Source organism: Cupressus sempervirens, chromosome 5 (assembly GCF_028749045.1).
Source record: "Cupressus sempervirens isolate cs-2001-9-10 chromosome 5, ASM2874904v1, whole genome shotgun sequence".
NCBI lineage: Eukaryota > Viridiplantae > Streptophyta > Pinopsida > Cupressales > Cupressaceae > Cupressus > Cupressus sempervirens.
In genome coordinates this window covers 321,268,607-321,340,695 of record NC_143122.1, presented here as the reverse complement: position 1 = coordinate 321,340,695, position 72,089 = coordinate 321,268,607, and the positions used below count along the sequence as shown (strand labels likewise).

The 72,089-nt window shown below is 33.9% G+C and overlaps 1 pseudogene; it reads right to left on the bottom strand.

Annotated features, from left to right (window-relative positions):
• Positions 1 to 26,007: 26,007 nt before the first annotated feature.
• Positions 26,008 to 37,874, bottom strand: LOC149555956 (fatty acyl-CoA reductase 2, chloroplastic-like; annotated as a pseudogene).
• Positions 37,875 to 72,089: the final 34,215 nt, after the last annotated feature.

Below are 72,089 nucleotides of genomic sequence, written 5' to 3'. Positions count from 1 at the left end.
ATGGCATAAAATTAATTAATTAATTAATAAATGATGATGTCATCAGGTATTTTTTCAAAAAATAAAAATACTTTATTTTTTAAAGAATTTTTAGGTGTCTATACCTAGGGGTCCTAGGACCTCTAAGGACATATTTCATCATGGAATGGGTTGAAAGGGGTCATAGGTCACCCTATGAGTCGAACCTATGACCCCCTTCAACCCATATGAACAATTCTAATATGTCCCTAGGGGTCCTAGGACCCCTAGGGACATATGTCATCATGGAATGTGTCGAAGGGGGTCATAGGTCACCCTATGACCTCCTTCGACCTATATGAACAATTCTAATATCTCCCCATGGGTCCTAGGAACCCTAGGGACATATGTCGTCATGTAATGGGTGGAAGGGGGTCATACCCTATGACCCCCTTCGACCCATATGAATGATTCTAATATGTCCCTAGGGGTCCTAAGACCCCTAGGGACATATGTCATCATGGAATCGGTCGAAAAGGATCATAGGTCACCCTATGACCCCCTTCGACCCATATGAACGATTCTAATATGTCCCTAGGGGTCCTAGGACCCTTAAGGACATATGTTGTCATAAAATGTGTCGAAGCCTATGACGTCCTTCGAACCATATGAATGATTCTAATATGTCCTTAGGGGTCCTACGACCCCTAAGGACATATGTTGTCATGAAAAGGGTTGCAAGGGATCATAGGTCACCCTATGACCCCCTTGAACCCATATGAATGATTCTAACATGTCCTCATCATGTAATGGGTCAAAAAGGGTCTTACGTCACCCTATGACCTAATTTGGCCCATATGAATGATTCTAATATGACCCTAGGACCCCTAGGGACATATGTCATCATGGAATGTGTCGAAGAGGGTCATAAGTCACCCTATGACCCCCTTCGACCCATATGAACAATTCTAATATCTCCTTAAGGGTCCTAGGACCCCTAAGGACATATATTGTCATGTAATGGGTCAAAAAGGACCCCCTTAGACCCATATGAACAATTCTAATATCTCACTAGGGGTAGTAAGACCCCTAGAAACATATGTCATCATGGAATGTGTCGAAGGGGGTCATAGGGTGATCTATAACCCCCTTCGACCCATATGAATGATTCTAATATGTCCCTAAGGGTCCTAGGTGTAGAACCAGAATCAGTGTGCAAAGAACATTAACAAATAAAGTAAACATTCACAAACCAAAAACTAAATTCACATATATGCTTAGACAAAGAAAGCAAACAAGAAGTGTAAACTTCACAAGAGAAAACAATCCATGCTTTCTTGATTCTGTAGATGTGTCCTTTTGCTGTGGATGTATGCCCAAGATGCTCAAAAGTTGCTTCAATGGAGATGGGTAATGGCAAATTGGTAGCTTTGTGAGCTCTCAATTTGGCATTATAAGGGTAATATTGATGGCTTTGGTTCTCAAAATAGCATGGTAACTTTAGCTCAAAGATTGTTGATAAAATGGCTTGGGATGGGATTCAATTTATAGGCTAAGGGGTAGAGAGATGGAGGGCTTAGATGCAAGGATGGATGAAGGCTTAAGGAGGGCTAAGATGCACTCAAAGGGGAGCACATGGATTGTGCTTGTTTAGCACCAATGGGAAGGTGACACTTGTCACAAGGAGGATGAGTGTGAGAGGGTAGGGTAAAGGGTTGGTTAAAATCATGATGAGTGGGGTTGAGTATGTAAGAGGGATGTAAGAGGAATGAGTGTGGAAGAGGGAAGAGTGTGGAAGATGGGTGTAAGAGTCATGAGTGGGCTTGTAAGAGTCTTTATGTTTTTTAAGAGCACTCATGACTTAGTGGTTGGGTTTTTTGAGGGGAGACTTTGGTTTGGATTAGGAAAGTCTTAAACTTGTTTAAGGAATGTGACAACATTAGGGGGTGGATTAGGCTTGGGTTTAGGATTAGATTAGGGATGTTAGAGATGTGCAAGTGGATGGAATTAATGAGGGTGGGTGAGTTAGTGGCTAAGCTTGGTTAGTATGGGTGGATGGGGTGGATTAGGCTAAATGGAGGATTAGAGATAGGTTAGGGGTTTTTGAATTTGAGGATTTCATTTATCAAATAGATTTATTTAATAAATGGAGATTTTTGGAATTAGATAGAAGGATAGGATTTAATTGATAAATAATAGATTATTTGATTTATCAATTAGGACTATAGATGATTAATTAAATTAATCAACTAGGGGATGACAAAGGATTAATTAACTAGAAATTTAATTAATAATGCCCTTTTTAGATAACTAAATAGGATCACTAAAATAGTGTAATAAAATTTAGGTGTCTACACTAGGACCTCTAGGGACATATGTTGTCATGTAATGGGTGGAAGGGGGTCATATGACACCCTATGACCCCCTTCGATCTATATGAACAATTCTAATATGTCCTTAGGGTCCTAGGACCCCTAAGGACATATGTCATCATGGAATGGGTCGAAAGCGGTCATAGGGTGACCTATGACCCCCTTCAACCCATATGAATGAGATTCTAATATGTCCCAAGGGGTCCTAGGACCCTTAGGTACATATGTTCTCATGTAATAGGTCGAAAGGGCTCATAGGTCACCCTATGAGCTCCTTTGACCAATATGAATGATTCTAATATGTCCTTAAGGGTCCCAGTACCCCTAGGGACATATGTTGTCATATAATGGGTCAAAGGGGGTCATAGATCATTCTATGACCCCCTTCCACCAATATGAATGATTCTAATATGTCCCTAGGGGTCCTAGGACCCCAAGGGACATATGTTGTCATGGAATGGGTCGAAAGAGGTCATAGGTCACCCTATGACCTCCTTTGACCCATATGAATGGTTCTAATATGTCCTTAGGCATCCTAGGACCCTTAAGGACATTTGTCGTCATAGAATGACTCAAAAGGGGTCATAGATCACTCTATAACCCCCTTCGACCCATATGAATGATTTTAATATGTCCTTAGGGGTCCTAGGACCCCTAGGGACATATAACATCATGTAAGGGGTCGAAAGGGGTCATAGGTCACCCTATGACCCCCTTCGACCCATATGAACGATTCTAATATGTCTCTAGGGGTCTTAGGACCCCAAGGGACATATCTCATCATGTAAAGGGTCGAAGGGGGTCATAGATCATCCAATGACCCACTTCAACCCATATGAACGATTCTAATATCTCCCTAGGGGTCCTGGACCCCTAAGGACACATGTCATCATGGAATTAGGTTGGAAGGGGTCATAGGTCAGTCTATGACCCCCTTCAACCCATATGAATGATTCTAATATGTCCCTCGGGTCTTAGGACCCCTAGGGACATATGTCTTCATAGAATGTGTCGAAGGGGATCATAGGTCACCCTATGACCCCCTTCGACCCATATGAACGATTCTAATATGTCCCTAGGGGTCCTAGGATCCCTAGGGACATATGTCATCATGGAATGTGTCGAAGACCACCTTCGACCCATATGAACGATTATAATATGTCTCTAGGGGTCGTAGGACCCCTAGGTACATATCTTATTATGGCATGGGTTGAAAAGGGTCATAGGTAACCCTATGACCCCCTTCAACCCATATGCATGATTTTAATATGTCCCTACAGGACCTACGACTGCTAGGGACATATGTCATCATGTAATGGGTCGAAAGGGGTCATAGGTCACCATATGACCCCCTTCAACTTATATAAACGATTCTAATATGTCCCTAGGGGTCCTAGGACCCCTCGGGACATATGTCATCATGGAATGTGTTGAAGGGGGTCATAGGTCACTCTATGACCCCCTTCAATTCATATTTACTATTCTAATATGTCCCTAGGGGTCATAAGACCCCTAGGGACGTATGTCATCATGGAATGGGTTGAAAGGGGTCATAGGTCACCCTATGACCCCCCTTCAATCCATATGAACATTTTTAATATGTCCCTAGGTGTCCTAGGACCCCTAGAGACATATTTTGTCATGTAATGGGCCAAACAGGGTCATAGGTCACCCTATGACCCCATTCAGCCCATAGGAATGATTCTAATATGTCCTTAGGGGTCTTAGGATGCCTAGGGACATATGTTGTCATGGAATGTGTCGAAGGAGGTCATAGGTCACCCTATGACCCCCTTCGACCCATATGAATGATTCTAATATGTCCCTAGGGGACCTAGGACCTGTAGGCACCCATGTCATTATGGAATGTGTCGAAGACGCTCATACGTCACCCTATGACCCCCTTAGACCCATATGAATGATTCTAATATGTCCCTAAACCCATGACCCCCTCTGACCCATATGAATAATTTTAATATGTACGTAGGGGTCCTAGGACCCCTTGAGACATATGTCATCATGGAATGCATTGAAAGGGGTGATAGGTCATCTTATGACCTCCTTCAACCCATATAAATAATTTTAATATGTCCCTATGTGTCCTAGGACCCATAGAGACATATGTCATCATAGAATGTGTCGAAAGGGGTCATAGGTCATCCTATGACCCCCTTCAACCCATATAAATGATTCTAATATGTTTGTAGGGGTCCTAAGAAACTTAGGGACATATGTCCTGATGGAATGTGTCCTTCAACCCATATAAAAAACTCTACTATGTCCCTAGGGTTTGTAGGACACCCAAGGACATGTCATCATGGAATGTGTCGAAAGGGGTCATAGGTCATCCTAAGACCCCCTTTGACCCATATAAACAATTCTAAATGTCCCTAGGGGTCCTACGACCCTTAGGGACATATGTCATCATCAAATTGTTGAAAGGGGTCATAGGTCATCCTATGACCCTTTTCGACCCATATAAATGATTCCAATATGTCTCTAAGGGTCCTGGAACCCCTAGGGACATAGGTCATCATGGAATACATCGAAAGGGGTCATAGGTCATCCTATGACCCCCTTTGACCCATATAAATGAGTCTAATATGTCTGTAGGAGTCATAAGACCCTTAGGGACATATATCCTCATGGAATGCATCGAAAGGGGTCATAGGTCATCTTATGACCCCCTTAGACCTATATAAACGAGTCTAATATGTCCTTAGGGGTCTTAGGACCCATAGGGACATATGTCCTCATGGAATGCGTTGAAAGGGGTCATAGGTCATCCTATGACCCACTTGGACCTATATAAACTATTCTAATATGTCCCTAGTGGTCCTAGGACCCCTAGGGACATATGTCATCATGGAATCTGTCAAAAGGGGTTATATGATAATGAAAGCCTATGACTCCCTTTGACTCATATAATTGATTCTAATATTTTCTCAGGGGTCCTAGGATTCTTAGAGACATATGTCATCATGGAATGTGTCAAAAATGGTCATAGGTCATCCTCTAACTCCTTTCAACCTTTATAAATCATTCGAATATGTCCCTAGGGGTCCTAGGACCCCTATGGACATATGTCATCACAGAATGTGTCGAAATGGGTCATAGGTCATCATGTGACCCCCTTTGACCCATATCAACAATCTGTCGAAAGTGGTCAGAGGTCATTCTGTGACCCCCTTCGATCTATATAAACGATTCTAATATGTCCCTAGGGGTCCTAGGACCCCTAGCGACATATGTCATCATGGAATGTGTCGAACAAGGTCATAGGTCATCCTGTGACGCCCTTCAACCCATATGAATGATTCTAATATGTCTCTAAGGGTCTTAGGACCCCTATGGACATATGTCATTATGAAATGTGTTGAAAGGGGTCATACATCATCCTATGACCCCCTTCGACCCATATAAATGATTCTAATATGTCCCTAGGGATCCTAGGACCCGTAAGGACATATGTCATCATGAAATGAGTCGAAAGGGGTCATAGGGTGACCTATATAAATGATTCTAATATGTCCCTAGGGGTCCTATGACCCTATGGACATATGTCGTCATGGAATGTGTTGAAAGGGGTCATAGGTCATCCTATGACCCCTTTCGACCCATACAAATAATTTTAATATGTCCCTAGGGCTCCTAGGACCCCTAGGGACATATGTCTTCATGGAATGAGTTGGAAGGGGTCATAGTGTAAACTTTGACCCCCCTTTGACCCATATAAATGATTCTAGTATGTCCCTAGGGGTCCTAGGACCCCTATGAACATATGTCATCATGGAATGTGTTGAAAGGGGTCATAAGTCATCCTATGACCCCTTTCAACTCATATAATTGATTCTAATATGTCTCTATGGGTCATAGGACCCCTAGGGACATATGTCATTATGGAATGTGTCGATCCATATAAATGATTCTAATATGTCCCTAGGACCCCCAGGGACATATGTCATTATGGAATCTGTCGAAAGGGGTCATAGGTTATCCTATGACCCCCTTCGACCCATATAAATTATTCTAATATGTCCCGAGGGGTCCTAAGACCCCTAGGGACATATGTAATCATGAAATGTGTCGAAAAGAGTCATAGGTCATTCTATGACCCCCTTCGACCCATATAAATGATTTTAATATGTTCATGTATTGAAAGGGGTCATAGGTTATCCTCTGACCCTTCTCAAACCATATAAATGATTCTAATGTGTCCCTAAGGTTCATAGGATCTGTATTGACATATGTCATCATGAAATGTGTCAAAAGGGGTCATAGGTCATCCTCTGACCCCTTTCGACCCATATAAATGATTCTAATATGTCCCTAGGGGTCCTAGGACCCCTAGGGACATATGTCATCATGTTATGTGTCGAATGGGGTCATAGGTCATCCTATGACCCCCTTCAACATATATAAATGATTTTAATATGTTCCTAGGGACATATATCATCATGAAATGTGTCTAAAGGGATCATACATCATCCTATGACCCCATTCAACCCATATAAATGATTTTAATATGTCCCTAGGGGTCGTAGGACCCTAGGGACATGTTGTCATGGAATATGTCTGATGACCTATGACCCCCTTTGACCCATATAAGTGATTCTAATATATCCCTAGGGGTCCTAGGACCCCTAGGGACATATGTCATCATGGAATGTGTTCAAAGGGGTCATAAGTCATCTTATGACTCCTTTCGACCCATATAAACAATTATAACATGTTCCTAGGGGTCCTAGGACCCCTAAGGACATATGTTATGATGAAATTTATCGAAAGGGGTCATAGGATGACCTACGACCATCTTGTGACCCCCTTTGATACATATAAAAAATTCTAGTATGTCCCTAGGGGTCTTAGAACATCTAGGGACATATGTCGTCATGGAATGGGTGGTGACCTATGACCCCCTTCAACTCATATGAATGATTCTAATATGTCCCTAGGGGTTCTAGGACCCCTAGAGACATATGTCGTTATGGAATGTGTCGAAAGGGATCATAGGTCACCCTATGACCCCCTTCGACTCATATGAACGATTCTAATATGTCCCTAGGGGTCCTAGGATCCCTAGAGACATATGTCATCATGAAATGTGTCAAAGGGGGTCATAAGTCACCCTATGACCCCTTTCAACCCATATGAACGATTCTAATATCTCCCTGGGGGTCGTAAGACCCCTAGGGACATATGTCGTCATGGAATGGGTTAAAATAGGTCATAGGCCCCTTAAGACCATATGAAAAATTCTAATATGTCCTTAGGGGTCCTACGACCCCTAGGGACATATGTCATCAAGTAATGGGTCGAAAGGGGTCATAGGTCACTGTATGACCCCCTTCGACCCATATGAATGATTCTCATATGTCCCCAAGTGTCCTAGGACCCTTAGGGACATATTAGAATCATTCATATGGGTCGAAGGGTGTCATACATTGACTTAGGACCCCTAAGGACATATGTTGTAATGGAATGTGTCAATGGTGACCTATGACCCCCTTCGAGCCATATGAACGATTTTAATATGTCCCTAGGGGTCCTAGGACCCCTAAGAACATATGTCGTCATGGAATTGGTCAGAAGGGGTCATGGGTCAGCCTATGACTCCATTCAACCCATATTAACGATTCTAATATGTCCCTATGGGTTTTAGGACCCTTAGGGACATATGTCATCATGTAATGGTTTGAACATGGTCATAGGTCACCTATGAATCCTTTCAACCCATATAAACGATTCTAATATGTACCTAGGTGTCCTAGGACCCTAGGGACATATGCCATCATGGAATGTGTTGAAAGGGGTCATAGGTCATCCTATGACCCCCTTCGACCCATATAAATGATTTTAATATGTTCCTAGGGGTCCTAGGACCCCTACGGACATATGTCGTCATGGAATGTGTTCAAAGGGTTTATAGGTCATCCTATGACCCCCTTCAACCCATATAAACGATTCTAATATTTCCCTAGGTGTCCTAGGACCCCTAGGGACATATGTCGTCATGGAATGTGTCGAAATCCTATGACCCCCTTCGACCCATATAAATGATTTTAATATGTCCCTAGGGGTCCTACATATGTTGTCATGGAATGTGTTGAAAGGGGTCATAGGTCATCCCATGACCTATGACACCCTTTGACCCATATAAATGATTCTAATATGTCCCTAGGGCTCCTAGGACCCCTATGGATGTATGTCATCATGGAATGTGTTGAAAGGGGTCATAAGTTATCCTCTGATCTCGTTCGACCTATATAAACAATTCTAATATGTCCCAAGGGGTCCTAGGACCCCAAGGAACATATGTCATCATGTTATGTATCGAAAGGGGTCATAGGTCATCCTATGACCCCCTTTAACTCATATAAATGATTCTAATATGTCCCTAGGGGTCCTAGGACCCCTAGGGACATATGTCATCATGAAATGTGTCGAAAGGACCTATGACCCCCTTCGACCCATATAAACGATTATAATATGTCCTTAGGGGTCCTAGGACCCCTACAGACATATGTTGTCATGGAATGTGTCGAAAGGTGTCAAAGGTCATCGTGTGACCCCCTTCGACTCATATAAATGATTCCAATATGTCCATAGGGGTCCTAGGACCCCTAGGGACATATGTCGTCATGAAATGTGTCGAAAGGGGTCATAGGTCATCATGTGACCCATTTCAACCCATATAAATGATTCTAATAGAAATAATATAGTAAAAATAATAATAATATAGTGCAATAATCATATATATATATATATAGACAATAATAATAATAACATAATATATTATTATATATTAATAACATAGGTCATAATAATAATATATTATAGATTATAATTTATAGATGATAATAATAATAATATACATTAATAACATATATATAATATATTAACTTATTATATTTAATAAAAATATAATAAAAATAATAATAATATAATATAATAATATTTATTATATTTATAGATAATAATAATAATAACATAATATTATTATATATTAATAGATTATATATTATATCTTTACGTTACGTTATTATATATATATATATATATAATATTATATAATATATAGATTAAATATTATATTATATATAATATTTACGTTATTATATTATATATTTATAGATTATATATTATATCTTTACATATTTCATAACTCAAATTAGTCATATAACTCACAAATTTGTTTTTCCCTCCAATTTTTTTGCCACCAGTATCTGATATCCGATATGAGATCGGATATGCGATATGAGATCAGATATCCTATCTCAAATCAAATATCTGATAAGGCTTGGCCCTTACTTTCCAGGTTTGGTACTTGGATAGGTGAAAAAAGTTAGAGCGGATTTTGAAGAGCTTTTAGAGATCTTCAAACTCTATTTTTTTCACATCGCCACTTTTTGGCACACCATGATCTTGCATACCCATAAGTTATTAATAAATAAATAATTATGATCTTTGATAATTTAATAATAATTATTCATTTTAATAATTTTCTTTTAAACTAAAGATTTAATTGTGAAAATGTATTTGGGAAGTAAAGTTGATAATTGTAATTGAGAAAAATGATTATTTTGGTAAAACAAGTTTCGCTTGACGGAACAATTTTATATGAAAACGAGTTTAATTCTAGGGAGAATCTATTATTCAAAAATCTTAGAAATCTTGATACTTTGAAAATATGAGAATTGAAACCTAATTGTATATCGAACCTTGTTTTTTCTTTAGAAAATAAAAACTTGAAACCTTAGTAATTAACAATGTGTATGTTTACCAAACTCTTGTGTTTTGTAAATTGATTGAACTATGAAAAAATGTTTAAATGACTTTATATGAATTGTTGAATTGTCTGGGATTCTAGTGAACCTAAAAACTATAGTGAATTCTTCAACTAGAGAAATGGAAACATGAACCTTGATTAAAATTGAAAATTCTATAAAGAGTCATACTTGGAAAAGAAAATTGAACCCTAGTTGTTATTTAATCCTTGTGTTTTGAAAATGAAACTAAAAGCTTGAAAACCTATAGAAAAAATTAAACTTGTGTGTTTTTCAAAACCTAATGAGATATGAAAGTAATTTTATATGTATTATATGCAATGTGCGGTTTACTGATGTTGGGTTTCAGGGTTGACTTAGCTTTGGCTAGTTAGGATGTATACCTAAGGCTCGGGGGTTTTGTGTTGTGATGTCATGATGATGTTTTAGTTTTGATCTTTTATACTTGACCATGGTGATGTGTGATGTGTGTGATGTGATGAGTTTGATCAGATGTTTTGATATGCTTTCTAGTTTCTTGTGTAGAACTGAGATGAATGGTGTGACTTTCCTTATATAACCTTTGAGTCTTTGATCAGTTATCTTTGGATTTCTTCCTAGTTGCTTGTATAGGATTGAGGTGATTAAATGATTTTTTTTGGTGATGTCATGTCATGACATGGATTTGATTTATGTGTACTTGAATTTGGATCAATCCTATTAGGATGATTGTATTGGTGGAATCTATGATTATGATCATTAATATTTTAGTGCTTTCTAGTTGCTTTTTAAAGAACTGATGTATGGTTTATAGTCATTTGAGATCTTTTTCTTTTGTTGAGCTTAGGGTAGGTTTTTTGTATGTCATATTGGGATTTGGCTTGCAATGGAGGCCAAGGCCCTAAAGAGGCTAACAGGTAACCCATTGTAGGTTATTTTAATAAGTGACAACATTTCATTAAATAGGTTTAAAATGAATAAATAAGATATTGGTACCACAGAAAGTCACTAGGGGGTCCGAAGTATTAAAAGACTACCGTGGTAACCTTAGAGCTAACTTGTTAGTATGCCTTGTCAAGATGAGAGGATACCGATTCCACATAGAGGAATTAGGGGATCCAAAGTATTAAAAGGATATCGTCGTAACCTTAGAGTTGGCTCATGTGATGACCCTTGCCCACTTGCATAGTAGATTTCCTGCGTGTCTATGTTGCCTCTAGGATTAGTTGATACTTGTGCCTTGGTACCCTTTGAGATAGTTTGCTTTCAGGTGATTCCTTGAACCTAGATGTTGGTTTTGAATTTTGTGTTTGTTATCCATTCGGCACTTGAGTTTATCTCCTTAGCATGGTGGAAGTGGGCCATTTAGGTTCCACGAGATCAGTTAGTAGTGCATTTTCTTATACCATTGAGATTCGACTGTTGGACATGTTATTGCTGGATGTGTTTGTGCAGATGTTCCTTTTTATCTGATCTTGTATTTCTATGATAGATGGTATTATATTTGATTTCATAGATCTTACAAGAAGATGTAATCTATTTCATGATGTATATTATTTCAGCCTTTCATACCCTGTGACTTGTACAATGGATGATTAGGTGACATCTTATATAATTGTATATTATTTAAATGTATTCTTTAATATGGTTGTGTTATATATTGGTTTTGGTTTTAATATTAATAAGACTTAAATGTGATTCAAAGTCACGTAACCTTAAGAATTGTAATCTAGTTATGATCCACCTATTGATTATGTGACTTAATGCTTCCGCTATATTTTATCTCTTGTTGTTATTGCTTCCGCTATGTTATCTGTTGATGTTATTATCTTTATAAAAAAATGTTTGGCAAACTTAGTGAAAGTTTAGGTTAATTTGTTTTGGGTTCCCTGGTGGGGCGTTACAACACCTCTCGAAAGGAGTACCAAAATCCTTTAACATGGTAGCCTTAACAGGGTAATTGTAATCCTAAAATGTTACAAACATTCTTAACTAGATGTGTTCTCACAAGGAACAAGTTGTAGATCTTAACTAGGAAACCTTTTATCTACACTGAAAGGCTAGTGGAAATATTATCCCCACCATGGTTTTCATGCTCTCATTGAGGGTTTTTGCATAAAAATTTGTGTTATTTGAAGAATTTTTTTTGTGTAGGAGTTTATATACTTCTATTTTATTGTATATATCATTGCTTTAACTATTAGATGAATATTGTTTAGTTTTTTAAGAATGTCTAAGAGAGTAACTAGCTTTAGATTCAATACTGATTCAACCCCTCTCTTAGTACTGGTTGGGACCAACACCTTTTGACCCTCTTCTTCCTTCTCTACATGGTTATTCTTTACATATTGATATGAGTTTGAATAAATTTGCACAATATTTTGAGGAGATCTATTTTCATTCTAAGGTGATAAATATGTCTTATGATTATGTTCTACATCAGTTTCTAACATATTGTTGTTGTTTCAAGATCAATAATGAGACCATGGAGAAGTTTTCAAAGGCATCATATATCTTGAGGTTTCAATATCTTTAGTTTTATTTCTTCCTAAATGTAAGAACATTATTTGAAGCTCATGGACCACCTTTTGCACAAGTTTCAAGTATCTACAATTGATTACACGCTTAGGGAGGGATCTATCTTTTCTTCCATTTCACTTTCCTATAGATCTTCTTTGGGTGAAAGAAACTATAGTACAATAGATCACTTGCTTTATTAACATCTATTTTGAGGGCGAGGGGACCGGGGGGCATAGGGGTTATTTTCACTGTATTTAGCCTCTTTCCTCTTCATTTTTTATTAGGATTTTCTTTCTCCTTAGTTAGAATTAATGGGGGTGTTGGTGATTGATTCCAACTCACATACGCTAATTTCAATTGCATGTTTCTAACTACATGTTTTCCATAAGTTTTGGAGTTCATGTGTCTTTCTATGGTGAGCTTGAGTCTAAGGCTAGTTTACTGCCTACGTTAGAGATAACTAGGTGTACCTTTACCATAATTTAATATTTCAAATAAGAGTTTTTTTTTTTATAAAGAATGCCATATTATGCAGATTGTAAATGCATAGTTAATGATTAATAGATTATTTATTCTATAGTTTTGTTTTTCTATTTTTTTATCTATAAATTTTTCTTTTTTCTTTCAATGATATCTAATTTGATTTGCAAATTTAACTGCAAAATTATACACCTATTTTTTTCCCTTTCTTGATTGATTCTAATGCCTACCATAAAATAGGTGTAGAGTTTGAAGATATCAAAAGAGTTGAGATGCAAGTACTACACACAGGGAAATAGAAGCAAGACATGTTTCTAGGTAGGTTATTCTAATATTTTTTAAAATTATTACATAAGTTAATCATGCCCGTGAATAATTACTATTTATTTTTTGGTGAGTACCTAAATTGTTTGAAAAGTGTTAAAAACTATCCCATAAAACTGACTTGTAATACCTTTATGGGTATAAAAAATGGCACTACCTTAATGAAAATTTGTTAAATATTTCAAGTAAGTGATAGACAAGTTTTCTATTTATTGTCTTGTGGTGACTTTCACATTTTAGAAATGTTGACATAGCTTTCTAAGTTTAAGATATCCATTTTTCCTAATTTTAGCAATTACAATATTAGCTAATTGTCCCTATCCTTTTTATCATTATATAAGAAATTTTGAAGAAATCTATCTAATTGTTAAAATTTAGATAACAAATTTCTATTTGTCACTACATTTGGATATTATATATAAAACTAACATAATCTTTGTAACAACCAAAGCAAGCAAGCTCATAAAATATAAATGACTAAAGAATCATAATAATACATATAAATATTTAATTAATAAATAATATTCCTACTATAACAAAAATAGTACCTAATGTAAATGACTTAAGAACTGTAAAAAATCTTAGTACAAACAAATTAAGGGTATTATATTTAGTTTTGTATAATTAAGATATCTTCAAGTTAAAATACTTAAATTAAAAATAGCAATACAACCATATGAATATTTATATAAGAAAATTAATAATATTTTGATTCATCTCTAGAATCTACTTTATGATATATTATGGGTCCTTTCGACACATTCCATGACAACATATGTCCCTAGGGGTCCTAGGACCCCTAGAGACATATTAGAATCATTTATATGGATCGAAGGGGGTCACAGGACGACCTATGACCCCTTACGACACATTCCATGACGATATATGTCTCTAGGGGTCCTAAGACCCTTAGGGACATATTATAATAGTTTATCTGGGTCGAAGGGGGTCATAGGATGACTTATGACTCCTTTCGACACATTCCATGAAGGCATATGTCAATAGGGGTCCTAGGACCCCTAGGGACATATTATAATCGTTTGTATGGGTCATCCTATGACCCCTTTCGACACATAACATGACGAAATATGTCCCTAGGGGTCCTAAGATGCCTAGGAACACATTAGAATCATTTATATGGGTTGAAAGGGGTCAGAGGATGACCTATGACCTATTTCGACACATTTCATGACGAGATGTGTCCATAGGGGTCCTAGGACTCCTAGGGACATATTAGAAACGTTTATATGGGTCGAAGGGGGTCATAGGATGACCTATGAACACTTTCGACACATTCCATGAGGATATATGTCCCTAGGGGTCCTAAGACCCCTAGGGACATATTAGAATCATTTATATGGGTCGAAGGGGGTCATAGGATGACCTATGACCCTTTTCGACACATTCCATGACAACATATGTCCCTAGGGGTCCTAGGACCCCTAGGGACATATTAAAATAATTTATATGGGTTGAAGGGGGCCATAGGATGACCTATGACCCCTTTCGACATATTTCATGATGACATATGTCCCTAGCGATCCTAGGACCCCTAGGGACATATTAGAATCCTTCATATGGGTTGAAGGGGGTAATAGGTTGACCTATGACCCCCTTCACCCCATTAAATGATGACATATGTTCCTAGAGGCCATAGGACCCCTAAGGACATATTAGAATCATTCATATGGGTCGAAGGGGGTCATAGGGTGACCTATGAGCCCTTTCGACCCATTACATAATGACCAATGTCCCTAAGGGTCCTAGGACACCTAGGGACATATTAGAATCTCTCGTATGGGTCGAAGGCGATCATAGGGTGACCTATGACCCCCTTTGACCCAATACATGACAACATATGTCCTTAAGGGTCCTAGGACCCCTAGGGACATATTAGAACCCTTCATATGGGTCGAAGGGGGTCATAGGGTGACGTATGAACCCCTTTGACCCATTAGATGATGACATATGTCCCTAGGGGTCCTAAGACTCCTAGGGACATATTAGAATGCTTTATATGGGTTGAAGGGGGTCATAAGGTAACCTATGACCCCCTTCGACCCATTAAATGATGACATATGTCTCTAGGAGTCCTAGGACCCCTAGGGACATATTAGAATGCTTCATATGGGTTGAAGGGGGTCATAGGTTAACCTCTGACTCCCTTCGACCCATTACATTACGACATATGTCCCTAGGGATTGTCAAAACCCTAGGAGCGTATTAGAATTCTTTGTATGGGTCGAAGGGGGTCGTAGGTTGATCTATGACCCCCTTCGACCCATTACATGATGACATATGTCCCTAGGGGTCCTAGGACCCTTAGGGACATATCAGAATCCTTCGTATGGGTAGAAAGGGGTCATAGGGTGACCTATGACCCCTTCAACCCATTACATGATGACATATGTCCGTGAGGGTCCCAGGACCCCTAGGGACATATTAGAATGCTTCATATGGGTTCTTCGACCCATTACATGATGACATATGTCCCTAGGGGCCGTAGGACCCCTATGGACATATTAGAATGCTTCATATGGGTCGAAGGGGATCATAGGTTGACCTATGACCCCCTTTGACCCATTACATGATGAGATATTTCCCTAGGGGTCCTAGGACCCCTAGTGACACATTAGAATCCTTTGTATGGGTCAAAGCAGGTCATAGGGTGACCTATGACCCCCTTTGACCCATTACATGACGACAGGACCCCTAGCGACATATTAAAATCTTTCATATGGGTCGAAGCGGGTCATAGGTCAAACGGGTCATAGGGTGACCTATGACCCCCGTTCGATCCATTACAGGATGACATATGTCCCTAGGGGTCCTAGGATACCTAGGGACATATTAGAATCCTTCGTATGGGTCGAAGGGGGTCATAGGTTGACCTATGACCCTCTTCAAACCATTACATGATGACATATGTCCCTAGGGGTCGTAGGACCCCTAGGGACATATTAGAATCGTTCATATGGGTCAAAGGGGGTCATAGGTTGACCTAGTACCCCCTTCGACCAATTACATGATGACATATGTCCCTTCGGGTCCCAGGACCCCTAGGGACATATTAGAATCATTCATATGGGTTGAAAGGGGTCATAGGTCAATGTTGACCCCTTTCGACCAATTAAATGACGACATATGTCCCTAGGAGTCCTAGGACCCCTAGGGTTATATTAGAATCATTCGTATGGGTTGAAGGGGGTCATAGGCTGACCTATGACCCCTTTGACCCATTACATGATGACATATGTCCCTAGGGGTCCTAAGACCCCTAGGGACATATTAGAATCCTTCGTATGGGTCAAAGGGGGTCATAGGGTGACCTATAACCCCCTTCGACCCACTACATGATGACATATGTCCCTAAGGGTCCTAGGACCTCTAGGGACATATTAGAATCCTTTGTATGGGTCGAAGGGGGTCATAGGTTGACCTATGACCCCCTTTGACCTATTACATGACAACATATGTCCCTAGGGGTCTTAGGACCCCTAGGGACATATTAGAATCCTTTGTATGGGTCAAAGGGGGTCATAGGTCAGCCTATGACCCCCTTCGACCCATTACATGATGACATATGTCCCTAGGGGTCCTAAGACCCTAGGGTCATATTAGAATTGTTCATATGGGTTGAAGGGGGTCATAGGTTGACCTATGACCCCCTTCGACCAAGTACATGATGACATATGTCCCTAGGGGTCCTAGGACCCCTAAGGACATATTAGAATCATTCATATGGGTCGAAGGGGGGCATAGGTTGACCTATGACCCGCTTCGACCAATTAAATGATGACATATGTCCCTAGGGACATATTAGAATCCTTCATATGGGTCGAAGGGGGTCATAGGTCATTACATGATGACATATATCTCTAGGGGTCTTAGGACCCCTAGGGACATATTAGACTCCTTCGTATGGGTCGAAGGGGGTCATAGGTTGACTTATGACCCCCTTTGACCCATTACATGATGACATATGTCCCTAGGGGTCCTAAGATGCCTAAGGACATATCAAAATCTTTTGTATGGGTCAAAGGGGGTCATATGTTGACCTATGAGCCCCTTCAACCAATTAAATGACGACATATATCCCTAGGGGTCCGATCCAACCTATGACCCCCCTTCGACAGATTACATGATGATATATGTCCCTTCGGGTCCTAGGACCCCTAAGGACATATTAGAATCCTTTGTATGGGTTGAAGGGGGTCATAGGTTTACCTATGACCCCCTTTGACCCATTACATGACGTCATATGTCCCTAGGGGTCCTAGGACCCCTAGGGACATATTAGAATCCTTCGTATGGTTTGAAGGGGGTCATATGGTGACCTATGACCCCCTTCGATCCATTACATGACGAGACCCCTAGGGACATATTAGAATCCTTCGTATGGGTCGAAGGGGGTCATAGGGTGACCTATGACCCCCTTCAACCCATTACATACGACATATGTACCCTAAGGACATATTAGAATCCTTCATATGGGTCAAAGCTTCGACTTATTACATGACGACATATGTCCCTAGGGGTCCTAGGACCCCTAGGGTCATATTATAATTGTTCATATGGGTCGAAGGGGGTCATAGGTTGACCTATGACCCCCTTCGATCAATCACATGACAACGTATGTCCCTAGGGGTCCTAGGCCCCCTAGGAACATATTAGAATCATTCATATGGGTCAAAGGAAACCTATGACCCCCTTCGACCAATTAAATGATGACATATGTCCCTAGGGGTCCTAGGACACCTAAGGACGTATTAGAATCCTTCATATGGGTCGAAGGGGGTCATAGGTTAACCTATGACCCCAACCTATGACCCCCTTTGATCCATTACATGATGACATATGTCCCTAGGGGTTCTAAGATCCCTAGGAACACATTAGAATCTTTTGTATGTGTCAAAGGCCCCTTCGACCCATTAGATGATGACATATGTCCCTAGGGGTCCTAGAGACATATTAGAATCATTGCTCTAGGGCGCCTAGGACTCGTACAGACATATTAGAATTGTTCATATGGGTCGAATGGGGTCATAGGGTGACCTATGACCCTGCTCGACCCATTACATGATGACATATGTCCCTAGGGGTCTTAGGATCCCTAGTGACATATTAGACTCCTTCGTATGGGTCGAAGGCATTCATAGGTTGAATTTTTACCCTCTTCAACTAATTAAATGATGACATATGTCCCTAGGGGTCCTAAGACCCATAGGGACTTATTAGAATGCTTCATATGGGTCGAATGGGGTCATAGGTTGACCTATGACCCCCTTTGACTCATTAAATGATGACATATATCCCTAGGGGTCCTAGGACCCCTAGGGACATATTAGAATGCTTCATATGGTTCAAAGTGGGTCATAGGTTCGAGTCATTACATGACGGCATATGTCCCTAGGGGTCCTACGACCCCTAGGCACATATTAGAATTATTCATATGGGTCGAAGGGGGTCATAGGGTGACCTATGATCCCCTTCGACCCATTACATGATGACATATGTCCCTAGGGGTCTTGGGACCCCTAGGGACATATTAGAGACATATTAGAATCGTTCATATGGGTTGAAGGGGCCCCCCTTCAACCCATTACATGACAACATATGTTCCCAGGGGTCCTAAGACCACTAGGGACATATTAGAATCCTTCATATGAGTCGAAGGGGGTCATAGGTTTACTTGTGACTCCCTTTGATGAATTAAATTACGACATGTCCCTAGGGACATATTAGAATGCCTCATATGGGTTGAAGGGCCCGATAGGTTGACCTATGACCCCTTTCAACTCATTACATGATGACATATGTCTCTAGGGGTGCTAAGACCCCTAGGCACATATTATAATCGTTCATATGAGTTGAAGGGGGTCATAGGTCACCTTCGACCCATTACATGATAACATATGTCCCTAGTGGTCCTTAGACCCCTAGGGACATATTATAATGTTTCATATGGGTCGAAGGGGGTCATAGGTTGACCCCCTTCGACCCATTACATGATGACATATGTCCCTAGGGGTCCTAGGACTCCTAGGGACATATTAGAATGCTTCATATGGGTCGAAGGGACAATATTATATTTAATAATTATATTATATTGTATATTTTAATATAATAATAATATATTATTAGATTATATAACAATAATAATCATATATGTTACTATATTATATATTTAATAATAATAACAATATATATTATTATATAGAATAGTTTTTTCATATAATACTACTACATTTATTTAATAATAATAATATATATCACTATATTATATTTAGAACTATATTATATTTAATAATAATAATCATACATATTACTATAATGTAATAATAATTATAATAATAATATTAATGTTCACACATTCACGAAATATATTTTGCTTTAAAATTGTCTAAAGTTATTCTCTTAAATTTATCTCCCTCCAAATTTTAAATTTAAGAAAACTTCCCTTTTGAAATCTCTCAGTAAAAATGAGTTTGAAATTACCATGGCTAATCGGATATTTGATTAGGCCTGGTATTTATCAAGCCTACCCGATCAACCCAAAAAACGTGTTTAAGGAGGGTTTTAGTGACACTCAAACTTCGGGTAGCCATCTGACAATGTTATTTTGATTGAAATTGACTGAAATGAAAAGAGTTTTTCAATATCACTCTCGAGATTCGATCGATATAATTGCTATCAAATTTTGAGTTTGATAAATATTTATTAGCTAATTTTCAATGAAGATTATTGTAAAGTGTTGATTGACATACTAATTGAAAAATAGCTATAACTTTCAAACGGTATAACATTTTTTAAATCTAAAAGTTGCGTCACATTCTATGCTTCACCTAGTATAAGAAAAATAATAATTATAATTAAATTTGTTAAAATTTTCTATTAGTTAAGGTGGTCAGACATGAGAGTTTTTTTTTCAAAAAAGTTATAATAGAAAATTCATATTTAATTATTTATTTGGAATAAAAATATTAAAAAATATGCGTCACATCTGGGCATGAGTCTAATTTTTATATCTATAATTATATTAAAAAAATATTATCATTTGATTTTGATTAAGGTGGTCAGACATACACCTACTTTTTATTTTTGCCCTAAAATTTTCGTAGTACTGCATTAAAATCCAAACTTTTGACCAATCAATTATTTTTTCCTCCTAATAAGGCCTAGTAGTTTAGAAACTACATTCAATTTCCTATAGATTATTTTCTTACAACATTTTGATATAAAGTCCATAACCACTTTAAAATTATGTGTCAAGTTGACATAACGCTAATTTGCAATTTTTTTACTGCCACTTAAGGCCATAGTTTGGTACACCATGATCCTGCACATAGCTTGAGTGATGGTAGTGTCAACCGAGCCATAATTAGTGTTGATTGAGCATCCGTATTGACCGAGTGATAGTATATGTGCTGAGCAAGAAATCTAGTAGTGAACAAGTAACCCAATGATGTTTGAGTGTCAAAGCATAGTGATTGCCAAGGAGCAACATTTTAAAAAATTTATGAGAAATCATAATTTCTAGCCGAAAAAGTTGATTTCTTGGAATATGGAAAGCATGTTGAAGATATCAACATTTAAATCAAAAGAAATAATGATTGCTTGTTTCTATGTAAGGATTTGTGAAGAAGTTTCTAGAAAAGAAGAGGATGAACAAGAAGGTTGACAAATTCATTGTATGTGTTGAATATAATCATAACCCTAAGATTTACAGTGGTGTTTAAGTGACAAAATATTAGAATTACTGATACAAACCATTGCACCAAAACAACGAGGTGTTAGTTAAAGTCGCCCACTAGGATCATAACATCCCACCACACTTTGCAATCTAGACTCTAGGCTAGATGTGCACCCATACGGTGGGCCCTCCTTTGGCCATATGAGTCTCAGACGAACACTGAACGTTGCCACCCACTCTGAGACTCGAACCTGGGTGGAGGCTTTGATACCACATGGTACAAACCATTGCACCAAAACCATGAGGTGTTAGCGAAGGCCACCCACTAGGATCATAACAATTACTTATTTAAGGAAGTGCAAGGGCTAAACTTATCAAGACGTTGAAGGTTGGAGCAGTAGTTGATGCTATTGATTGGAAAACTTAAGAAAAAGGATGAGAAGAGTTGAGAAGAGGAGAAGTGTAATTTCTTGAAGGGTTTCCAAGTGAATCAAAGATTGAGGCAACAATGTAGGCCTGTCAATGGATCAACTTGTGAGTCGAATTGAGATCCAAATTTTAAAAGTGAGTGGTACTTGACAAATCAAAAACTATTGTTACTTTCTATGTGCTAGAAAATGTGACCTGTTGGGAGCACGAATCAACAAACAAACATTAGTTAAAAAATCTCAAATATGCATGAAAGACTCAACAAAATGAAAGACCATTAACTAATTAATGCTTGCTTGAGTTTTTCAACTCTAAGCAGCCAACAAACCAAATCCTCCAACCACCTCTACAACTCAACAAAGGCACCCATGAGAGGCCTTGTTGGCGTGTTAATATGGGGGGGTATGTTTGGTGTGCTCTCTATAACACAACAAAGTATTGAATCTCTTGAGTGGATATGAAAATGTAAGTAATGATGAAATATGAACATAAGCTACATGAAATGAAGAATACTTCAAAAAATGGCTGTGGAGAAAGCCATACTTGAAAGCATTCAATGGTGAAAATGTGAAATGCAACAAAGAAACTAATAAGATATGCAAGCTAAATTAACAAGTAAATGCAAAGGACATATAAATGCAAAGGCAAACTAGCTAAACCATGCAAATGCAAAGTTAAACTAGCTACCAAATGGTTAGTATTCACCTAGAAATCTCTATGAAAACTCAAACTACAATGAAAACCCTAGCATGAAAACTCAAGGCTCAAAATGACATTGTAACAATACAATAATGGGAGATACAAATGCTTGACACAAGGCCTCTATTTATAGGCTTGAGAGAGGGCTTGGTGAGGTGGCATCCATGTAGATGCCACATAAGGTGATAGACAAGCCATGCAAGTAGTCAAAAATTCAAGACAAGAGTGTAAAGGGGAGTGTGTAGGCATGCCATCTCACACATGTGTGAGCACACTCTTAGGCTAATGAGGGGGATTAGGAAAGAGATTAAGAATGATTAAGTGGGATTAGAGAAGAAGTAGGCTTAAGAGGATGAAAATGATGGTTATAGGCTAGGCTCTAGGTTATGCTTAAGATTAAATTAAATTTAATTTAATTTAATCATGAGTTTAGAGGAATTAATAGGATGTGAGGATAAACAAAATTTATTTAAAAAAAGGGATGATGGAGGGTCATGTGTTAAATTAATTTAACACATTAAGGCTAGGAATATTTAAATTAAATTAAAATACTTAGGAGAATGAACTCATTTAATTAAAATAATTTAATCAAATAAGTAGAAAAATGTGAGCAATATAATTAATTAATTAATAATTAATTACAATGTCACGGGCAATATTAATAAGTTAATATAGTCTTTAGGGATGATATTAAGCATCTACACTTTCTAACCACTGTATTGATGTAGTATTAAAATACTTTAATCGAGGTTGACCTAACAGTCATATGTAAATCATTTAATCAAGGTGGCATTCTAATGAAATACTCTAAAGTCTTCTAACAAGACCACTCCTAATAGGGTGATTAAATCTTTTAGCAAGGTCACATTTAACAATGTGTTTTGTAATGTTTAACAGACTTGGCTCCTAACATAGCTCACTTCATAAAAGTGAAAAGATTGGTGACATGTTGTTGGTGGTTTTTCCCACATTGGGATTTCACATCAAATACTAGTGTCAAACTTGTGTGGATGTTAAATTTGGTGATTTATTGTTAATGTTTACATTCTACAAAGTGTGTAATATTTATGACAATGGATTGCTAATTTATGGACCTTGGGTAACTGATTCACCCCCCCCCCCCCCCCCCCCCCCCCCAATTATTCTAAACATTCTAACATATAATACCTTAAATATTATACCCCTTGTCCTAATAGGTCCTCTAGAAGATAAATAAATATGACATCTATTAATCTCATTTATCCTTTTGGCACAATTAAATGAATATTATTTACTTCGTTGATTATCAATATGAAGGTGAATTAATAAATTAATATTTATTGATATATCTACAATTTTATCTCCATTTTGTAATCCCACTTGCATTATTTATTTTCTTCTACCTTGTCCTTTTGGCTCTCACTTGACGTTTCCTTTCCTTCACCCTTATCCTCTTACATCCTTTTATTTGTGTCTATTCACGTGACACTAAAAATCTATAAATTGTGCTCTCAATCTTCATTTTCACTAGCCACAAACTACAATATTCTAGTATCCTTATTGTTATTCCATTGAATTATCCTTGCTTAATCATATTTTTGCACTTGTTCACATTCAGAAAAATTGTTAACTAGAGGAGAAAGAAAATAATGGAGTGGGATGAAGGGTTTGCATATAATTTGTTTGTGTTTTATGTTAAATTTATGCAATTTTGATTTCATAACTTTATTCATGAGATAATTCTTTTTCGTTTGAAAGATGTTATAGCATTTTTATGGTTAGCTTATCATTTTTATTTCTAAATCCCTAATTTTCCTTATTTATAGGGCCCACATTCATTATTTGGCAACTTTAATTGAAAATAAATTGAAAGATTTTTTAGGATAAGAAAATGATGGCATATCCACTATGGTAGAGTTATCTACATACTTTAGGAGACCTTATCTAAAGTGCAATATTTTGCTAATACAGATCTTAGTGATATTGTTATTATTATGAATTTGAACTTACTCAAATGTGGTAATAAAACATTTATGACAATGATTTGTAGGTATGCTAGGATGAATATTCAACGAGTCTAAGGTAGATTATTTTTCTCATAATTTTGAAGATTAACACTCATAACTCTTCTAGGATATTTATTCAACATGCTAGGATATGAGAGAGTTTGAGAGGTCTCTCTATGGTTGTCTTGTTTCTTTTTCATAGTTATAAAGGATAACAAATGAATAATTTCATGGAAGCTCTTGTTCTTACTACTTAGGCTAGAAAAAAATTGTCTATGTCAAATTCCTAGGTTTTGGTTGATTTGCTAAAAAAGTAAAGGGTGCAGGTAGTGACTTGGTAGTTAGCTTTAGTGGTCAAGTAAACCCTTAGTTTAAGTAACTCTTTAAAATTTTGTTTAGTTTTTCTACATTCCTAAGGAATAGAATATGGTGACTAGTTGCTTGGTTAACGGATCCCCTAGCATATAAAGGGCGAAACATTGGTAATTGATGAGTTTTGCCCCTAGAACATTCTCAAACAATAGAGAGGTTAGTATGGATGACATGAGAAAGTTTGTGTTTGTTCCCATTGGATTCCTTGATAGGATATTTGTTTAGATGCTATCAAATTTTTCGCGATTTATTTTTGGTCTTGCTATGTAATGATTCTTTTATGATAAATAATATTTTACATCTTGTTTAAAAAAAAATCTAAATCTTACCCAACCTAATGATAACTCTAAATCCATCTCTAATAAGAACACTTAATCTAATTCTAATCGTAATACTAATAACAACTCTAACCCTAAGACAAATCACAACCCTAATTTAAACCCCAATTCATTTAGTTTTTAGTCCTACCTATAACATGAACTTGAATTATAGGCATGAGCCTATAACACAATGGTAAATTGTGAGCCTCTTATCAAAGAGGTCTTGGGTTCAAATTTAGTCACATGATAATTAATCTTGGCCTCCAATTTTTATGCACTTTTCAATATCATATTTAAAAAACAATTTAATATGGCATGATTACCTTTGACATGTATATATAAATGAGTTTTAGTTTTACTTCTACCATACACTTCAATATAAAATACAACATAGTTTTATGTTGTTACTAATAGGAACAAATTATTATATTTTGCTAACCTTTTTATAGGTACGGTAACCTAAACCCTCCTTACCTTGGTCTTACCAACTCCCAAGTTGAGGAGAGGAAGGGGCAAGTAGAAGCTAACTAGTCCTCCTAAATGTGTGGGCAATCACTCTGAATTTTATTAACTCATTGTTATCAAAATACAATATAATTTCTTGATTAAAACAACTTCATAAAGATGTTTATATGTACATTTTAATTATATAAAAGTATTTACAAATTTATCTTGAATTATATTTTACTTTATCATTTTCAAAAGTAAAATAATAAATTTATTTTTTAATAATTATTAACTTCTATCAGTTGCTCTTTTAATAGATAACAAACATTTGATAATCATATATTTCCTTTAATAAATACATCTAAAAAACTTCTCAGGCAACATCCTCTCAAGTAGTTAATCAATACCACCATGAATATTAAACTACTATTAACTACTAAGAATAGTAAAGAATCTTAATAAAAAAATTCTCTAAAATATTGCTATAGATTTTAGTTTGCTACATAGAATTTTCCATAAACAACTCCCTCAAACTTGCTAAGAATGCTTAATATAAATAACATATTTGAACAATTTTTAAAAAAATTAAGACAACCTATAAAAACAAGCACTACCTGATAAACCTATTTTATCATCTAAGTCTTAAGACCTCACCAATAGAGGGACTGCAGGATTCCTATCTTGTTCGATGGCTTTCGATCTTTTTTTCGTCATGACATTTTCAAGGAGTCCCGAAATATGAACCTTCATAATGTAATCATCCCAGTCTATCCTATTTACATCAAATCCAAATATTTCCCTTTCCTCTTGGGAGAGTTCTTGGAATAACTTATTCGTGTTTGAGTTATCAAATCTGAAATCAAGATAAATACAATTCTTGTGAGATAATTTCTTAATATAAGAAGAACAATAAAATGAGTGAAATGAATTTTATCAAATACCTTGCTCTGCAAGTAAAATATGACTAGTATATCCTGCCAATGTGTTTGTTCACACGGGCTCTTACTTTCATGGCAATGCGTTCTTGCTTTTCCATTTGAACAAAAGGGTGCCCACCATTTGTCTATTATCATCACACATTGTAGTAATCAACATTCTAAAATTTTAAGTAAAATGACTAAATTAAGAAAAATAGAATTAATTTGATATATGTTTCACCAAAATGACTCCTCTATGGATGAATCATTAAATGAGATTCAAATTTTCAATTCATATAAACTCGTATCAATTAAGACAATTGAATAGCAACTGTGAACTATTTTTAAATAAGAAAACATGTGCACATCAAACTTCCTCCAAATATGTCTTATAAAAACTATATAATTCATACATGTGTACATCAAACTTCCTCCAAATATGTCTTTAAAAAACTATATAATCATGAATTATATAAAAAAATCTAGTGCAACTTACATCTAATGATTTGTTTATGGGATGAGAAGAGAGATCTTCCATGTTTCCAAACAGCTTGAGAGAATCCTTTAGTTTTACTGGTTTACCCCTCATGTCAACATAAGGGTGGGCTTTAAAATATTGGTAAAACATTTCAAAAAGGTCTCCCATAAATATTGGATTCGCAACAGAGGAAGCCATTTGATAAATCTCTAGCCCAGATTTACCAGCATGCTTTTCCATTACTGAAAGTATTGCGTTTGCAACCATATCTACTGGAACCTGAAAATTTTATTATTTGTATTTATAAACACATGAAGAAAATTATGTCTAATATTATATTTGTCAAAACAATTCAATTAACACTGTTAAAAGTGTGTGGTGATACTTACTATATCAAAAGCCACGCCTGGATCAGCAATAAGGGCAGAGAGCTGGCCTTTTGCACAGTAGGCTATTATTGGATCCACCATTCTATATCAATTGAATGATTATAATGTTAGTATAGAATAATAATATCAAATTGTTGTCTGACATAAAAGTCATTTTTTGAAAGTTCTATATAGCTCTCTTATACCTTGATAATAGATCATTGACTATCCTCCTCAAAAGTTGATGCAAATTATATTGTAGTAATAGAATCTAGAAACATACAACATAATTACTATAGACTGTATAAATGTAATGTCTACAATTGAAACCCTTTACAGAAGGGAACTCCATTTCAAGGCTAAATAATTTGAGATGTCCAGAATTAAACTGTCAAAGAAAATTGCAGATTATTGCCTTCATATAATTCTCTTACATCTTGATAATAAATCACTGAATATGATTGAAAACATTGATACAAATAAATTTGACATGATACAACATTTAATCATTTACCTTTGCAATTTTTACATTGAAGAAGAAAGAATCAACCAACCAAAAACGCTCATAATGAACATAACTAAGGCCCTCTAGCAGCCAAATAGAAAAGGAGGAAAGAAAGTGGGAATTCCAAACTAATTGCAAATCAGAAAATCAAACAAACCAGAAAAGTTTGCCTGGTATATTTGAAGTTGAACGATTTAATGTATTAAACTTTTAACTAAAATGAATTAGATTTGTCCTAATACTTTTTAAACAATCTTATAGGGGAGAGGACCCACTAATTGACTTAATGTCTAATAGTTGTGATAAAAGTTGTTCACTTAATACTTATATTTATTGACTTAATGTCCAATTTTTTTTGACAACATTGTACCAATACTTGTGATGCTAACTACCCAAAATTGAATAAAATATACCCTGATTTATAAAAATTAACCAATGATATGATGCCACATCAGTTGTTCAACTATGGGTACCCTTTATGCATGACCATTGGTCTCACTTTTTTTTGAGCTGTTTTAGACAACTTGGCAAAAAGCATGTTGATGTGGCATCATAACAGGTGATGTGGACTTGAAACCTTAGTTATAAGTAGATGACTTGCCAAGTAACCTGTTGTAAAAAATTGGGAGCAATTTGAAGTTACAATGTTCAAGTACTAGATCCTCTCCCCTAATAAAATGAACCCAAATTGATATAGATGGCACAAACAACTTTGAATCGTTCTTACAAATTATCTTCAAAGACACTTTGACAAGTACCAAAAACTAGTAAATACTTGTCACATTCATGAGGTTTAAAATTGTTCTTACCAGATAGTAGTAAATAACTGATACATTCATGAGTTTAAGTTTGCTCTTACCGAAGACCTTCTATCCATCTAGGAAATGGATCGCTGTAGGTTCCTTTAATCACACTAGGTCTAACAATAGCCAATGGAATTTCTCCTCTGTTATGGTCTAAAAACATCTCTCCCATCGCCTTACTAAACACATAAACATCATTCCATCCATATGTTCTTGCCCTGCAAAGTTCACAAGGTAAAAATATATTATTTACTAAAATATTGGGAATTCTCGTCTCAGAAACAACTTATAGGCCACTCTTAAAGATAAATCGGATCGTAGATTATAAAGATTGAAATAGAATATGACAAATCAAGAAGCAGCTCAGGAATTTGTTCTGTACCTTTTCAAACCCATGTCTTTCATTGTTTGGCAAATGCCATCATCATGAAAAGGTCGAACAATTTTGGCCAGTTCAAATTCATTCAGAATGTTCAAAGCTGGAGAATCTTCTAACCCTTTGGTTAGGCAATCTTCCATTTTGAACGGTTTTTCGGCAATCCTACCTTCTCCTTGCCCATTGACATATGTTGTAGGTTAACAAAGCAAAAGCAATGTAATGTTCAGAATGTAAATAATGTGTTGCTTCCATTAAACAGGAAGCATAAATTATGACATAAAGGTTCCCTGTTGATACATGCAAAAAGAGTTGCAGCTTTCTGCAACTTCTTCCAAACTCCATGAGCCGAGACGACCCTTTTGTATTTGTCTCCAAAGCGACATCATACCTAAATAATAAATATAAATGCCAGGTTTAAAATCCAGAATCTTCGAGATCTAACAAATTTCTACAATTTATGAGATCTGCAATTGTTTTATTTATTTATTTATTATTTGACCAGTATTTCGAGTGACACAGGCAAAAAAATGAAAAAGCGTGATTCTAAATATTAATTTTAAAAAACTTACAACCAAATCTAAAAACTAGAGAGTTTGAGAATGGTTTTGTTGTTGCACGAACTTGAGAAAAAGTTTAAATTTTTCTGCTAAATCAAAGGAAAAATTAATCCCTCAGTTAAAATAAAAGAACAAAAAAACCCTTTTTGATGCTTCAAAAGCTCAGAACAAAATATCTCTGCTGTTTTCTTTGCATTCAGCGACGTTGTCGTCTGAAACCCTACAAGACCTTATTATCACTTACAATCTCTCATAATAATTTATAGTTTCTTGGTCAAATTTCCTGTTGTTTTTACTACCTCGCTGATTCCAGGAAAACTTAATGCCTACCACTAAAAATTATGCAAAATCTTTATTGATTTCTCCAGAATTCAACACCATTTACTCTGTGCTTCTAAAAATTCTAAATTTTCCTTTTTCATTCAATTCCACGCAAATTTGTAGCCTCATCGATTAATATCTCATTTCATTTCTTGCCCATATTGACTATCGTAATTTCTCATTGTCTTTGATTTTAACTGAAACTACCTTCAATTTTTTAATTTTTTGGCCGTAAAATTAAGATAATACTATTTTTTCTTATTTATTTATTTATCTTATTTTTACCTCTCCTATTTAATTTATAAATATACTTTGAGGAGGAGTTATTATATTTTTACTACATGTTTTAATAATTGTTAGAATTTTTTTTAAAAATAAATATTTTAGACTTTAAATTAGTTAAGTTTTTTGTTTTTATAATTATTTTTTGATTTTGAGTTTAGCAAATAGGATATTTGTATGATTGAAGTTATAGTTTTTAAATTGTTTAAATTTATTTTTTAAATTAGTATAGTTTTTCATTTAAATATGGATATTTAGTTTAGCCAATATGATATTTGTGAGAATTGCTATGATTTTTTTCATATATTTAAGTTGGTAGATTTTAAATTAGTTTAGTTTTTAATTTTCTTAAATGATTTTATTCATTTATTTAAGCTAATAGACTTTAAATTAATAAGTAGGAGACATTTTTCCGCAACGAGTTAAATTGTGATATTGTTATGTGTAGTTTTTGAGTCAAACTCATTGACTCATGTTTAATGAGTAGTGATTTACAAGAATCTATCTCTCATGATAATAAGTAGAACACTTGGTAGTCATTGGATCTAGTTTTTAGTTTTTATAATTATTTCAATTTATATTTTTTACTCCACTTTGTACATGTTATATTTTTCATGCTTTTTTCTTATTAGTTTTTCATAATAAATTTTTATGGGAATATTTTTTTGATGATAATTTATTAGTATATAATTAATTAATTAATTAAAAATATTATTTATTTGTTTTATTACAAATTTAAGTTTTATTTTACTTAAAGTAAGCACCTATCAGCTCATCGTTGCAAGCACACAAGCTTGCGATCAATTTTTTTTTTAAAAGAAAATATGTTTTCATTTGTGAAAATTTTCTTAGAAATATTTAATATTAATCAATAAGTCACTAGTTTGGTTGATATTATCCTCTTCAACTAAAGAACTAATGTTATCAACTTTCAAAATGATTTCATATTTAGAATTAACATCGTCAAATATTCTAAATATTAACTTTTTCTATTACATTAGGCATAAGTAATTAGCCATATTAAAAGAACAAAATACCATCAATTACTCAAATAGAACATATAACTATTATATTATATTATATTAGATAGAAGTGATTAACCACATTAGAAGAACAATATATCATTACTTACCCAAATAGAACATTATAACTATTCTATTAGACAAAAAATTAAAAAATAAATTCATTAAAGTGATTAACCACATTGGAGGAAGAGTAGAGGAAGAGTGAGGAAGAGTACACGTACCATCAATGATCCAAATATAAATAATTTCTTGCTTCTCCAATTTCCCAATTGCCAATTTAAAAGCAACCAAAACAATGATAACTAAGAGTCTACTAATAAATTTAGATGTACAACTTGTCTCATACCCATAGACATTTTCCCTTGGCTAAATAGTCAAATATATGCACCCGATTTGACAGTTTATACAATTAATTAATTAATTTTAAAGTCACAGATGAGTGATTTTGTGGTTTTAAAATTTATTAATAAATTACATAAACTGTCAAATCGAGTGCAAATTTTCTACTATATAGACATCGCCTAGACATTTGTACATAAGCATTGACAAATTTTTATGTAGTTAGAGTACAACTTTTAAGGCACCTTTAAGTAGTTATCTTTAAAATGGCCACTTTAAGACCCATGTGCACACAAAAGAGCTTCATTACTTTCCAAAAGTCAAACTTGGTTAAGACCAAGGAAAAAGGTACTTGTAGAGCATGGTTATTTGGACAATTTTTAGTAGATATAAAAAGACACTTAAAATGATCACTTTTTAGACTCTTGTACATAAAAGATTTTGTATTGTGCCCCATTATTATCCAAAGCTTAAGTCATATAAAAAGACAACAAAATGATTAGTCAAAATGGGATACCATTTTGAATATATAAATTTGAAAAGATTATTTTAATGACTAGTTGTAAACTCTTCTAATCCATCATATATTAGAAAGCATACCGTTTCCAACATATAGATTTAAAAAGATAGTTATAATGACTAGGGGAAGAGACCTTGTAGGTGCTAGGTGATCCTCTAATTGTGATAGTTACCTCCAATCGTCGATTGCATATGTACTAATAGTCTATCATTTTTTTAACTTTTTTGGTTGGTGATTAATCCATTTGTGCTCCAGTATTGGGAAATTGGAAATTTCATAACAACTGTTGGACATTTTACTACAAGTATTGGTATTTATTGATTTTTTTGGTTAACAACTACTGGGGGTTTAATGGATATGGGGCGTCTTAAAATGACACTTTTCGACCACTCGCACTCCACGACCTATTGTTTATTGGTTTTTTTGTTGAGTGACTATTGAGGGGTGAACATAACAGGGGTATCAGACAAGTGTTTTAAAATGGAACTTTTTTTACCACTTCGCACTTGATGATCTGGTCTTTATTGGTTTCTTGGTGAGTAAATATTGGGGGGTGAACACAAGGTGTATTGACGTGAGTGATTAATAGGCGGTGAATATAAGCAAGTGTTTTAAAATGAAACTTTTTGACCACTTCACACTCCACAACCCAAACCTTGACTTTAACTTTAGAATTACCTATAAAAGTACACCAAAATAATTGACATAAATAGACTTAGGGTTAGCCTAAAGGACTACCTACCTAATATCTTCCTCTAGTTGTAAACTCTCCTAACCCTTTATATAACACCCGTGACTAAACAGCAGAAAATATGTATCAAATGTGACAGTTTCTACAATTTATTTATTAATTTATAAATCACAGAGCTACTGATACTTGATTTTTAAATTAATTAATAAATTGCGTAGTGCATATTTTATGCTGCTTATATAATGATGATCTGCTTACCTATATAAGGCATAGATAAATAACAAAACTGTCAATTCGAAAAGCTCTAAGTAGTTAACAAACGCCCGTAGCTATACAGCCACGAAAATGCACTTCTTTTACATTGCTTTTTCTAACTTTTAAAAAAATAAACCAAGTCCTCTCATTCGTATGGAAGTGCATTTTCGTAGCTGTATAGACATTGCCCTTAACAAACAATCTTTGTACCGTGTAATATTTAGTGCATGTCAGACACCAACTGACCTGGAATCAAATGAAGTGAGAGCTGCAGAGTTGAAGATTACATCTACATTGCGTGCAAGCATTTCCACGATATCAACCTCAATTCCAAGATTGTCCAATGAAACATCACCAGCAACAGGGACAGCAACAGGGACAAGTTTTGTCAGTACAAACTCCTCATACTAATCTCCATAAATGCTTCTTAAATGTCTGAATAACTCTGAACAAATTATCTGTTTGGAGGAGACAATGAAACATTCTATGTCAAACAGATGGTCCAATAGTTATAGTAATGCATAATAGTAATAAGCATTAAAAAGAAAGTTCTGAATCTCGGTTGTTTAGGTTTTTATTAAGGAGTTATTTCATCATAAAGAAGAATACATTTCCATGGTATTTTACCAAGATTTGATTATATCTTAATCTAAGAGCAGTTCTTTATAAGAATCCTTTTATGAGAATGAATGATAGATTCAGTATTCAGTACATTTAGGCCATGTTCACAAAAGTAAAATTATTGATCTTATTAGAGCCATCCATGTTCACAAAAGTAAAATTATTGATCTTATTAGAGCCATCCATCTGAAATATGAACTTAATTTCCTCCAAAGCAACTAAAATAAATTCTATTTGTCAAAAGACTTCATAATCAAGTTTTAGTAATAACGATTCTATATTTAAAAATGTCATATAATGCTCGATCTAATTGAATCTGTTGTCTCATAGAGAATCTGTATTAATAACTGTTGTGTAAATATAAAGATTAAATAATAGAATCTTAATCTCAAAAGCTATCTTTGATCTATTGAACATTATCAAATTGTTGTACCTCTGAAAACTCTTCTTTTCTAAAATAATCTTATTCCCAAACATATGTTCTTACTTTCCATGTCTCAAAACATTTTCAGTCCTAATTTTTTCCCCCAGACATTTTAATGACAACATGAACTATGTCAGAATGTCCATCATAGCTTACCTGCTTCATCCTTCATCCGGTGCAATTCATCTTCTTATCTTGTAGTGTGTATTCGTATATGAGATATTTTCTCTTCTTTAGAGATCATTATCAATAAAGAATAAACTAACACACACACACAACAGATTTTACTGTTTCTTTCATTTTACATATATTGTTATGAAACTATATGAGATTCATGGCAGAATAAACATGACAACTTACTTCATCCTTTATTCTTTCCAAGGCAGCATCTGAATCCTTAGCCTTGATAAGCAAGAAGAGCTTTCCAACTTGTGGCTGTGTCCTTAGAATTTTCTCAATCACCACTGCAAATGGCAAACCCATGAGATTTAGACTCTCAAATGGGACACAACCTATAAGACCCAAAACAGAAACTAAAATCTCCATGCAAACAAAATCATTTTTAGATGAAAGGAATCAATGCAAAATAATCACAATACTTGAACTACTTCATATTTCAGTACGACAAATCAAAACAAGATGGACTGAAAAAAATCAAATGGTGTGAATGTTGTTTCTGAATTTGATTTTATACAAGTTTTTATATCAATTTTTCAAATCATATTTTATGATTCATTGGGACACAACCTATAAGACCCAAAACAGAAACTAAAATTTCCATACAAACAAAATCATTTTTAGATGAAAGGCATCAATGCAAAATAATCACAATACTTGAACTACTTCATATTTCAGTACGACAAATCAAAACAAGATGGACTGAAAAAAATCAAATGGTGTGAATGTTGTTTCTGAATTTGATTTTATACAAGTTTTTATATCAATTTTTCAAATCACATTCTATGATTCATCATCAAGATAAGAACAGTTGAAAGATGATATAAATTTTAATGTAAAAGCTTGCAACAATCAAATCCAAAATCCACTATCATTCTATTTCACAGATCATAGAAATTTGTTAAAGCTTGCACACAATCAAATCTAAAATCAACATTCATTCTATTTGATCGATCATAGAAATTTGTTAGTGTTAAAATCAAATGTTCTTCAAAAGTAAGAGCTTCTGGATTAGATTGTGTACTTCTACATTTTTTCTTGTGCTCTCTTATACTCATCTTGATGATAGTTCACAGAATGTATTTTGCATCATTGATAACAAAAAAATAGAACACAATCAAATCCAAAAGCTCTGACTTTTAACTATGATGAATGTTAGAAATCTCTTCACTTTGATCAAAATAGTCGGCTCTTTCTTCTCTTCAAAAGATTGATTTGAAGAGAAATTATCCAAGGTTCAACACTATTGCCTATACTCTATCATGGATCAATTTAAATCCAAAATCAGTTGTGTAAACAAGAGAAACAACATTCTAATTCTAAAACAAGCATAAGTTTGAATACCTTTTGCAAGGAAGCCCGTTGCACCAGTGACTAAAATGTTTTTGGCCTTGAGAAAATCAAGTATACCCAGTCCCTTGTACAATGAATTTTCCTTCACTGGCCCATTTCTCTTTCTCATAGCTATAGGAGAATTTGACTCTCTAACTGTGAGGTAGATGATTGAATTTCTTCTTTGTTGATACAAACATAGAGAATGCTTAGAAAGGTGAGTGCCATGCTTGTAGAGGTTATTAAAGAAGATGCCTGAGACAACAACTTGAAAGCTTCCATATTGGCTAAGAATCGTTATATGAAGTCAAGGGAAACGAACGTCAATATATAACATTAAGCTGTGTCTCGTAACAGGCATCCTGCAATATTTAATGTTCCGTATAAGAAAAGATGCTGCAATGAGTTTATTAAGCTTTGTCAGATTACGGCTTTGACAACCTAAAATTGCAACTATCTTTTCAGGACTTTTGGGCAAAAGAAATGAATGATATGGGACGGCCCCTCTTCTAAGGTCCTCACTAAGGGCCTGTTTGGTTGCTGGAATACGATTTAGGAATGAGAATCTGAAACCCTTGATTTGGGATTCTAGAATTTGAAATCCAGATTACGATTTCTGGAATTTTTTTGGGACTGTTTGGTTCAAACTTAAAAATATTTGATATTCAAAATTTTTTATTCCAAGCCCTTTTGGTTCAAAATACGAATATATGGTTTTAAAAACGAGTATATAAGTTATAAATAGAAAGATGATTTGTATCTCTAATTTTTTTTCAAAGCCCTATTCATGATGCTTTCAACTCCACATGCCAAAAATGTCAATATTCATTGTAAAATAAAAAATCAAGAAAGAAGTTTTAAAAAGATGAAAGAATTTAGATATGTGCGGTACTAATTATTTTATTTTATCCAAACATATGAGCAAGTAATAGCAGAAAATTTTCCCCCCATTAAAAAAAGTTAAATTTCAAAAATTTGTGTAAAAAAAGTTAACCTCAAACGGGCATTCGGATGTCAAACCCAATTAAATTTTACTTTAGTTGAAATCCTCATTTTCAAAAAATGGGATTTAAAATGGGAATTAAAATGGGAATTCTAAATAACAACTATTTTGAAGAATTTGGAATCCTTGTTTTGGGGGTCACATGGGGATACTGGATTCTACTTTTTCCCAATTCCAATTCTGATTGTGCAGACCCAAACAATGGATTAGAAATTTTTAAGAATTTTGAATGCCAATTCCATTCTAATTCCAGCTACCAAATGGGCCCTAAGCTTCTCAGGTACATAAGTAGTGTTGGTAAACAGATTTGTCATAGTAGAATTGGCCCAACAGAGTGTGTGGCAAACCGTTCACAACAGTTGGATAGGCCCTTGATATGCGGCCTTCCTCTGCATTTGGAGGAGCAACTCCCTCGTATGATATAATTTTGAAGCTTTTCAAATAGGTATAAAATTAAAATTGAAAGGGGAGAAAGCTCATGATGACGAATGCACCACACGACTTCAAAGTTTTCTCAAACTACTAAATTAAAACCGCTAATAACAACAATCAAGATCTACACTTGAAAACTATTACTAGCACAATGTTGATCCACAGATTCATAAATATCTACACCATACCGTGAGAATGCTCACTACAAAGAGAATCAACATTCTAAAGAATTTAGATTTAGAATCAGAGAACTCAAATGTACTTCCTTTATTTCCTTGCACCAAGAAAGTAAGAAATAACTGATTACACAAAAACAACAATTGTACATACTTTCCAAAAATTGCTTTGTGATCAGAGCATAAGTTTTCTCCTCTATCCAAGTCAAAAAAGTCCTCTGTAAGATGAAATTTTCAGGAATTTATAGCCAATTTAGAATAACCAAATTTTCGGGTTCGTAACTACCCAAAAAGTTGGAGTTTGGACTACTTGAAGATGGTTCGTAACCAACTCTAACCCTTAAAGATTAACTATAGTTAGAAAAACCAAAACTAGAGATAACTCTAAAGTTGACTTTTTACAAAATACATCAATAAAATTCTAAGACAACTTTATCCTAAAACCAATTCCACACATTTTCGCTAAAAAACATAAATCATGATCCTCTTCCTTCTAAACCTAAGTTTTCATCTAACATTGACTAATCATAAACATCCGTTGAATTACCATCCCTCGTTAGATGTGTTCCCTGGTCTCCTCTAATATTGCAAAATTTGAATTTATAGCACCTTGGTGTACAACAAAGTGAGGATGATAGTAGTGAGGCACCTCCATTGTTGCAGGAAGCAAAGAGTTGTTGTTGTTATGATGATTGAAATCTTCTTCTTCTTCCTTTTCATGGTTTTGAATCCCTCTTATTCTCTTGTGTGAATGAAGAAGCTTTCTATAAAACTCCACCTCATTAGACTTCTTCTGCAACTCATTCCTGAAATAATCCTGCTGCTGTTTGTGAAAGGCCATGCTACCATAGACAGGCTCTCTGATCCTCCACTCTGCTTCCCAACACAAGGAGTTCACCGCCATCTTCTTATCTTCAAAGGAATCCAACTAGTTCAATATCTTCAACACATTACTCACTCCATACACCTTGTGAACTGCTTGAAATCTTCTCGCTTCCTCTGGAGGGAAAAATGGTGTCAATGGGCAATCTTTCGTGCACTTCCTCCTCTGATGCTTGCATGCTGCACACGCTTGGTTTGGTGCCAAACTTACCAGATTGTTATTATTCATGTTATTGGATCCCATTTATTCCCCCAAATATGACACACCCACAAAATGTTTTCCTCCAAAACCTTCAACTTCTCCTTCAGTTTAGTTTTTCTCTCTTTTCATGCCTGAGCCAAGGCATCAACTCTTGCTCTTGCCCTCTCATAGAATGTTTGGATTTCCTCATCATCAGATTTATTTTTCTTATGATGATCATTCTTGTCAATTGATGATTCAAAATACTCTGGAAGCTTCTGTGTTGGCTTAACCTCCCCAAGAACCGAGGATTCACAGCTACCATTTTGATCACCAGAATTCTTCAAGAAAATTTTGTAGGTATTCTTCGATCTATGAGCATCAAACAGCATGTGTTTATCTCTGTCTGAAAGACATCTATATGCCTTCAACTGTGGCCAAGAAAGGTAGATAGCAAATTAGAGGTCATTGATTTGGTCAAGTCAGAGCAACAAACACACCCTTCAATGTCAAACAAAGAGCTCAGACACAAGCTTAAATGCACCCTCTGCTTTGGGATGCTTCTTTTTATTTGGATGCAATGATAATGCAAGTTGGCAATATCTTCTTTTAATCACATCAATGCCATCATTCTCTTCTACCCGATTTTAGCCTTGGGATGAGAATTCTCCATCAAACAAAAATCTGCTACAGTTGGAAGCTTCTTAGTCTATTATGAGCATTCGTTGTTGAATTGAGATGGAGGAGAAATTTTTTTGTAGATGCTTTCCAACTTGTGTGGTTCTATTTTGAATTTCTTTGACTCTCATTTGCCATTTTTCCAAACAGCTCATGCATAATGCAATAATATCGTGCCAGGTGGATTCATTGCATCATCCATGGCTTTACGCTTTGCACTAGACTTGATTTTATTAAGAAATTATCATTGTCATTGGGTAGCTATGCCTCTCTGAGGTATTCTGTCAAACAGATTCTACGCATTCTGATGTTTTCAATGAGCCGGCTGCATGCTAGGAAGATGGGAGTTACTTTATAATCTCTGTTTAAGAGCATTGATTTGTCAATGGTTAGAGAAATATTTCATCCTACACAGCTACTTATCAACTATGGAGTGTGTTAAAACGACATGATCCTCCTTTGATTTCATGCTAGCAATATTTCAAACATAGTGAGAATTACTTAAAAGCTCCACTCTCCACCTGCAGCTTGTTAATCTATTCTTCAAACCATTATTGTGTTGGTTGTATCTCAACACCATCTATGAGTATATATGTGAGATATACCCACGCCAAGCGTCAGTATTCCCTCCTTACTGTGTGCAGGATGGATGTGGTCATTTTCTCAAACATTTGAAAACTTCCTCTGCTCCTAACTTTCCTCGCTTGCGGCTTTATCTTTGTATCGTTCTCACTTCAATTGTGCTGTTTTGGGTCGGTTGCTCTTCACTAGGATCAATAGATAGAATGTTGGCATGCTGCCTAACCGTCATGGGAGTTGCCAATAGAAACAATCTTACATTCTGGGTTAATGATTCCACAAACTTTCCATTCACTGTGCGCATAAGTGAGAGACATGATAATTGCATTCCAATCCTTGTGAGCAGCGAGTGTTATCTTTGTATGTGATCTTCATTAATGATTGTAAGATCATCATAACCATGTTCGAAAATCTCCCTAATTGCACTGCCAAAGCGATGTCTTTGAAAATTGATAATCGTCTCTAATTGTATGCCTTTGGTTTTATGCCTGAGATTGAAAGTTACGTCTCTATTCTGCTTTGGTAGCTATCCATAGACATTTTTACTGCACATTCTTCCTGTGTAATGATTTCCAAAACCTCTATTAGGAACCAGTTTTAGATTGCATCTTTCAATCTTTACTTCCAGCCGGCAATTAATTAGAAGTTGGAAATTAAGTTCGAGTTAGAATTAGGTTAAAAAGTTTGAGTACGGGGAGAGAGAGTGCTTTAGTACATGGAGAGAGAAAAAGTGAAACTCAAACCCGAAACCTTAACCCATACTTCTCTCTAAAAGTTTTAGTACGTGGAGAGAGAAAAATGCGAGGAGAGAGAGTGGGAACTCAAACCAAAACCTTAACCCGTACTTCTCTCTAAAGATTTTAGTAAATGGAGAGAGAAAAGTACGGGGAGAGAGAAAATTTGATTTTTCAATAGGACTAATCTCTCTCTCTTACTGAATAATTAATATAATTAAACTCTCTGTAAAATATTTGGGTAACAAGTAGTTATGGTGCAATTGATGTAACATTTGATTTTTGTCAGAATATATTCCAACATCTCTTTAGAGTCAAAGGAATAAATGATATTTATTATACTTATATAAGGTGCAATGGGTATGTCATAGGAATAGGTATAAAAGTGGAAAACAATGTAGTCATAGAATTCAAATTAGTTCATTTTTATTTTCACAAACATATATTCAAAAGTTCAAAATTTAAAATGGACTCTAAAAATCATAAATTTTCAATTCGTTTCCAAGATCTAGCTAATATGCCCCTATAGATTAGATCCATTTATTTTCACAACCATGACTTTCAACACTTCTACTTTCAAGTTCAAAATATTAAATAAGTCAACTTTATCATTAGAGATTTTTAAATCAAATCTTTTTGCAAATGTTCAAATAAAACATCAAAGCAATAAAAAGTCATTAAAATTTTGGAAACAATTTGTTGAATATTTTATTTAGTTTAATTATGTTTGCAATTTTAATTGGGGTTTCAATTAGAGTATAAATTTAAGATTAGAGTTAATTTTATATAATAAAGATGAATACAATAGAATATAAAATAATAACATATGTATAGTAGAATGTAATAAAAAATTCGACCTTTACTGATTAAAAAAAGAACAGAAAAAAAGAATGTAATAAAAAATTAAAAGAAAATTATATATAAAGATTTTTTTAATTATAAAAATAGTATAATTTTAATCATTAATTCTAAAGATAAAATCAATATATAATTAAGTAAGTAATACACTAAATTATTTTGATAAACTTATTAATTTATTACATAATATAATTTATCTTATAAAGTATTAAAGAGGCTATACAACTTACTTTATAGATAATTTAACCTCAATATAGTATTTTATAATTTAATATCCAAATTGAAGATAAATTTTGTAATAATAGAAATTGATAAATAAGAAAAAAAAATTAAAATAAATCTATGAAAAGAATAATAATAATTATTTAATAAAGTACATCACTTCAAATGTGGTTTCAAACCCAAGACCTATTTGATGAGAGGCTCATATGAACTATTGCCAATTATATAATAATTAATAACTATCTTATTAAATTATTATGTAAAATTTGTGCTAGCTTTTTAAACTATTTTTTAAATTAAATTTTTTAATATATATTAAAATTAATATTGTAAAAAAAGACATAAAATAACCATTTTTTTAAAAACAAACTTAATATAATATATTTTTCAAATATACAAAAATATTTGTTTAAAGTGATTCAAACTTTAAGATAAGAGTAAACAACAACCATCTTCATCAAAATATAAACAATAGATAATGTTTCTCTATTTGAAAGTGGTAAGTTGATAAAGCACCTCTAGTTGATCATTTTTTTGAACCGTCTAATGAAAAATCCCATCCAAAAGTTTTATAGGTGCATCCAAGTCATAAGCCTGGCCATCAACTTATTATCATCTTGTTCATATTTTTCTTCTTTGCTCACACAAGAAGGTTGGGTGATATGCACTCCTCAAAGCCCTAACTTCTAGCGTTTGTTTAGAACTTTTGTTGTCATGCATTTCATATTCTAAGAGTTTCATATACATTTTCATTTGGGAAGGCTTTAAATATAGAGAATTAACTCATCAATTGACTAATAAGTTTGAGAAACATGTCAAAATACCAATTCATTTCTAAAAATTATATTTCTACACTAATCTCATTCAAGCCAATTATGACACCTTCAAAACAACAATCCAAATAGTGTAGAAGCACCAAATAGGGAAAAATCCTTCTTTCAAAATGTCACCCTTGCCGCACGAGGTGATCAATAATGAGACTCTCAAGTCACTCGCTTCCTCTATCCTATTGGTATAACTTCTTCTCAAAAGGTTGGGTGTGGTGAAATGACTAGGCCAAGATGTAGATTTGAATGTAGAATTCCATCCACAATGACTCAAGAAACTTGTAAATGAAGATTGGCTAAAATGATCATGAGAAGCATGAGAAGCATGACCCATATTGCATTCAAAATTTTGGACTTAGGAAAAAAAAATGCATTGGCACAATGAAAGTTTTGTACAATGTGTTAGAATATTTAGGATAACTGAGAGTTGGGGGGGGGGGGGGGGGTGGTGGTGTTTGAATCAGTTATCCCCAAGTCCAAAGGTATAAATAATAACACTTAAAACTTTAGCAAACTTAACCCAATAATTTACCGATTAAAACTGTTCACTATAATTTACCAAAGTGAGTTTTCTACAATCCACCAAAAATAAAGAACATTACCCCCACTAGTAGTTCCCCAATGACCATTAATTCTTCATGGTGGATCCTAGAGTTAGGGGCTTATTTTAGAAACAAACCCTCTCTTTATTAGTTACAAGGTACTTTCAAAGAAAAAAATATTTAGCACTCAAAAATTTGCACAAAAAAAAACCACTATATAGAAAACTAAAAGAAACTGTCACTTGTTTGTAATGCCAAAATGTACAAAATTTCTTCCAACCCCACAAGAATCAATCTAGGAGCCTTATATTGGCTTCCGAATTGGTTTCCAACTAAAAGAAACTCTCCATATCCAATTCTACATCGAGCATAAAATCTTGCATTACTTGCACATGCAACATATTATAATTACAAAGTTGCTATGCAACTTGGGAGCAACTTTTTGACCCATTGCCAAACTCCACTTCTTGTTGGTTAGAAAGGTGTAAAATATTTTCGTATCCCTTCCTAAGACCTACTTGAACCAATCTAACATTGCTAACCCCATATGAGGGTCTATGTACATTTCAATACTTGTGACAACTTGTAGGTCCTAATTGACCTAATCACAACAAATGACATAAAACTTCACCCAAGCCTCCTAATGGGCTCACAACTACTCTTATTACATTCAAGGACCCTTTTAAGGGCCTTTAAACCAAAATTTGGGGTTTTGACTATTAAAATCCTAGGTGCTCCTACACCTAATTCGGATACGAAACTTATCAATGCCTCCCTTGCAATCATGTTACACCAAATATCTTTTTCTCCTCATTTGTGATTGAAGAGAACTAATTCTCTATGTATTAACTTCACTCTTTGTAACCAACCAAAAGTCAACCCCATGCAGATCAAATGTGTTAGCATCTTGTTTGTCCAACTATTATAGCTATCGCCATCAAGCTTAGGAATTTTCATCTTGTAAGCCATAGATCTCCTCAAGTTGTTAAGCTTCCTTCTAAAAGAGGCCTTGATACTTTGATGCCAATTCTTAAGAAGTAAAGTCCACACACAACTGGGGGGGATGGATTAGTTGTCACCAAATATAACTAAAAAGAAACTTATAAAAATAATCTCCAATAATTAAAATAATGATGCACAACAATAAGAAATCATACACAATAATACAATGATTTGTTGATTAGGGACACCCTTGATCATAGGAAAAACCCTAGTGGGGATGGCACACACAACATAGTGTACTAATATATAAATTCCTCGAGAAAGGATGTGACCCTTTTAGGAGTTCAATACAATGCATTTAGTACAACAACCCCTGTTAGAGGAAAGGTCCCTATTAGGAGACCTCAAATCCTTGTTAGAAGGTTCCAACTCTATTAAAGGCTGATAGGAAAAAAGTAGACCCATTGCCTAAATGCTCCAAAAAAATTGAAATATAAACCTCTAAGATAACATATCTAGAATTATGAACTAAATTAAAAGGAAACCTACTTTCCAAAACTATTACTTTAAAGCTCTGCTTTGATCATCCAATATACAAGCTTGCATCCACATCAATCAATTGTACATGACATACCTAACCAAGGAAAATATCTTTCCTTTTTACCCCTTTACAAATAATTAATAAGGTCAGCTTGTTAGAGCCCCAATGCACTAATTACATATGTATGTGTTAAGGCATACACACCTTCATAATCATCACTACACATATTATAATAAAGTTCCCACACATGATATTGCATTTTACAATGATAAAATATATGGTTCCTCAACATTGTCAGCTGCCAGTAAAATACATTGCATATTATACAACAAAAACCTTTCGAGAATAGCCTAATTGCTTCTCACTCTCAAACATAGGTGCGAGAACAAGTTTTCTATCATATCCCAAGCTCATAGACATTAAGTCTTACTAGCCAATAAGATATAACAAAACACCACCAACTATCTTTGTCATTATTGTTAGAGTAATATTTTATTTTCCTACTACTTAAATCATATTGATTTAATTAGTTAAGTTATTACTCTTTAGTGCTTAAGCTTTCTCTTAGGTGCATTAATAATTAATTCTTTTATTAATTATTAATCTGCAACCTAGTTTTTTTAGGCTTTAGGGTTTTGTTCACGTTTATAGTTTGAACCTTGTAATTCTTGTTTTATTATCTTATAATACATTTTCTGTGTCACTCTGCTGAGATTTCCAAGGTATGCTTTTTCCTCTTTGGTTTCCTTCCAACAATAGGTTATTTTGCATACAGGTGCTTTGATACCATGTAGAAGTTTAGAAAACCCTATGTAATCTGATAAATCGAGAGAAAGTTTACAAATAGAGATGGAACATACAATACATCATTGAATGTGCCATCTTGAATGCTTACTGAACCTTTCCCATAGACTGTTAGGGTAGTGTTATTCCCCATGAGAATATGAGGAATGGGAGAAGCCTCAATAGTAGAGAAGACCCCTTGAGAAGATGTCATATAGTGAGAAGAACTCAAATCCAATATCCAAGGGACCTAGGAAGGGGATGCAATGGATGCCTGTAATGCATGACCCTATCCAAAATCTTGGCTAGATGTCGAAGATATGGAAGAAGACTGAAAATTAGACCCCTATGAGGTAGAAGAGGATTGAGAGGAAATAGTGGATCAAGGAAGATAGTTGAGTTCATTGCAGATTTGATGTTCATTCAAGATAGTGCAATAGGAGGCATTATTGCTAAAGGGATAGTTGATCATACCACCCATCTCTACACCTTCTCACACTTTGGTCCATCATCTCCATTGTTGGAGCACAACTCTTCTCATTCACAAGAACATCGTGTGAATCAATTAGGACACTTGAACCTTTGTATTGTTCTTGAGATCATTGTTTTGACTGCCACACCACATCCTATTGAAGTCTCTTCTCTTTAGTAGGATTCTTCTTCAACTCTATTTGACCCTCTAGCTCCATTCATCGAGCCACCAGGTGCACTTGTTGAGGATTCTACAGAGGACATTTGTCTCCTCTTTCATGACAGTATCAGCACACCTGTCACCCCACCTAGATTGGGGATTCCCTTTCATGATCCTCATGTTTGATCCTTTGAGCATCAATTAGGCCTTCTAGTTTCATATCTCATTCAGGGGTTTCCTTGTTCTATGCCTTTATTTCTTCTACATTGGAGTTTTATTGGTTCAATCATTTATATAGGGGCTCCATCATTCTAGGGGGGCTTTGGTGTCTCTTCTCTCTCTCATGGGGGGGCCGGTTGTACTTATGGTTTTGAGAGAGTCTCTTGAGCCATTTCCTTTTTTTTTCCTTGTTTTTAAAATCTCTTATTGGAGATTATTTTTTCCCACTAGGTTTTCTTCTTTGTCTCCAATTTGCAAAGATTTCCTTGTATTGAGTACCTGATTAGGCCTTGTTGCCAGGACCCATTTTCTACTTTCATAGTTGTGCTAGGTTGGCTTAACCCCTATACTTAGCTCAAGGGGGGATGTTAGAGTAATATTTTTTTTTCTTACTACTTAAATCATATTGATTTAATTAGTTAAGGTATTACTCTTTAGTGCTTAAGCTTTCTCTTAGGTACATTAATAATTAATTCTTTTATTAATTATTAATGTGCAACCTATCTTTTTTAGGCTTTAGGGTTTTTTTCCCTTTATAGGTTGAACCTTGTAATTCTTGTTTTATTATCTTGGAATACATTTTCTCTCTCACTCCACTGAGATTTCCAAGTTGTTCTTTTTCCTCTTTGGTTTCCTTCTAGCAACAGGTTATTTTGCATGCAAGTGTTCTTGGTGAGCTGTGAAGTTGGTTTTCTCAATTTCTACAATTATTCCATGTACACTTGTATTTACTAAAGAAATTATAACTCATCCAAAGCTAAAAATAAGACTCGAAAAACATAGACATGATGTCTATACTCGTTCTACTACACAAATCTAAGCTTGCATAACATATCCTATCATAGACCAACTCCGCTATATTGATACTCAACCTGTGATATACAAAACATGTGCCTATCATGATTACACAAAAATACGTTGTCATCAATGATAAAACTAGTCATCAATACAACATCTAAGGAATACATCCAAGTTCCAACAAAGATATCAATTGCTAATGCCTTCTTATGGGTTTTGCAATAGTTTTTGGATGACACCCTTCTATTTGGGATCTCTTAGATCATTAAGGCCAAACACTGGAAACAATTCATGGATGACTATGCCTTAGTGTCAAATCTACAAATGAACTACTATATAAGAAAAATTTACTTCTTCCACACTAATTTAGAGCTTAAAAATAAGTTCACTTGGATTATTGGTATTCATGAGACAACTCTCCTAAATACCTACCTAGGTCTCCCACTTACTGTTAAGGAGGTGACCCCCCAATTCTAAAACACCATTCTCAAACAAATTTAGAGGAAACTAGCGAGATGGAAAGGAAAAACTCTTTGTAATGCTAGCAAACTGCAACTCTCTCAAGTCTCCCTTCAAGGTATACCTATTTATTTCCTATCCCTATTTAAGATCTCTAAAAGCATGTTTGAAAATCTAGAGAAGATTTAAAGGAATTTCTTTGGATAGGTATGAGGAGAAAACTAGACTTAGTCTTGTCAATTGGGACATGGTCTGCAAACTAAAACACAAGGTGGTTTGGGAATCTCAAAGATAACTGATCTAAACAAAACCTAGCTAGCCAAAATTGGTTGGAATTTAGCTCTTGAGTAAAATGATTGGTGCAAAATCATAAGCACCAAGTATCTAATGAAAGACACCTTTATTTATCCATGTTAATCTCTAAGGACCTTCCCCCTCGTTCCATAATTTGGAATAATATTATTTAGAACTAGTAATATTTTGAAACTTAGGGTCGAATGGCAGGTAAGCAATGGAAACATGACCAATTTTTGGGAGGACATATGGATGGGGAACAAGGCTATAGTTAAAAGCCAATTTAGCCACATTATGAGACAAAATAAAAAATTCTTTGGTTCTATGGTTAATAATTACATTTCTCCTAACAAAGATTGGGCTAGGATTACAAAGTGCCTTGGGGAATATCCCCACCTCCTTCATTTGGTAGAGGAGCTCCAAGTAATGTTAAATGACATACAAATACCAATGTTTCAAAGAGAATATATCTTCATCTGGGATCAAAACCGATCTGGTGTATTTTATGACATTTTGACTTACAACCTACTAATCAATCCCTCTAAGGATCTAATGTGCTGGGGAAAAGTGTAGAACTCCTAACCTTTGCCCAAGATTAATTTCTTCTAGTGGACGACTTTGCATGGGAAATTTTGGACTATAGACAATCTTAGACAAAGGGGCCTCCAACTAACCAATGTGTGCATTATATGCAAGAACGCAAAGGGAACTTTTGTCCACCTCCCAATCCACTATCCCTTTGTCTCCTCTATCTAGAGAAGGATACTTACCAAATTTAATATATCTTGGACTTTCCTCAATGATCTACATTAATTCATACAAAACTAGGATTACCCCTCTAGCCACCCCATGATTTGACAAAATTGGAAACTCCTTCCTTACATTGATTGGAACATCTAGAAGGAGAGGAACAACAACATATTTAGGGACTTAGATAATAACAATGAGACTATGGTAAACATCACATAGAAACTACTCATTGAAAATGCTTCTATTTATAAATGGAAAACCCTAACTAATCTCCTCGTTTGTGGACTATATGTTGGCTAGTAAATGGAATCTCCTGAGTTCCTCCTTTAAAGTTGATAACTCTAAAACAATTTTGAGACTCAATACTAAATTGATGGGCCCAAATGCTCCTCGGCTTAAACTTAACTTTGATGGTGCTACCCGCCTCATAGCATTTTTCCATTGGGACAAATACTATCATTTGATGCCCACTATGCAATGACTAGGAGTCAGAATTATGACAGTCTTGAGTATAATGTCAAAATTTCTTACACAAGGTTTTCAACAACATTGAAAGGCGACATTTCAACAATGGGAAGTCAAAATTCCAACAAGTAACCATCGAAAAAATGACCTGAATGTATTAGTGCAACCATAAAGGTTTGGAGGTCTATGGTGGATGTGCAATCAATGAGGAGGTGATTTCCATACCCAAGATTGAGCTAGAGAACATGGACGTTAGGTACACCAACCTAGCCACTTATGCTCTTAGGGTGGTGCACTCCTCTACCACTTCTCTCAACATTATGCAGAAAAAGAAGACAAGAAGGGATTTGATGGAGAAGCTACTAGGGAGTTATTTGCCTTCCTAGTTGAGGATTGGGCCGAGTTGTTGCTATGAAAACCTAAGGAGGGAAATAATTAGTTTTAATATTTTTTAAGTCTTTTCAAGTTAGTTAATTACTTGAGGACCTTTAGTATGCTCATTTACTTTCTTTATTATTATTTAGCACATTCTTGTTAAAAGCCGTATTGGCTTAGTTGCAGGTTTTCCTAGGAAGTTAGACAGTTTAATTTTTTTAAATTAAGGGAAGGGATCTATTGTGAATTTGATTTCCAGTTGTTTTGATGTGTTGTAACTTGTGATTGTTTTGATTGTAACTTGTGATTGTTCTTCATAGATCAACCCTCTTGTTTTTGCTACTTTTAATTTCAAAACCAAGTTATGAAACAAGTAAAATCTTTGATAAATATGAAACATCAAAGTAATACTCTAAATAAAAAGCTAGAATACTCTACTTATTTTTAGAAAAACACTATTATGGTTATGTGGTATTTAAGGGAGGGGTTTTTGAAATAAAAAAATGGGATCTCCTATAAACCTTTTTGATTTCTAGTTGTTTTGATGTGTTGTGAATTTTTACTATTCTTTCTAGATCAGCCCCCTTGTTTTAGCTATTTTTTCATTTCAAAAATAAGTTATGAAATAAGTTAAGTGTTTGATAAATATAAAACAATAAAAAAATACTGTTAATAGAACTACCTCTTTTAAAAAAATATTTCATTCGATTTATGGTATATTTTTCCTCATCATCTTTAAATCTTCCCACATGTGAACTCCATTAAATTTTTTAATCTTATAAAATTATACATTCCATTCTATCACCAATATCACCATTTAAAAGATAAGCTCTACCACTAATAACAAACACATTTTTTATATTGTATAATATATTATTTCATTTATCCTAAAATTCTTAGAAGTAATACCAAATTGGAAACGTCTTTCTCCATATCCTCTATTATTTGGTGAATTGAATCTGCAGCGATTACATTGCTGATATCAACTATTATTGAATTTTTGCAGCTAACAATTGCATTTAGGGCTCCAAACAATGTACTTATCAAATAAGCAACCCTCGACAAGACGCAGCTGAAAGTATTTCTACAGGCACCGTGACACCACACTTGTCTTTGCTAAAATTCTCATTAGCGCTAGAAAGAATTATAAATATAATGATTCTCTTTAAATTATTCAATTTTATAGAAATTTGGTTATGTCATGAATGTATTTAGATTGAATTTCAGTTAAAAGATTTAAGTTATTTTTATAGTATTATTTTAACATTCTGTTGGATTTAGCTCATATACAATTTCTAATTTTTCACTGATTTATATTTATATAGTGAATAACTAGTTTATAGTATACTGCTTTAATATCAAAAACACCTCAGTAAATTTATTATATATTATAAAAAATAATTTAATATTATTGTTATAAGATGATGAATTCTATATATTCAAATTTAGATTTTAATATAATTTGGTTTATTTTCTTGAATTTTTTATTATATTTATTGAAGCTTTCTAATTATCAAAATAAATTTCTTCTTTATTCATATTTTTATTTGTCCATCATAGAATTATTCATTACTTTCTTTTGTCTATCATAGTGTGAGAATTCCTCAATACTCTTCACTTACAAAATTCAACAAAAATAATAGATTACAAAAATACAACAAATTCACTCTCTATTTATTTAATGCTACTTTCAAATTTATAACATTTTATGTAAACTCCAATCTGTATAACAATTAAACCTCCTTTAGACATAAGTACACCTTCAAATAGAAATAAAAGTACTAGTCAATAAATGTCAAATCTTTACAATATATATCAATACTTGGAATAAGTCAATTTTGGCTATTTAACACTTTGTGTTGGAATGAAGCTTAGTGTGTGATGTTTAAGCCGTCCAAATAAGAACTTGTCCCTAAAAATCCACTAAAAATCTAGTTATTTCTCTTCTATTTTCAATTATTTAGGCCCTCACCAATAGAGGGGCTGCAGGATCCTTCTCTTGTTCAATAGCTTTAGATCTTCTTTTCATCATAACATTTCCAAGAAGTCTTGGAATATGAATGTTCATAATGTAATCGTTCCAGTCTATACCATTGACATCAAATCCAAATATTTCCTTTTCATCTTGGGAGAGTTCTTAGAATAACTTATTTATGTTTGTGATGTCAAATCTAGAGTCAAAATGAATACAACTCTTGTTAAAGAAAGTGTATTAATGCAAGAAGACCAATTAAAAGCAGTGAAATAAATTTAATTAAATAGATTTACAGGCTCGTAATTTCACAGCAATGCGCTCTTGCTTTTCCATTTGTACAAAAGAATGCCCATTTACCTATTTTCATTGTACATATTGTAATAATCATTTCATGCATCAAAATTTAAACCGCAACATAGTCTAAAATGTTCTATAAGTGTTCATGCCTGCCATCATTAATAAAAGGAAAAAAAATCCACTACAACTTACATTTAATGATGTGTTTAAAGCGTGAGAATCAAGATCTTCCATGTTGCCAAATCGCTTGAGGGAATTCTTTACGTTTATTGATCTGCCCCTAATATCAGCATAAGGATGAGCTTTGAAGTACCGATAAAACATCCCAAAAAGTTCCCCTGTGAGTACTGGATTTGCAACAGAAGAAGCTACTTGATAAACCTCCATGCCAGATTCGCCAGCATGTTTTGCCATTACTGCAATTATTGACATAAACACTGCTAAAAACACTGCTAAAAACTCTGTGACGATGTTGATAGTTACTATATCAAGTGTCACGTTTGGATCAGCAATCAGGGCAGAGAGTTGGCCTTTAGCGTAGTAGGCAATTATCGGATCCACCATCCTGAATCAGTTGAATTGATGTACAAAATTTAGTCAACAACCATAAAATTGACAAGTAGGAGATTTTTACATAGCAAGTCAAATTGTGATATTGTTATCAAGATTTAACTGTGTAATTTTATAGTCAAACTCATTGATTCATGTATCATGAGTAGCGATTCACATATGAATCCATCCACCTCTCAATGGAACACTTAGCACTCATTGGATCTAGGTGACATCACCTCGATCCAATGAGTGCTAAGTGTTCCATTTATTCATGTGTGAATCACTACACATGCTACATTAGACAATGAGTTTGACTAAAAAATTACCCAGTTAAATTCTGATAGCAATATCACAACTATAAAACTATTGAAAAGGATATTAAAAAAAAAAAAATCACGTTTCATTTGTATTGTATTGTCATTATTGATTTGTATTAAATAAATGAATCATTCTTTCAGCTACCTAATATAGTTGTTATTCTTGTAACTTAGCCTTAATTCAAGGGTTTTTTTTTTAAAGTAGGAAAAAAAAAAGACATAAAAAAGACAATTTCTCAATGAAGTAGAATAAAAGCATAAAATTATTGATCCTGGGTTGCAGGGAGAGGCCTTGTAGAATATTTTATGTACTCTTGCTTACAAAGATTATTTATTTAGGCAGAGTTTTACATTGAGGATGAAACAATGAACCAACAAAGGAAGGCTAATGATGACAGATGAACCACCAGTCTGAGAACATAAATAACTTTCAAGGGCCTTGTAATAATCAAAGTAAAGTGGAAAGTATATTCATTCATATTTTAGGAATAGCAATTTACAGAATTTTTTTCAAGAAAGAATGGTATATTTAGTATTTATTATAGTAAAGGGACACGGTTGAAGTATGGTCTTATGAAGAGTTCATCTATTTTAATGCTGTTCTAATTCAAGCACACATAAAATAACTACAAAGTTTCTTTAAAGATTAAGTCTATGGTAGCAAACTGATTTAAGCAAATAGATAAGCAAGTGAAGTAAACTTAATCGAGTGGAAATTTCATGGTTAAGCACAGTTCAATTGAAGTAGTACTGTAATGGGTGACCTCCCAAGAAGGTCCAATCATTGTTTTATGGTTTAGTAGTTAATAAGAATTAATTTTCCATGAGCAAGAACAACACATTTAGCGTCATTAAATTTAAGTAATGTTCACACAGCTGAAAGATTGGGTCTTTTGAGCTCACCTATCCTAATGCTATTCTAACTCAAGCATGCATAACCTAACTATGAAAATTCCTTAAATATTAAGCTCACTGTAACAAACTAACTTTAAATGGGATAGAAGTTAAGTGGAATTAATCTTTGAAGAAATTCCTTGACTAAACAGAGTTGAATCATAATAAATAAGCACTAAATGTATTATCCATTTCCATGGAAAAAAATATAAGGCACTAATTGTACTTTTTAAAAATGACACTATTAATTCTTAAAATTTATATCATAATGCTATAATGAAATTAATCATGACAAGCAAATTTGATAATTATGTTCAAAGACAATTTGACAAGTACCATAAACTAGTTTTTGAATGGTAAATGCTTGATAAATGCATGAAGTTCAAGATTCTTCTTACCGAAGGCCTTCTATCCATCCAGGAAACGGATCGCTGTAGGTTCCCTCAATCACAGTAGGTCTAACAATAGCCAATGTAATTTCTCCTCTCTTATGGTCTAAAAACATCCATCCATATGTTCTTGCCCTGCAAAGTTCATCGGGTAAAAATATATTATTTATTAAATATTGGGAATTCTTGTCTCAGAAACATCTTATAGGCCACCCTTAAGGAGAAATCGGATCGTAGATTATGGAGATTGAAATATAAAATAACAAATCAAGAAGTAGCTCAGGAATTCTTTCTGTACCATTTCAAAGCCATGTCTTTCATTGTTTGGCAAATGCCATCATCATGAAAAGGTCGAACAATTTTGGCCAGTTCAAATTCATTCAAAATATTCAAAGCTGGATAATCTTCCATTTTGAACGGTCTTATTTCTCATATAATATGTTTGTTATAATATTGAGTTTGCATTGAAGGTTCATGTCCATACACACCTTCAAAATTACCATTGGGTCTAAGATGGCCAAGTGATGAATTTTAATATATAATTGACCTTTTTTTATCATAAATTTTAAAAGGGGGAAAATAGAAAAGAAAAAGAAGAGAAAATAATGTTATCCAGGTTTGGACTTCTCTACAATCTTTTTCAATATCTCTCTTTCATCTTGATGATGGATGATTGAGTATGACCTAAAACATTTGTGCAAATAATATCCACAAAATTGAATTCAAAAGTGCACACACTAATTACTATGAACAATGAAAATCTAACATCTTTAATTATGTCATCCATTTTATTTATGGATTCAATTATGTGAAATTTATTATCATCAATATATTGGATCACGCTCTATGATTCTTCATCGAGATTAAAAAGAGAAGTGCAGGAGAAAAATATATCTCTATATCCTCTAGCTCTCTTTCTCATCCAGTTAAAGGATCATAGAAAATGATTTTAAATGTTGATGATAAAAGATCACACATACTCAAATCTAGAAAAAAAAAGATAAATTGATAATGGACTATGGAAATTGAGTCTCTCTTTGATAAAATCATGGTTACATAGAAAACATTTTTCTACAAAGATAAAAATAAAATAAAATATTTTTCCTATTATATTTAACAAAAAAATTAAATGGTGGTTGGTAAACTTTTTAATGTGTCTAGCAGTGTTGGATGTTAGGAGTCTTAAGTATTGGAGGTGAGGATGGGGTGGGGTTAATTAGTACAAACAAGTAATTAAAAAAATTCAACCATAGATTTGTTAAGATGAAATACTAATTTCCAAACTGTAAAGAATATAATTGATGCTAGTAGATAAAATATAACAATATTAAACAACCACACAACCATTACACATAACACCATGCTATTGGTATCATGGAAACCCTTGTTGAAAGGTGAAAACGATAAGGGGAATTATACCCACAAGCTCATTGTTGCAGTAAATGAGTCATACAAATATGCTTTTTGACATTCACCCTATTATGAGTGATTTGGATATTTTTAATTACAATTCAAACCTAACCTTTCAATGTTAAAATGACAATTTTCCCACCTTACTGGATTTTTCTAAAATTTGGGATTTTGGTGCATTTTATGGATTTTGAAATTTCCTCGCGTCCTCACAATATGGTTCATTGATTCCTTTGAAATACAAGCTCTTGGCATAGTGGCCAAATGAGCAACTAGGAATTTATGCATTTGTTGTATTTTACTTGGTTTCTTACCTTGAGTTTGGAAGCGATTTACCTCTAGATTTTTTCTTTGGGTGCAAGATTGGTGTGTATGGATCTATGGAGGAGACTAAATCTAGGAATATTGTATTGGGCCTATGTACTATCCTTTGGGTTTTGCAACTTCTTGGCATGTATATATACCTCATGATAGTGGTCGGGTGACTATCTCATGTGATGATTGTGGTTTACTTCTAGTAGGTTTCACCTTTATTTATATGTATTATGGTTAATTAATGCACTTGCATGTATGATGCATACCTTTATAGAAAAAAATGTTAAGTTCTTATTTGACCCTATGTTATGAGGTTTCCTTAGTGGGGCATTACATCTTTCTTGATGTTATAGGACAAGTATGTCCAATGCTTCAATATTTCCACATTCCTTGTCTACAATCTGCCAATTTTCTATAAAGGGGTCACATTAAATTGCTCTAAATTTATATATCATGGTGCAATGAATCTATTTAATACATCAAATAAGGCCCTTTAAAGATATAGTACACATGCAAAACCAAGATTTCATGACTACTAACTTTTATCTGTCTAATTTCTTCTTCCATAAAATTCTTCATTTGTTGGGTCTTGCAACTATTTGAAAAAATCATCCTCTGTCATAAAAATCAAGCTAGTTATTTTGAGGGGGTGTCTTATCTCCATCCCATGGTCCACTAGGGTATGATTTTCTCAAATTTTCTTCTAAACAACGCTAAGAATCATATTATCATAAAGAGGGGGAAAATGTAAATATGTAGAAATGGTCAATGCTTGTGGCTCTCCCTTTTAACATATTTTTTGCATGGTTGATCTTTATCATTTGTCAATTTTTTTCATTCACACATTAATCAAATAATGACAATTATTAAATTAATTGGTAAGATATCATCATGTCTTATCAGTTTGTCATTTTTCACTAGTCCAATTAAGGTTTTCTCAGTCATTTAATCATCATCTTCTTGTCATTGGTCTGGATTTTAGGGGTATATAATTGTTGAAAACTACAATTGGACCAATTGTTATGTTGTCATTGATGTCAAACCTTATTCGTGAGACTATTTTCTATCTGATTTGAGTGTCATATCTATTTGATTGATGAAGAGGATTTAAGAAGTCGGTCATAACAAAACCACCTAGAGGAAAGGTTGAGTTATGGAGAGGAAACTACAAATGGACAATTAATTAGTTAGGCTTTCACAAGATAAAGTGATTGTTTGAATCATGTTACAAGTGGAGAAGACAGTAACAATAAATCCTTGAAGAATAGATTAAAGATAGATCTCATGCACATGCTTGACCGAGAAACAGAGCATAAAATTAAGGAACTTGAAGTATATGTCGAGTGATGCTAGTGTCGAATGAGCCATAGTTAGTGTTGATTGAGCATCAATATTGTCTGAGTGACAGTATATGTGCGAAGCAAGAAATCTATTAGTGACCAAGTAACCCATTGATGTCCGAGTGTTAGAACGTAGTGATTGCCAATTAACAACATTTCAAAAATTTATGATAAATCATAATTTCCAGCCGACAGAGTTGATTTCTTGGAATATGGAAAGCATGTTGAAGAAAAGGATGAATGACCTAGAAAATTTAAATCGAAGGAAACAATGTCTGCATGTTCCTATGTAAGGAGTCATGAAGAAGTTTCTAGAAAAGAAGAGGATGAACAAGAAGGTGAAAAAATTCATTGTATGTGTTGAATATAATCGTAACCCTAAGATCTACAGTGGTGTTTAAGTGACAAAATATTAGAATTACTTATTTAAGGAGGTATAAGGGCTAATCTTATCAAGAAGTTGAAAGTTGGAGTGGTAGTTGATGCTATTGATTAGCAAACTTAAGCAAAAGGTTGAGAAGAGTTGAGAAGAAGAGAAGTGTAATTTCTTGAAGGGTTGCCAAGAGAATCAGAGACTGAGGTGACAATGTAGGTCTGTTAGTCGATCAACTTGTGAGTCGAACTAAGATCCAAATTTGCAAACTGAACTTGACAGATCAAAACCTGTTGTTACCTTCTAACCATTGTATTGATGTAGTATTAAAATTCTTTAATTGAGGTTGACCTAACAGTCATATGCAAATCCTTTAATCAAGGTGGCATTCTAATGGAATGTTCTAAAGTGCTTTAACAAGGCCACTCCTAATAGGGTGATTAAATCCTTTAACAAGGTCAAATTTAACTATGTGTTTCATAATCTTTAATACACTTGGCTCCTAATAGAGCTCACTTCATAAGAGTGAAAATATTGGTGACATGTTGTTGGTGGTTTTTCCCAAATTGAGTTTCCACATTAAATCCTAGTGTCAAACTTGTGTGGATGTTAAATTTGGCAATTTACTGTTAATGTTTACATTTTGCAAAGTATGTAATATTGAGGATAGTGGATTGCTAATTTATGTTTACTGAAAGTTGACTATGGAGACGAAGCTATTGAATATTAAGATCTAAAGTTATTTAAGTGTTTGTTTGTTCAATTGGTACACCTCGACCTTGGATAACTGATTCACCCCCCAATTATTCTAAACATTCTAACATATAATAACTTAAATATTATACCCCTTGTCCTAATATGTCCTCCTGAGGATAAATAAATATGGCATTTATTAATCTCATTTATCTTTTTGGCACAATTAAATGAATATTATTTAATTGGTTGATTATCAATATGAAGGTGAATTAATAAATTAATATTTATTGACATCTCTACAATTTTATCTCCATTTTGTAATCCCACTTGCATTATTTATTTTCTTCTACCTTGTCCTTTTGGCTCTCACTTGACTTTTCCTTTCCTTCACCCTTGTCCTCTCACATCCTTTTATTCGTGTCTATTCATGTGACACTAAAAATCTATAAATTGTGCTATAAATCTTCATTTTCACTAGCAACAAACTACAATATTATAGTATCCTTATTGTTATTCCATTGAATTATCCTTGCTTAATAATCTTTTTGAGAAAAAAAATTTAACTAGAGGAGAAAGAAAAATAATGAAGTTCGATGAAGGGTTTGCATAGAATTTGTTTGTGTTTTATTTTAAATTTATGAAATTTTGATTTCATAACTTTATTGATGAGATCATGTTTTTTTGTTTGAAAGATGTTATAGCATTTTTATGGTTAGCTTATCATTTTTATTTCTAAACCCATAATTTTCCTTGTTTATAGGGCCCACATTCATTATTTAGCAACTTTAGTTAAAAATAAATTGAAAAGGTTTTAGGATAAGAAAATGATGGCATATCCACTATGGTAGAGTTATCTACATACTTTAGGAGACCTTCTCTAAAGTGCAATATTTTGCTAATATAGATCCTAGTGATATTGTTATTATTATGAATTTGAACTTACTCAAATGTGGTAATAAAAGATTTATGAAAATGTTTTGTAGGTATGCTAAGATGAATATTCAAAAAGTCTAAGGTAGATTATTTTTCTCATAATTTTGAAGATTAACACTCATAACTCTTCTAGGAGGAATATTCAACATGCTAGGATATGAGAGAGTAGGAGAGATATCTCTATGGTTGTCTTGTTTCTCTTTCCTAGTTATAAAGGATAACAAATGAATAATTTCATGGAAGCTCTTGTTCTTACTACTTAGGCTAGAGAAAAATTGTCTATGTCAAATTCCTAGGTTTTGGTTGATTTGCTAAAAAGGTAAAGGATGCAGGTAATGACTTGGTAGTTATCTTTATTGGTCAAGTAAACCCTTAGTCTAAGTGACTCTTTAAACTTTTGTTTACTTTTTCTACATTCCTAAGGAATAGAATAGGGTGAATAGTTGTTTGGTTAATGGACCCCCTAGCATATAAAGGGTGAAACGTTGGTAATTGATGAGCTTTTCCCCTAGAACATTCTCAAACAATAGAGGTTAGTATGGATGACATGATAAAGTTTATGTTTGTTCCCATTGGATTCCTTGATAGGATATTCATTTAGATGCTATCTAATTTTTCAAGATTTATTTCTAGTCTTGCTATGTAATGATTATTTTATGAAAATAATATTTTACATTTTGTTTCAACCTAATCATAACTCTAAATCCATCGCTAATCACAACACTTAATCTAATTCTAATCATAATACTAATCACAACTCTAACCCTAAGACAAATCACAGTCCTAGTTTAAACCCCAATTCATTTAATTTTTAGTCTTACCTATAACATGAACTTGAATTATAGGTGGGAGCCTATAACACAATGGTAAATTGTGAGCCTCTTATTGAAGAGGTCTTGGATTCAAATCTATTCACGCTTAATAAATGACATCAAATGATATTGCACTTTAACCCCTCCTTACCTTGATATTGCACTCTAACCCCTCCTTACCCTGGTCTTACCAACTCCCAAGTTGAGGAGAGGAAGGGGCAAGTAGAAGCTAACTAGTCCTCCTAAGTTTGTGGGCAATCACTCTTAATTTTATAAACCTATTATCAAAATACAATATCATTTCTTGATTAAAACAACTTCATAAAGATGTTTATATATACATTTTAAAAATACAAAAATACTTACAAATTTATCTTGAATTATATTTTACTTTATCATTTTCAAAAGTAAAATAATAAATTTATTTTTTAATAATTATTAACTTCTATGAATTACTCTTTTAATAGATAACAAACATCTCATAATCATATATTCGCTTTAATAAATGCATCTAAAAAACTTCTCAAGCAACATCCTCTCAATTACTTAATCAACAACACCATGAATATTTAACTACTATTAACTACTAAGAATAGCAGAGAATTTTAATAAAAAACTCTCCCAAATATTGCTATAGATTTTAGTTTTCTACATAGAATTTTTCATAAACAACTCCCTCAAACTCACAAAAATTAAGACAACCTATAAAAACAAGCACATCAGTAAAAGAAGTGCATATAAGTTACACTATAGACCCTGTCGTAAAAACACCCACATTAAAACCTATTTTATCATCGAAGTCTTAAGACCTCACCAATAGAGGGACTGCAGGATTCCTGTCATGTTCGATGGCTTTAGATCTTTTTTTCATCATGACATTTTCAAGGAGTCCCGAAATATGAACCTTCATAATGTAATCATCCCAGTCTATCCTATTTACATCAAATCCAAATATTTCCCTTTCCTCTTAGGAGAGTTCTTGGAATAACTTATTCGTGTTTGAGTTATCAAATCTGAAATCAAAATAAATACAATTCTTGTGAGATAGTTTCTTAATATACGAAGAACAATGAAAACACTGAAATGGATTTGATCAAATACCTTGCTCTGTAAGTAAAATATGACTGGTATATCCTGCTAATGTGTCTGTTCACACGAGCTCTTACTTTCATGGCAATGTGTTCTTGCTTTTCCACTTGAACAAAAGGGTGCCCATTTGTCTATTATCATCACCCATTGTTGTAATCAATGTTCTAAAATTTTAAGTAAAATGACTAAATTAAGAAAAATAGAATTAATTTGATATATGTTTCACTAGAATGACCCCTCTATGGATGGATGATTAAATGAGATTCAAATTTTCAATTCATATATGTATGTTTATGAGAAACTCATATCAATTAAGACAACTGAATAACAACTGTGAACTTTTTTTAAATAAGTAAACACTTGCACATCAAAATTCCTCCAAATATGTCTTTAAAAAATTATATAATCATGAATTATTGAAAAAAAATCTAGTGCAACTTACATTTAATGATTTGTTTATGGGACGAGAAGATAGATCTTCCATGTTGCCAAACAACTTGAGAGAATCCTTTACTTTTACTAGTTTACCCCTCATGTCAACATAAGGGTGGGCTTTAAAATATAGATAAAACATGCTTACCCCTCCAGCCTAGATTTTCCAACATGCTTTGCCATTACTGCAAGTATTGCGTTTACAACCATATCTACCGGGACCTGAAGTTTATATTATTTGTATTTATAAATACATGAAGAAAATTATGACTATGATTAATGTTTGTCAAAACAATTCAATTAACACTCTTAATATTATGTGGTGATACTTACAATATCAAAAGCCACATTTGGATCAGCAATGAGGGCAGAGAGCTGGCCTTTTGCATAGTAGGCAATTATTGGATCCACCATTCTGCATCAATTGAATTTTAATAAAATGTTTAGTCTGCAATAAATAGAATTTGATTACATTATAAAATGTAAAGTATGTTTTAAATCTCTAACATCATAAAATTATAATTTTTGAAAATTGAAATTTCTAACATCATAAAATTTATCTTTAAATCGGGAAAAAATAGTTTTATGAAATAGAATGGTTTTAGAACTATTAATTTCTTTATATTGTAGTTTGTAGATGATAGATTCTTAAGAATATTCATGTTTTAGTTAGAAGATTGTTTTTTTATCCAACTTTCTTATATCTTGATGATAAATCATTAAGTATGATTTGAAATGTTGATACAAATAAAATTGACACATTGAAATTCAAAAATACACAACATAATTACTATGGACTCTAGAATCTAAAGTCTACCATTGAAACCCTTCATGGGAGGTAACTGTTTCAAGGCTAAACAATTTGGGATGCTGAGAATCAAACTGTCAAAAATTGCAGACCATTTTCTTCATACAGTTTTCTTACATCTTGATAATAGATCACATAACATTCATTAAGACGACATATAATTTATTAATATGCATAAACATTCATCAATAATTCATGAACACATCAATCATTATAATCACATAACAATATTCAATAACATGACATAAAATTCATTAATAAGAAACATTCATAAAAATTCATCAACACATTCATCATAAAACAAGGTTTTTAACATTCATTTCTTCTTTTATTTTTTCTTTTGTTGAAGATAAAGGCTAATAAGCATATCATGAAAATCTTCGGCATTCACCTATGGCTCTTGTGGTTCTAATCTTACGACATGAGGCTTCCTCTTCTTTTTTGGAGGACAAGGCTGGTGTGCCCCTGCAATAAGAAATAAATGTGTTTAATTCTAAATTTTTTTTAACGTTATAAGTATTTCATTCATCTAAAGAGCATAACTGTTGGAAATATAGATGGAGTAATTTGGGGGGGGGGGGCGGGTTGTTGAATTAGTGACCACAAAAACAAATCCAAAGATCCCTTAGATGTCTTATAAAACTAATTACTGTTGTTACTTGGTAACCACACAGAAAAATGTTGTAACTCGGTAGATGTAGTGTATGTCATCTTTAACAAAACTTAAACATTCATAGTGATTAACATGCATGCATAAAAGAAATAACATGAACACAAGAGACACCATATTTAACGTAAAAACTCAATATGGGAAAAACCACCAAGTAACTAGCTACCGATTTTCACTCTTCTGAAGTGAGCCCTGTTAGGAGCCAACCCTGTTAAAGGTTACAAAACACACTGTTAGGTGTGACCTTGTTAAAGGATTTAATCACCCTGCTAGGAGTGGCCTTGCTAGAGGACTTTAGAAAAATTCAATAAAATTGTCACATTGTTAGAGGATTTAGAAAATGGCTGTTAAAGAAACTTTGTTAAGAGATTTAAGAATCTCTGCTACAATGGTGAGAAAGTAACAATGAATTGACCTAAATGAGATGCAACTGAATTGTTGATACAAATCTCTATTTTGCTTCACTAGATCCTCTCTGATCGAATACAACTTTTCTTCTCCTCAAGGATATCTAATCCTTCTTCAAAATTTTCTCACACTTTCCTATTCACACAATCAATACACTTGCATGTTCGCTCATTTCAATTTAGAATTCACAACTTGACCTTTTATTTATATCTTACAAATTGTCAAGTCGGCCCATTTACAAGTTACAATTATCAATAATCATTACATCAATAGGCTACAATTATTACATGAAACAATTAAACTTTATTTTCAAAAAAATGAAATCCTTCATTGGCCGACCTTGCTCGATAAACACTGCTTTAGAAATGATTTTTAGTGTTAACCAACTAAAGCTTGGTGAACACTGCAAACTTTGCAAAATCCTTTGGAGATCAAGTGAACTCAGTAAACACTGACTTTCCTTCCATAACCTTGTGAGGTCAGTTACCACTGACTTCTGCCAGAAAATCTTTCAATGCCCGAGTGAGCTCGGTAGACACTGTTTTCATAGAGTATCTTTTAGGGACGCTCGGTAGACTCTAAAATTTGTTTTGCTAACCAACTGAGCTCGATAGACTCTGTCTGATAACTGGTATGACATTTGTGTAACATCAAAGACAACACACAATTGAACAATTGTATCCAACAATCTCCCTCTTTGGCATTGATGGCAACACAACATGTCATAGCACAATAAAATTTGAAAACAAGTCTTTTTCTGATAGAATATTTCTCCATCTTAGATTTTATGCCAAGAACTCTTCTAATACAGTAATCTCACTCTGTGAAGGAATTACATAGCTTCTTTTCAAACAACAAACTCTTCAAATTTTAGAAAGATCAGTTCACTCTCCCTCTTGGACAACACATGCCGAAGACAACACATACCAAATAAGTAATAATTTACCTTGAGTACTGATTCATATGCAATGTTTCCATGACTATGCTGCAACAACTAATAGATCTTCAACTTGGTTCCTATTGATGCATCACTAAAATTTTATTTTAGTGAGCTTCAAATAGGGGAATAATCCCTAACTTACCTCTTAGATACAATAATGCATCCTTAGGTAATGGCTTGGTGAATATGTTAGTAATTTGTTTTTTGTATGGACATATTCCAATCTGATCTCTTTGTCCTGTACCAATTCTCTGACAAAGTGATATTTTATTGCAATGTGTTTGGTTTTGGAATGCATCACTGAATTTTTAGATATGTTGATTGCACTTGTATTGTCACAAAACATAACAAATGGGGCTTTAATCTCAACCTTCATGCCTTCCAATAATTGTTTGAACCAAACAATATTAGAATAGTTTACTGCCACTGCAACATACTCTGCTTCTCCTGTAGATTGGGATGTACAATTTTTCTTTTTACTTGTCCAAGAAACCAACCTCTTTCCAATAAAGAATGCTCCACCACTTGTATTCTTTCTATCATCAATGTTTCCTGCCCAATCAGCATTAGTAAACATTTTCAAGTCCAAATTTCCTCCAAATTTGTACCACAATCTATAATCTTCAATGCCTTTCAAGTATCTCAAGATCCTTTTGATTTCCATCATGTGATTTTCTCTTGGTTTTGCTGAAAATCTTGCTAAAATTCCAACTGCAAGAGCAATATCTAGCCTTGTATGAACTACATACTACAACTTTTCAATCATTAATCTATATAAGGTTTGATCTACCTCTTTTGATTCATCATCCTTGGTAAGATTTAGTCCTATACACATAGGAGTCCCAACTGGTTTACAATCTTCCATACCAAACTTTTTGAGTAACTCCTTGATGTATTTAGATTGAGTGATGTAGATACCATTCTTGTTTTGCTGAATTTGAAGACCAACAAAGAATTTAATTTCACCAAACATTGACATCTCAAATTCTTTGTGCATTTGTTTTGAAAAATTTTTGCATAGATCATCATTCCGTGTAAACAAAGTATCATTTACAAATATTCCTGCCAAAACAATCTTGTTATCTGGTCCTTCCTTGATGTACAAGCTACTATTATCATTAGTTCTTTGAAAACCAATTTGAATAAGATAGTTATGTAATCTTTCATACCATGCTCTAGGGGCTTGTTTCAGACCATACAATGCTTTGTGTAATTTGCAGACCATATCCTTCTTGTCTAGATCAACAAAACCTTTAGGTTGCTCAATGTAGACTTCTTCATCTAGAATACCATTGAGAAATGTAGATTTGACATCCATCTGATATACCTTAAATCCTTTGTATGCAGCATATGCAAGTAAGGTCCTAACACCTTCCAATCTTGCAATAGGATAAAAATTCTCTTCATAGTCTATTCCTTCTTCTTGAGAGTAGTCTTTACATACCAGTCTAGCTTTGTTTTTTGATACTTTACCATCCTCATTCAACTTGTTTTCTGAATATCCACTTAGTTCCAATCACATTTTTATCTTTAGGCCTAGGTACAAGAGTATTTTTCTCTATTTTCTCTATCTCTTTATTCATAGTCTCAATCCAAATTTTATTTTCTAATGCATCTTTGACATTTCTAAGTTCAAAATCAGCAAGTAAACAAGTACCTTTTAGTTACTTCTAGTCATAGTACCTTCAAATTTGTCTCCAATAATCTAATTTGGTGCATGATGTCTCCTGACATACTTGGCCAATACAGGTTCTTTGCCTTTTGATTGAGATCCACTATCTTTATTTTGAATTTTAATTTCTAGCTTTAGTTGATCTGACTACTGCTTGGGTCCTTTAGACTAGGTAGGCATTGGCTTAGTAGTATCTGAATGTACCTTACTTCTTGTCATAATACCTTTAGATTTGTCTCCAATAATTTGATCTGGTGCATGATGTCTCTTGACATACTTGGCCAATACAAGTTCCTTTCCTTTTGATTGAGATCCACTGTCTTCATTTTGAATTTCAATTTCTGGCTCTGGTTGATCTGACTACTACTTGGGTCCTTCAAACATGGTAGGCATTGGCTTGGTAGTATCTAAATGTGACTTAGGTTCCTGCAACTCAGTTTGAACTTCTTGCAACTCGGTGACTAAAGACTCAGGAGTAGAAGTTTCCTGACTGACAGATGTAACTGACACTATATCAATTTCAATGAAAACAAATCTCTCATAATCTTCTGGTTTCTTTTTGCTCTCTTCTTCAGTCCTTTTTGCAAACTCATCAACTTTCACATGTGCACTTTCTATGAATTTTTGAATAGACAAATTCAAACATCTATATGCCTTACTTTTGCAAGAGTATCCCAAAAATATGCCTTCATCACCCTTCACATCAAATTTTCCTTTTCTAGATTCTTTCAAAATGTAACATATGATTCCAAATACTTTTAGGTAACTTACATTGGGTTTATAGCCATACCATAACTCATAGGGGGTTTTGAATGAGTCTTTCTTCAATTGTACTTGGTTCAAGGTATGAACTCCAGTGCTGATAGCTTCCTTCCAGTATTTGATAGCAATATTTTTTTTTCAATCATTAGAGTTCTTGCATAGTCCATGATAGATTTGTTTCTTCTTTCAGCTATTCCATTCTGCTCGAGAGTACCAGGTGTTGATACCTATCTTTTGATTCATCTTTCAATGCAAAAGTTATTAAATACATCAGAGATGAATTCACCACCTCTGTCTGACCTCAAGCATTTCAGTCTTTTCCTTTTTTCCTTTTCTACTTTGGCCAAATACCATTTTAACTTCTCAAATGCTTCTAACTTCTCTCTCAGATACATGACAGTCATCATTCTAGAGTAATCATCAACAAAAAGAATGAAGAATTTTTCTCTAGTATAGCTCTCAATTCCAATAGGTCCACACAAATCAGTATGCACAATTTCCAAAACTTCTTCAGATTGATAGTTCTTACTTTTAAAGCTCGTCTTTCCCATCTTACCAATCTAAAAATTCTTGCATAGACCAACATCAGGTTTCTTTATACTAGGAATACCTCTTACTTTTTTGAATTTTCTTATTTTTACCAGGTTATCAAAATTCACATGACATAACCTTCTGTGCCATAACCAACTTTCTTCAACTTGAGCAATAAAATATGAGCATTCACCAAGTTCAATATAGAACAAGTTACCTTTTGTTTGAATGCCTGATCCAATCAGCTTTCCCTTATCATCCAATAGTCTTGCTTTTCCATGCATGAATTCCACCTTAAATCCAATATTGATTAACTATGCCACACTCAATAGATTGTGTTTTAGTCCTTCAACCCAATAGGCATTATCATATATAAGCTCTTTGGTTAGTGAGATTCTTCCTCTTCCTTTTATGCAACAAGGTTCATCATTACCAAACCTCACACTACCACCATCATAGTCTTCAAAATGTTCAAAATTAGTTTTGTCACTAGTCATATGATGAGAACAACCATTGTCTATGATCCATGTGTCATTTTTTTCTTACATAAGAGAGAAGTGCCATGTTATCTTCCTCATCATTGTTAGATTCATCTTTCATAGCAATGAAAACAATTTCATCTTCTCTATTATCAGAATCCTTAGAATCTTTAGCCATGAAACATGTTTTCTTACCTTTGTCCTTGAATGATTTGAAATCTTTCTTGCCATTGCACTTGTGGCCTTTCTTCTCATCCTTATTTTACTTATTTGGTCACCTAGTAGCAATATGACCAATTTCTACATGAAAAATAGATTAGAGGAACTTTACCTTTGTATTTTCCTTTGCCTCTAGAATATTTCCTTGCAAATAGAGCTTCAACCACCTCAAGATCACTATCAGAAATCTATTCTGATTCTTCTTCACTTTCTAACTAAGATTCCTTCATCTTCTTGCCCTTTTCTTTGAGTGAAAGCTTGGCTTCAAATGCTAATTCAATATTCTTGGAAGCTGGGACATAGTTGTCATAGTTATCTAGCTCAAATGTAGTCAGTCTTCATACTATGACCTCTAAATTTATCTTATGATTTGCTTCACATATTCTTTCCTGAATTGTAGAAAATGTAATTGCATAAATGAGAAGCAATGTTCTAAGAACTTTACTTACAACTGTTTCCTCTTTGATATCTCCTCCAGAAGCCTTGATTGCACTAACACTTGCTTTGACTCTTTCAACATACCTAGCAATGTCTTCATCCTCTCTCATCATCATCTGATTAAATTGTCCTCTTAGACTTTCTGCTTTGGCTCTCCTCACATTGTCATCACCTCCATAGATATCTTTTAGCTTGTTCCACATAGAAAAGGTAGTTTTGCAGTCCTTGATATCATCAAATTCTTCATAGCTTAGGGCTGATGCAATGTCTATGATCATGGTGTTATGAGTCTTTGTCTCAACAATTTCATTGACAGATAGTGTACCAAAAGGAGTTACATATTCTTCATCAAGATATTTTAATCTTGTATCTCCAATGGAAGCTAGATGGAGTCTCATGAGACCTTGCCATGCTGAAAAGTTATCCTTGTTAAGCTTTGGAATTTCCCTCTTGGAAGACATCCTGATCTTTAGCTTAGATCTTTGAAATCTTTCTTGCAAGCACCAATAGCTCTAATACCAATTGTTGGAAATATAGATGGAGTTGGGGGGTGTGGGTGGTGAATTAGTTACCACAAAAAAAAATCCACAGATCCCTTAGATGTCTTATAAAAAAAGTTACTGCTATTACTCGGTAGCTACACAGAAAATGCTGTAACTCGGTAGATGCAGTGTATGTTATCTTTAATAGAACTTAAACATTCACATTGATTAACATGCAGGCATAAAAAAAATGAGAAAAACCACCAAGTAACTAGCTACTGATTTTCACTCTTCTGAAGTGAGCCCTATTAGGAGCCAACCCTATTAAAGGTTACAAAACCCACTATTAGGTGTGACCTTGTTAAAAGATTTAATTACCCTACTAGGAGTGGTCTTGCTAGAGGACTTTAGAACAATTCAATAGAACTATCACCTTCTTAGAGGATTTAAAAAAATGGTTGTTAAACCAACTCTGTTAAGAGATTTAGGAATCACTGCTACAATGGTGAGAAAGTAATAATGAATTGACTTGAATGAGATGCAACTGAATTGTTGATACAGATCTCTGTTCTACTTCACTAGATCCTCTCTGATCGAATTCAACTTTGTTGCTCCTTAAGGATATCTGACCCTTCTTCAAAATTTGCTCACACTTTCCTCTTCACACAATCAGTTTACTTGCATGCTCGCTCATTTCAATTTAGAATTCACAACTTGACCTTTTATTTATACCTTACAAATTGTCAAGTCAGCCCATTTACAAGTTACAATTACCAATAATCATTACATCAGTCAGCTACAATTATTACATGAAACAATTAAACTTTATTTCCAAAAAAATGAAATCCTTCATTGGCTGACCCTACTCCATAAATGATTTCCGGTGTTAACCAATTAAAGCTCGATGAACACTGAGAACTCTGCGAAATCCTTTGGACACTGAGTGGTAAATACTAACTTTCCTTCGATAACCTTGTGAGCTCAGTTACCACTAACTTCTACCAATAAATTCTTCAATGCCTGAGTGAGCTCGGTAAACACTATTTCCATAGAGTATCTTTTAGGAATGCTTAGTAGAGTTTGAAATTTTTTTTTTTGACCAATTGAGCTCGGTAGACTCTGTCTAATAACTGGTATGACATTTGTGTAACATCAAAGACAACATACAATTGAAAAATTGTATCCAACACATAACATGGATTTTTCTTTACTTGATAGTGTTACATCATCTACTCTCAAATTTTGTTCAACCCCAAACTCAACATGCTCAACACTAACATCACGCTTTGCATACTCAAAAATTATCATATAAAGGTTACACCAATTGCAAGTTAAGATGTAAAATTTTATTAATAATTACATAATTAATTTTCAATAGAAATTGAATTTGTACTTATATCATTGGGATGCACATCAAGCCCTTCATCATGTGTAGGATCTTCTCCTTCATCATCATGAGTAAGATCTGTGTTGGGAGTAGAAGGTTGTAGTGAAATGTCATGCATGCATTATTATCATTGTTCAAAATTAATATCAAATAGATTATTTGTCATGAAGTTCACAATTTTTGTTATTATTCATTAGGTCTATTTACCTATGTGTGAATTGATGCACCAGAATATTTTACGTCTCGATGGTAATTAGAATCTATGTAGTGGGAGGAAACCACTTCTTTATAGCCTTGCTTGAAGCCAATTTGTTTGTCCTCTTCTGTGGGTGCTAGATTAAATTCAATACCATGTATTTTTTGCATAATATCATCAATATTGAATGTATTGCTTATTTTTAATTTTATATTAAAAATTTGATACGAAATTTCATTTACTGTACTTACAAGGCGTGAGTGAATTTTTATATATCCTCCAAAACCAAGATGCTGTTGACCAACCTTCTCTTTCCTAGCTTGTGTAGCCTTTGATGTGTCTTGTAGCCTGTATATGTAAACTTTGAAATGTGTTAGAAATATGTTAGATTATATAAATATAAAGATCACTAATATGTGCATAATCACATTAATACTACCACATACCTATTTCTTTCGGGTGATGGGTTAATTCATTTATCTCTTAGTCTTATCTCTTTTGCATCTTCAATTATTTCATTCCACTCTAGCTCTAAAACTATAGGAGGATGTCCATACTTTGGGTTGAGCTTTAGAGTCCTTTTGTATTGGTCTCTCATAATCTTTAGGTGCTTGCAAGATTTTTTTAGAATTTGGTCTCTGTTCAAAATTTTTTGACAAGAGAGTTCCTCCATTGCTTTTATGAGCTGATCTTTTAATTCAGGGCCTTGCTCTTTCCACCTTTTAACAAAAAAAAAAGATTATTAGATTAAAAAGTTAGTTCAAGCTATGTACCTTGAATATATTACAAAAAATGGATGAATGAAAAAATGTAGCAAAAAAATACATCAAGCTACATTCCTTTTACATAATGTGGTCCCAAATATCTTCAATGTTAAATCATAAAAAGTTTCATAAAAAGGATCATTTCCTGAAAAATCATCATAGGATCATTAGTCAAAAATGAGTTGTGAATAAGTAAACTAAAATTACACTCTAAATAATTCAATTCTAAAGTACCTAAAAGATTAGGCAATTTTAAGGGAATCATATCATTCTTAGCCATCAACAATGATGCCTCCAATGATCCAGTAAAAATAACAAGGGATGCTCTAGAAAAAGCTAGTAAATTATCACAAGTACCGATATCTATTCTATCATTATGAGAAGGTGTACCTAGCCCTACAAAAAGTTAATCAATGTCATACTATACTCAAATGAACAAGAAAGTAAAAATAAAAATATATTTAAAACATAACAAAATGTAGCAAAACAAGGATTTACCAGCTCTAGTTGCAAGAGGTGTGGAGGTCAAGTGGGAAGAGTACCTTCATCTTGTGGAGTTTTCCTATAATAATAGCCATCATACTTCTATAGGTATGCCTTATTATCAGGCCTTATATGGTAGACCTTCCAGGACTCCTTTGAGTTGGGATAGCATTGAGGATAGAGTATCCATTGGACCACAGTTAGTCAGAGACATGGAGCAACAGGTTGATTTGATTAGGCAACATATAAGGGAGGCTCAAGATAGATAAAAAAATATGTTGATGCTAAGAGGGCGGATAGAGAGTACATGGTTGGTGATAGAGTTTACAAGCTCCTTATTGTCGATTATGCAATCGAAAATCTCAAAGTGTTGGCTAGCCTTGTGGAAGGAGGTGTATGCACATCATTAGCACCTAAAAAATAACCACATATATATACAATGTATTTTATCTTTTAAATATATATTGCAAAAACATGACAACAATAATATAAAATTTTAAATAATAATCATGAAGAAAATAATGTCCCTTCTAATGATTGAAAATTGAAATCACACATGTTTAGGAGCTACACTAGTACCCTTGTCAGGTGGAACAACTCGGTAAGGTCTCAAAAATTGTTGTAACAAAACATACATATTGTGGTTCATGATCCATAAATTAGTATAAAACATAAAGCTTTATTAAACTATTTTCCTAGCAAAATATTCATTGTTGCTTACTTCCAGACATCATGCTCTATGACACAATTCATTTATTGTGGCCTCTTTCTCTTCTATTAGATTTGGATCTATCACAAGCCCAAGAATTTGTAGATTGATGCTCTTGAGGCTCTTTTTACACATGCTTATAGGGTCACAAGTATATGTGATGTCATCATTGCATAATACTGTGGCCTCCATATCAACATGTGTTTTCTCTTATGTGATATGTTCTTTTCCCTTTCCCTAAGCATCAAATTGTGAAAAAAACATCATTAAAAAAATCAAAAAAAGTCCAAAGCATTAACAAAAATAACATAATATTATGACATTTTGTAAAATTATAATTGTACAATTTTTTAAACAGAAGGTTTACCAACATCCCTGCCTCTGTCATCCAATAGATTGGCCATGTCACCCTATGAAAAAGAATATCTATATATATATATAAACATCGGCATAATGAATGGAATAGTTGACTTAGCAAAAATAATTATCAATAAAATGGTATATTGTATATTGGAGTTCTAATTGGAAGTAATTAATTTAAATATTACATATATAGTACTTACAAGTCCTATGATAGTAAATTTCTT